The sequence below is a fragment of the Nerophis lumbriciformis genome, linkage group LG01, assembly GCF_033978685.3.
Source record: "Nerophis lumbriciformis linkage group LG01, RoL_Nlum_v2.1, whole genome shotgun sequence".
NCBI lineage: Eukaryota > Metazoa > Chordata > Actinopteri > Syngnathiformes > Syngnathidae > Nerophis > Nerophis lumbriciformis.
Window position 1 is genome coordinate 26,714,580 of NC_084548.2, and position 72,089 is coordinate 26,786,668.

Genomic DNA, 72,089 nt, shown 5'->3' on the forward strand with positions numbered 1-72,089 from the left:
CGCGGAATACAACCCAGAAGCAGATACCATTCAATAAAACATAGGCAACAACTGAAATGTAAATGAGAATTTTAATTTGCTTCACAAATAAAAAAAACCCTAACATTTTGAAGTGCATCGATTGGAGAAAAAAAGAAACACCGATTTATTAAGGAAATGGAGAACGTCGGCTTCATAAGGACTCCCAAGCGAAATGCGAATGAAATGAAAAGATACTGTATATTTTAAGGCAAATAGTAAAGCGTACACAAACCTCTTCTTGCTGCATTTGTGCACTGCAAACTTGACAGCAATTACTCTATATGCCCTCTATATGCCACACAACTGGCAAGCCTTTATGCAACAATAGCAACCGTCATCTGGAACAGTGGGGGCGGTATAGCTCGGTTGGGTGGGGCGGTATAGCTCGGTTGGTAGAGCGGCCGTGCCAGCAACTTGAGGGTTGCAGGTTCGATCCCCGCATCCGCCATCCTAGTTACTGACGTTGTGTCCTTGGGCAAGACACTTTACCCACCTGCTTCCAGTGCCACCCACACTGGTTTAAACTATGTAAAGCGCTTTGCTTTACATAGTTCAAAAGCGCTATATAAATATAATTGACTTCACTTCACTATCGGCCAGGGCACAAACTGTATTTTCCTTTGGATATAAAACTTCTTCCGTCAATCCACAGAGTTTGTTGAATGAACGCCGAGACATTCGAAAATTTTGGATCGATGGATTCTCCTTCCAAAAATTATTTCGAAACAACTCTTTCTCCTGCCGATCTTTCTTTTCTTCGGACCTGCATCTGCTCCGAGACATTCTTGGTAGTAGTGTCATGTTCGTAGCGCAATACAAGATCATTTATTGATGCTATCTGCCATTTAACATCAGCATAGCTATTAGAGACGGAATATTTGTAATTTTTGCCAATATTACGGCAGGCACACGGCTTATGAACAATAGTTGCATTAGAGAGTGTGCATGGACACTGGGACTTCACAGGAAGTTGTGAAAATACAAAAAAACAAACTATTTTAGAAATCCCACTAATTTAGTGCATGGAAACTTAGTGAGTTTCTCAGCAATAACTATTGAATGTTGAACTGGTAGATTGTTCTCTGCTTTAGATAACATACATAAAACAGACCCATTATTGCTGTAAATTAGAACATCAGGAACATTATTAGTCATCATTATAAAATAAAATGATGAAATAACATCAAGTAGAGCTGGGTGATATGGAAAAAAATGTATCACATAATATGTTTTCACTTACAGTAGGTCAATAATAAGATGTTAAACTTTGTAAAACATTTCCCCATAAAATGAAAAAAATATTTTTGCTGTGATTGGCATTCCTGACTGTCGATCACAGCTGTCTCCTACACGTTCATCAATGGGATCCTGCACTCCATCTTCAACCTGAGTCTGAAGCTAGAATGGATACCAGTGCTGTGGAAAACATCCTGCACAGTGCCGGTGCCCAAGAAGCTCATCCCATTGGGCTCTAATGACTTGAGACCTGTTGCTCTGACGTCCCAGGTCATGAAGGTCCTCGAGAGACTTGTGCTGGATCAGCTGAGACCACTGGTGGCTCCTTCCCTGGATCCTCTACAGTTTGCATATCAGCCCCATGTAGGAGTGGATGATGCTGTTATCTACCTGCTGCATCATGCTCACTCTCACCTGGATGGTGGGAGGGGCACTGTGAGGATCATGTTTTTTGATTTCTCCAGTGCCTTTACCACCATTCAGCCAATTCTGATGAGTGACAAGTTGCTCAGGATGGGTGTCAGTTCATCCATTGTCTCCTGGATCACTGATTACTGTCATGTCTGTGTAATCATGTTTTGTTTTAGTCATGTTTGTTTTGTTTAATTATTGGACTCTTTAGTTTCTGGCTTTTCACTCCCTTGTCTTGTTTCCATGGTTACCCATTAGTTTCACCTGTTCCACGTTTGGACTCATTGTGCACTCTTGTTTGTCACCATAGCAACCCATTAGTTTTCACCTGCCCTCACAACTCACGCACCTGTCTTTAGTCATGTCACTATTATTTAAGCTTCCAGTTGCCAGGCTGTCTGTCTGGCGACATCATACCCCTGTCACAATCTGTTTACCTCTGCACACTTCATACCACGTCCAAGTAAGTTTTTGTTTATTAATGCCACAGTTAGTGTTTTTGTTTCATTGTTCATAGTTTCTGCCTTTGTGCAAGTTTTGTGTTTATAGCCAAGTTTTGTACCTCCACTGTGAGCGCCTTTTGTTTGTTTATTTTTTTTGAGTGTTAAAATTAAATATGTCTTCACCTTCACGCCATGTCTGGTCCAAATCATTTGCACCACGGGAGAACAAACCACGCCATAGTCCAAGTCCTGACAATTACTTGTCTGTCAGGCCCCAGTTTGTGCGACTGGGGAGCTCCCTGTCGGATACTGTGGTCAGTGGTGTAGGTGCTCCACAGGGAACTGTCCTGTCTCCTTTCCTGTTCACCCTGTTCACCTCAGACTTCCAGTATAGTTCCAGGTCCTGCCACCTGCAGAAATACTCTGACGACTCTGCTGTGGTCGGGTGCATCAGAGAGGGACGGGAATTGGAGTACAGGACACTGATCGCTGACTTTGTGGAGTGGTCTCAGGCGAACCATCTGGTCCTTAATGTGGACAAGACCAAGGAGCTGGTCATCGACTTCAGGAAGAGAGTGACCCCGGTGGAGCCCATCAAGATCCAGGGAGGTGGCAGTAGTGGAGCAGTACAAGTACCTGGGAGTCCACTTGAACAGCAGACTGGACTGGAAGGACAACTGCAAAGCTGTTTACAAGAAGGGCATGAGCAGACTCTTTTTCCTGAGGAAGCTTAGGTCCTTTAATGTGTGCAGCAAGCTGTTGGAGATATTTTATCAGTCTGTTGTAGCCAGTGCCCTTTACTTTGCAGTGGTTTGTTGGGGGAGCAGCACCAGCAAAATGGACTCAAACCGGATTGATAAACTGATCCGGAAAGCCGGCCAAACTATTGGCACGCAGTTGGAGGCGTTTGTGTCAGTGAGGGACAGGAGGACACTGGACAAACTGCTCGCCATCATGGATAATCCTGCCCACCCACTCCACCTGACAATTGAGGGACAGCGGAGTTCATACTCCAACAGGCTCCTTCAACTTCCTTCCCGCACTGTGCGATTCAAGAACTCCTTCATTCCACACTCCATCCAGCTGTATAATCACTCGCCATACAGCAATAGATGACATCTGCCTATTACCCGACACCTGACATGTTAGCTACTTCTCTTTGTTTATAATGTTTATAATGTCTATTTTCTATTTCCTGCTGGATCTACTCTCTATTTTATGCTGCTGCTGTCACACATACCGTAATATTGTACATGGTCATTGGTATATATTGTATATATGTTGACATAATATAATGTATCTGTATATATATTATTCTGTACACATATTATGTATATATTCGTATATATGTTAGATTTTTTATCGCTATATTAGTCTATTTATACCTGCAGTGTACTTTCCATCCTTACACTTTCCATCATTGCAACTGAGCTACTGTGTTGAACAGTTTCCCTTGTGGATCATTAAAGTTTGTCCAAGTCTAAGTCTAAGTCTAAGTACAACATTATCTCATGTTTTAAACCTTATTTACAGAATTACTTATTAATGAATTACATAACTTGTTAACAGAACATAAAGTTATGCACTTGCAAGTGATGGTTTAATTTTGTCCAGCGGCCGGCATGTATTTCAATTTATTATGAACGATCTGTTCTCGATAATTTATCCTATATAACACCCATTATCTAAAGCTGCTAACATCACACACTTCACCTGATATTATCTCTGTGCTGGTAGTGTTGTTATCGCAAGTCAATCATAAGACAAGGCTAAGGTAACACACATACAAAGACAGTATATTTAAAGAGATTTAAAAAATTATTAATTAAATTAATTATTTACAGATCATAATTAATTAATCACAACATTTTTTCAATCACTTGATAGCACTAGTTAATGGATAAATACATTTTAGTAAAGCATGGAATGTACAGTATAATAGTACAGATCAGTGACGTGCGGTGAGGTTCATGACTGGTGAGGCACTGACTTCATCACAGTCAGATTTACAAACATATGAACCCTAAAGAGTATCTTATTCACCATTTGATTGGCAGCAGTTAACGGGTTATGTTTAAAAGCTCATACCAGCATTCTTCCCTGCTTGGCACTCAGCATCAAGGGTTGGAATTGGGGGTTAAATCACCAACAATTATTCCCGGGCGCGGCGCCGCTGCTGCCCACTGCTCCCCTCACATCCCAGGGGGTGATCAAGGGGATGGGTCAAATGCAGAGGACATATTTCACCACACCTAGTGTGTGTGACAGTCATTGGTACTTTAACTCATTGGCGTTGTTAGGCCTATTTTAGGAGGGCTCAAGCCCCCCTAAAATATTCTTAAGCCCCCCTAAATAATTTAGTGGTTTTTTGTTGTTTTTTTACAAATAAATGCCGACATATTCGTTATAAAGTGGCCCAAATATGAGTTTAAATAAATAATCATATAACCTGTTATTATTCACTCAGTTTCCCCCCACTTCGTAGCGTAAGGTAGAGAGCCCCTTTCGTGCATCGGTATCCAATCCATTCCACTTGTTCATATAGAAAATGCCCACATCACTCAAATTCCAGCCCGCATTTTCTCTGCGACCTTGCTTGCGGTCCTGCAGGTGTACGAAGCACATTATCTTCCTTTACAATGAGTGAAGCTGCACAAAACCTTGTGTGTGCAATTGTAAATCATTTATTTTTTAAGTTTTGTGTTTCTTGTAGAATCTATATAAAGTAATATACATAAGCCTATTGTTAAAATAATGAAAACACATCATAAATATATTTGTTTTATTGTATTGTTACATTAATAGCTGTTTTATTATTATAGGATGGCTTGTTAAACATTTAAAAGGATTTTCAGAGGGAGGAAAAGCCAAGACATTTAATATAAAATGTAAAATGAATAAATACATACAAAGAAAAAGAAAATATATGGTTAAAAGCCATCGTCCCGGGGAGCATTTCATTTCGTCCCGTGCATTTTTAAAAAATAATAATAATAACAATGAATAATTTCTAAGTCTTTGTTAGCCGTTTGTGAAGTTTTGTGCTTGTGCGTAACATTCGCTCGCATCCTGTGCATCTCCTGGGGGCAAAGCCCCCCTGTCCTTAAAAGCTAGTGACGCCCCTGCTTTAACTTAACTTTAACTTTACACATACAAACTGTAGCACACAAAAAAGCACATTTAATAAAAAAAAACGTTATTATGGTCTTACCTTTACTTATAAGTGCGGGTACAGTGGTGTTCGGTGTGGAGGAGTTGTGAACGAATGAAATATGAAATCCGTGCTGCAGTCTGCAGGTGTAGTGTCCTTGCAGTCGTTCACGGCTCCTCCGGCGCGAGCAATGTTGTTTTTGCACTTTTTGGCTTCTTGTTAAGTGACTTTTTTTGGGTGGATTCGGTCTTGCACGTGGAGGGTTTGTGTGTGGGCTTTGGTTAGAGTGGCGTTCCCGTCGGTGGGTGCAGTCTGCGGCGAACGTGTCTTAAGCACCAGGAGGCGTGGTTACGCATGCCTCAGCCAGTGCGTCTTAGCAGCCGTTTTATGATCGCTCAGCACAAGAAATACGTTACACACATACAGTTGTTGACAAAATACACTGTACATTATATACCTCAGCTAACTAAACTATGGAAATGTATAATATAGTTCATATAGCAATACAGTCTCACTGCAGACCAGCAGTTAGCCGAGTCCGTCCATGTTGAGGCACTGAGTGACGCGCCTCGACTGGCTGCTGTTCACCGCACCGTCTCTTCTCAGTATTTGAACGGCACAAATGTGAAAATTCAGCGATTTTTAATAAAAATAATCTAAAACTGGTGAAGTTAAATGGAAAATAACTTTATAGTATAATCACTGGATACATATAACAATTTAATAATTTTTTTTTCTTTTTACATTTTTTTTCTTTCCATGAAGGCAGGTGAGGCCCCGCCTCACCTGCCTCTAGTGACCGCACGTCACTGGTACAGATACAATACAGCATGCATACGAGTGTGCAAGAGTTGCCAACCATCCCTTGAAAAACAGACCTAACCTAGCCTTTCAACCAAATCTAACCAAATCTAACCACAATAACACTAAACTGTAACTTGCAGTAAGATTTGTGATCAAGTTTATTTTCGATTGTTTTTGAAAAAAAATGAGTGGCAATATTTTTTAGTCATATTGACAGTGTTCAGGGCTGGGGCGTGGAGGAGTTAATTTGCATTTAAAAAGACAAGGCCTCAAAATGAACAGTTAGGCATACGCACAAAGAGTGTTAAAAATGTCACAAGAGCAAAAACATTTACTCTAAGGCATATCCAATACATGTTATGTAGACCAGGGGTCTGCAACCTTTACTATTAAAAGAGACATTTTGCCACCACTTCCACTAAAGAAAAATACAAACCCCAAAACCAGTGAAGTTGGCACGTTGTGTAAATCGCAAACAAAAACAGAATAAAATGATTTACAAATCCTTTTAAACTTATATTCAATTGAATAGACTGCAAAGACAAGATACTTAACTTTCAAACTGGGAAACTTTGTTATTTTTTGCAAATATTAGCTCATTTGGAATTTGAAGCCTGCAATATGTTTTAAAAAAGCTGGCACAAGTGGCAAAAAAGACTGATAAAGTTGAGGAATGCTCATCAAACACTTATTTGGAACATCCCACAGGTGAACAGGCTAATTGGGAACAGGTGGGTGCCATAATTGGGTATAAAATCAGCTTCCATGAAATGCTCAGTCATTCACAAACAGGGATGGGGTGAGGGTCACCACTTTGTCAACAAATGCATGAGCAAATTGTTCCAACAGTTTAAGAACAACATTTCTCAACAAGCTATTGCATGGAATTTAGGAATTTCACCATCTACGGTCCGTAATATCATCAAAAAGTTCAGAGAATCTGGAGAAATCACTGCACGCAAGCGATGGTATTACGGACCTTCGATCCTTCAGGCCGTACTGCATCAAAAACTGACATCAGTGGGTAAAGGATATCACCACATGGGCTCAGGAACACTTCAGAAAACCACTGTCAGTAACTTCAGTTTGTCGCTACATCTGTAAGTGCAAGTTAAAACTCTACTATGCAAAGCAAAAGCCATTTATCAACAACACCCAGAAACGCCGCCGGCTTCGCTGGGCCCGAGCTCATCTAAGATGGACTGATGCAAAGTGTAAGTGTAAGTGGAAGAGTGTTCTGTGGTCTGACGAGTCCACATTTCAAATTGTTTTTGGAAACTGTGGACATTGTGTCTTCCAGAACAAAGAGGAAAAGAACCATCCGGACTGTTATAGGCACAAAGTTGAAAAGCCAGCATCTGTGATGGTATGGGGGTGTATTAGTGCCCAAGACATGGCTAACTTACACATCTGTGAAGGCGCCATTAATGCTGAAAGATACATACAGGTTTTGGAGCAACATATGTTGCCATCCAAGCAACGTTATCATGGACACCCCTGCTTATTTCAGCAAGACAATGCCAAGGCATGTGTTACAACAGCGTGGCTTCATAGTAAAAGAGTGCGGGTACTAGACTGGCCTGCCTGTAGTCTAGACTTGTCTCCCATTGAAAATGTGTGGCGCATTATGAAGCCTAAAATACCACTACGGAGACTGTTGAACAACTTAAGCTGTACATCAAGCAAGAATGGGAAAGAATTCCACCTGAAAAGCTTAAAAAATTGGTCTCCTCAGTTCACAAACATTTACTGAGTGTTGTTAAAAGGAAAAATGGTAAAAATGCCCTTGTGCCAACTTTTTTGCAATGTGTTGCTTCCATTAAATTCTAAGTTAATGATTATTTGCAAAAAAAACCAAATACGTTTCTCAGTTCGAACATTAAATATCTTGTCTTTGCAGTCCATTCAACTGAATATAAGTCGAAAATGATTTGCAAATCATTGTATTCGGTTTTTATTTACGATTTACACAACGGGCCAACTTCACTGGTTTTGGGTTTTGTACGTTATGGATATTCTTGGACATGCTGTGTCATCAAGCCTCCTCCCCCTTTTGCTGAACGACACTGCTACAGCTCAAACCGTCATATATTCCTTCCCCTTTTATGCCCTTCCGTCAGCTCTATGTCTGACTGATATAAAGAAATACTTCCATGTTTATTTGCCCACAACATTTGGGCCACGCTGAAGTCAGCCGCTGAACTGTGACTAAATTAAAACACTGTTTGAGGAAACACACAATAAGGTAAGATTAAGCATAGTAACATTGACGTGCGACATGCAGTGACATAAATGTTGGTAATTGCAACATTTTTAGGTGTACCTAATGTTCCGACCGGGGAATCTCCAGTATTGTTTATGGAGTTTATTTTTGACCCGTCAGTGACTGAAATAAAATAGCCCCGATGCTCAACTTTAAATTTTTCTTTTGGTAGTGTACATTTTCAAAAGATAATTTTTGATACTTTTGGAGAGGGCGGTGAGTGGACATCATTATAAGTAAAGTCATCAAAGGGTCCCCTTTGAATGCGTCACCACGTCATCAGACATGTTTTAGTTTTGAGTGCTTTCATATCGAGTCTACTTTGTACGCTACTTTTTATTAGAAATGGCAACAGCCGAGGATACATGTGCATGTATGAGCCAGTCTGCCCCACAAAAAGACGATCGAGAAAAATAAGGAACTTATTCACTACAACTTTGGACTACAGTTAAGAAAAAATGGCACAGTTGCGCAGCGCTCTTTGGGTAAATCTCTATCATATAAGGAGACTAATTGAGGCTAAATGCGTCACTAAAGACTCAAATTACAGACGACTCATTTGGAACAAGTTTGAAAGAAGGCAAGATTGTTTAATAAATACCTCCACCATGCCTCAATTGTTTGATTTCAAAATTTGCGAGACATATGGAGATCCTAATACACAAAAACAGGTACACATGGAAGAAACATTTAATTTGCATAAATCCACCCCTCGAAATGTGAATTCAAGGCTAAACAAATTCAACAAACAAGTAGCGTTCAGTTACATTCAACCTTTGTAGAGAGTATAAAACCTGTTTCACACAAATAAAAAAGTCAAAAACCCCCAAAAATTGAGGCGCTCAAAAAAATCTGTGAGAATAGGTGGCACAGATATTAGTTGTGTGATGCATGTTCCACAACAAAGTTAAAATAGCACAGGCTGGAGCATGATACTATGGAAGTGCAGTAAATGAGTGTCTCCATGGTAACAGCTGGTAGAACATGCAAAAACTTCTTTTGAAATGGGAGGTCTGGACCACTCTTGTATTTGGATTGGTTTACTGCTTAATGTTACCACACCTTTCTTCGTTTATACTGTGGTGTATATTTAAGTTGTATTTTACTTAATAATGTAATTTTTTTTTTAGTTGTCCAATTCTATTGTCGTTGTTTTTACATACTATCGCCTTTGTATTGTTGGTATTGTCTATTACCGTAAATTCCCCACTACAAGCCACACATTTTTCCTATGCTTTGAACCCTGTGGCTTATAAAACGATGCGGCTAATTTAATTTTAACAGCCATAATGTTCATAATGTTCAAATAATTTTCATTAAACTTAAGCAAAGACACTGAAAGGTAGTGTTAGTTTGTGCTATGGTGCTATCTTTTGGACGAATTTGCTCACTGCAGATGATGTGGGCTGAATGTCAACAGTATTTCCGTCTGTTTCGTGCTTCCAACCAGAAGTACAAGTGCCGTTTCGTCTGTGAGTCATCTATAGCCTTCTACTTGTATGGATTCTTCATTCGTCACTTCAAGTAACGTTTCTATGTTTTACAATGTAACTAAAACAATTCTTACTTTTTAAACCGTCCCAAGCGTGATGTCGTAGGAGTGTCTTCATGTATATTTGTACGTGCTATCATAATGTAATAAAGCTAACGACACTAGCATTAGCTAAGATGCTAAAAAAATGTCGAGTGTGTGTGTTAGTATTCCATCCTTCCATCTATTTTCTGCCGCTTATTCCCTTCGGGGTCGCGGGGGGCGCTGGAGCCTATCTCAGTTACAATCGGGCGGAATGCGGCGTACACCCTGGACAAGTCGCCACCTCATCGCAGGGCCAACACAGATAGACAGACAACATTCACACTCACATTCACACGCTAGGGCCAATTTAGTGTTGCCAATCAACCTATCCCCAGGTGCATGTCTTTGGAGGTGGAAGGAAGCCAGAGTACCCGGAGGGAACCCACGCAGTCACGTGGAGAACATGCACACTCCACACAGAAAGATCCCGAGCCGGGGATTGAACTCAGGACTACTCAGGACCTTCGTATTGTTAAAAGTTAAAGTACCAGTGATTATCACACACACACTAGGTGTGGCGAAATTATTCTCTGCATTTGACCCATCACCCTTGATCACCCCCTGAGAGGTGAGGGGAGCAGTGGGCAGCAGCGGTGGCCGCGCCCGGGAATCATTTTTGGTGATTTAACCCCCAATTCCAACCCTTGATGCTGAGTGCCAAGCAGAGAGGTAATGGGTCCCATTTTTATAGTCTTTGGTATGACTCGGCCGGGGTTTGAACTCACAACCTACCGATCTCAGGGCGGACACTCTAACCACTCGGCCACTGAGTGAGGCAGATGCACTAACCCCTCTGTCACTGTTGTGCTTGAGAGTCTGTTTAGCTGATTGGAGAGGTATCTTCTTCAGCTAGTGGGTCCATGGCGATGACTTCTGTTTTGTTTGATCAGCCGTTTTACTGCTCTGTTACAGGCACTGTTTGAAAAACATTAATGTGTGTAGTAAATAAACATATTAAAAATACTTATGTGTAAATAACTAATTTCACAACGTATATATCCGTGGTTTATAGTCCGGTGTGGCTAATATTTCAAAAAACATTATTTTACTTCTAAAATTTAGTGGGTGCGATTTATAGTCCGGAAAATACGGTGTCATTCATTTCTCTTTTTTAGTGTCCTTAAGTGTGTTGGTTATCTTTTCCTCTTGTAATTGAGCTACTGTGGGAATTAATAAAGCTTGTCTGAATCTAAAAGTCTAACTCTAAGTACATAATGCAGTTTTAGTAGCTCACATGCAAAACACCCACTAACATACTTGCCAACCCTCCCGAATTTTCCGGGAGACTCCCGAAATCAGCGCCTCTCCCGAAAACCTCACGGGACAAATATTCTCCCGAAAATCTCCCGATTTTCAGCCAGAGCTGGAGGGGGCGTGGCCTCCAGCTCCATGCGGACCTGAGTGAGGACAGCCTTTTTTCATGACGGGAGGACAACAGGGTGACAAGAACTAAATCATCCAGACTAGAGATAAATTGTATTATTATGTTTATCTTACCTAACAATAAATAAATTTATTAATTGAAAAAAAAATTAAAAAAAATAAAAATAATTTTCACTACTATATTTTGCTAAAAACATCAAAATTAATTGTATTTTTCTTTTTCTTTTTTCTGACTCCTTATTACATCCAGCCATCGAATTATACATTAAAATAAACATGTTTGAAATAATTAATTTTAAATGATCATAGTAATTCATTTAAAATGACCATATTTAATTATTAAAATAATTGCTTGTTTATCAACAACTTTAGCATTTTATTCATTACATTTTGAAGCTCTCAGAAGCCAAGTTATGTTATATTCCTTAAGATTTATTTTTGCAAGTTTGAAGTATCAATTATCTAAACACAGTGTTGTTTGCATATTTTTAGGATGTATTGTATATATATATATATATATATATATATATATATATATATATATATATATATATATATATATATATATATATGTATGTATGTATGAATGAAATACTTGACTTGGTGAATTTTAGCTGTCAAAATACTCCTCCCCTCTTAACCACGCCCCAACCCCCCACCTCCCAAAATTGGAGCTCTCAAAGTTGGCAGGTATGCCCACTAATAGACCCTGCACTTATTAAGTTTGCACAGACTGTTTTTTTTTAGGAATTTTAGTAGAGTAGGTGACATAACTGTTTTGTTGCTTAGCATTGCCCAAGTATAAAATAATCCCTTAATCCTATTACACGCAAATATGCAGAAATAAAATTTCCAGTTAATCTAATGACTGTTTTTTTGTGGTAGAATGGTTGTCTTAACACAAGTTGATGTGCTACACCTGTGAAGTATTCTCCTTGTGTACATAGAAACACATGACTCACGCATGAAAACGTGTCACTTGACCATGCAGGGCGTTTTGGAGGTGTGGCTGCCAGGAGGCTGTTTGGTCCACAGGGATTACAAGGGACACAACCCTTCTGCCTGCCTGTCTGGATCGTCTTTTCCTTTACAGAGTGGACACTTTGCAAGAAATTGGGACGAATGCGCACAGGTAAAATACATTTGCATGGCAGTGGTGCACAAAGTGTTACCTGGGGGCATTTTTTGACCAACATCTTCATTTTTATAGGCCATCGGCATATTGTAAAAGTTAAAAAAATATTATTAATGAGATATATTGCAGATTAGATATTCCACTAATTTGCTTTGTCACCACAGAGCAAATATGTGGATGTTGAGGTTGTTGTAGTGTTTCTAAATATGTGCCATGGACACATGCACTCTTTTAAAGACATTAATCCTATTCTGTAAAGAAAGTGTAATCTTGTTTGGAACTGACTTGCGAGGATAGCAGAGCTAAATGCACTTTCAATAACACTCATGATGTCAGATTGGTAATTAACTAATTAAAATAATAGGACATTATTTGAAATGACATTACATTTGAACAACATAACAACCCATATTTTAGAGTTAAAATGTGTTCTGTACAGTTTTGTGCTTGTAATCATCGAGTGATTTTGAACATTTTAAAGTGGTTTTCAGGTGACTATCCCAGAAAACCTTTCCATCTATTTTTATTACTATTTTTATTTTCACGTCTTTTTTCCCTTTATATTTGAATAATCAATGTTTTATGATCTTCTTTTCTCTCCCGAATAAAACATAAGGAAACAGCAAAACAGAGGAAGTGAACTAATGAGGAGAAGGGACAGGGGAAGGGTAGAATTAACTAAGGTTTCTTCCAACTCCTTTTCAGATATGTCATTCAGTGATGTTCGTTATGTAAATCGGTCAAACATACTTCAGACAAATAAATAAAAGCATGACCATTGCTTTTGTATGGAGTGTTTCCAGAATATTCAAACATTATGAATTATAGATTAAGTCAAATTGTGTTGAAGGTTCAGTAAATAATGTACCATATTATTGTAATGACTTTGTAGAATTACTTTTTTCCCCACAATTTTTCTTTTGTTATTATAGATTTGTTGTTCACTTTGCAAGGTAATTTGACTGTGAAAATGTCATTGTGATCCAAGGAATACAATGAGTGGACACAAAGAGGTGTTTCTAGCTATAGTAGAGGGTTAAATAGTGCAAGTTCTAGAGTGTTAGACCTAGTTTGTCTTAGTGCCCAAGTGTCAAAGTCAAGGCCCGCGGGCCAGATCCGAAGAATTATCTATGGCCCCCGGGATGATAGGATGATATTTGATTAGTATTAGAACCGGCCCGCAGGCCACAGCCGCCTGCTGCTGTTTTGCACACACCAATACTCCATAAGTGTTGGTGCTAGGAATTTTCAAAATTTAAGGAATACTTTGAAAACACATCTGATGTCAATGGTGAATTTTTTTTTTTTGGGATATCTATACTGATATGGACAGTTTAATGTCTCAGGAACAAAAGGATGCCACACCTTTTGATAGAAATAAAAGTTTTCAGTCTACAGAGGGCTCAGTATATAGACACCCCAAAAATCAAAGTGAAAAAATGATGTGGCAGGCTCGTCCATTTTGCCTAAATTCCATTTCTGCAACTCAAAATTCTTCTCAATATCTTGTGTGGCCCCCACGTGCTTGTATGCATGCTTGACAACGTCGCGGCATGCTCCTAATGAGACGACGGATGGTGTCTTGTGGGATGTCCTCCCAGATCTGTCTAAGGGCATCAGTGAGCTCCTGTAAAGTCTGAGGAGCAACCTGGCGGCGTCTGATGGACCGAAACATTATGTCCCAGAGGTGTTCTATCGGGTTTAGATCAGGTGATCCTGAGGGCCATTCAATTGTGTCAATTCCTTCATCCTCCAGATACTGTCTGCAAACTCTTGCCACATGAGGCCGGGCATTGTCGTGGACCAGGAGGAACCCAGGACCTACTGCACCAGCGTAGGGTCTGACCATGGGTGCAAGGATTTCATCCTGATACCTAATGGCAGTCAGACTGCAGTTCTCTAGCCTGTAGAGGTCTGTTCGTCCCTCCATGGAAATGCCTTCCCAGACCATCACTGACCCACCACCGAACGGGTCATGCTGAATGATGTTGCAGGCAGCATAGCGCTCTCCTTGGCTTCTCCAGACCCTTTCACGTCTATCACAGTTGCTCAGGGTAAACCTGCTCTCATCTGTGAAAAGCACAGGGCGCCAGTGGCGGACTTGCCAATTCTGGTGTTCTATGGCAAATGCCAATCGAGCTCCACGGTTCTGAGCAGTGAGCACAGGGCACACTACAGGACGTCGTGCCCTGAGGCCACCCTAGTGAAGTCTGTTTCTGACTGTTTGGGCAGAGACATTCACACCAGTAGCCTGCTGGAGGTCATTCTGTAGGGCTCGGGCAGTGCTCAACCTGTTCCTCCTTGCACAAAGCAGCAGATATCGGTCCTGCTGATGGGATGAGGACCGTCTACGGCCCTGTCCAGCTCTCCTAGAGTAACTGCCTGTCTCCTGGAATCTCCTCCATGCTCTGGAGATTGTACTGGGAGACACATCAAAACTTCTTGCAACAGCACGCATGGATGTGCCATCCTGGAGGAGTAGGACAATCTGTGCAACTTCAGGAGGGTTAAGAAATCGCCTCATGCTCCCAGTCGTGATAATGACTCTAGCTAAAGCCAACACTTGTGGAAAAACAGTTAAAAAAGATCAAGAGGGAGAAACTTGAAATGGCCTCCACCTGCAAAACCAGTCCTGTTTTGGGGGCCATCTCGTTGTTGCCCCTCTAGTGCACCTGTTGTTAATTCCATCAACACCAATGCAGCTGAAACTGATTAACAACCCCCTCTGCCACGTACCTGACCAAAACCTTATCAGAAAAGTGCAATTGAATTCATGCCATACCCTGATAAAAAACTGTTCCTTTCATTTTTTTGAACAGTGTACTTTATTAATTCCAGATGGAATATTGATACAATAAAACATTTCACAAAGGCACACAATTTAGCCCTTCTGTGATTTATTATCTCATAGGAGGGTGACCTGACAGGAGGACAGACATTAACTGTGACCCCTGCGCGTCCATTGGAGTGAAAAAGTTGGCAAACTGACAGTAAAAAAACTACAATCTGTTGATATTCTTGCCAGGAAGACACAGTGTAGTACAAGCTTCATTTACTGGGTCTTGACTGGTAAATATTTTGCCCATTTCATCTAATGCTTGTTTACCTTTTTTTTTGTTGCTGTTTTCAGTAAATCATACCGAAACAAATGCATGCTCTCTCGAAACAAGAACATTTGACTTTAAACCAAACTCCCCAATGGGCTCTCTGAAAGCAGAAACGGTTGTGTTGACACCACATGGGATGAAGGAAAACATCAAGAGCCCCAACATGCCTGAGGTGATCATTATTTGTTTTTACAGTGGGACTTGTTTAGATTGCTGGGTTGAAACTGTCTCCCTTACTTCAGTTTCTCAGACGCAAGGCAAACATTCAATATGGCTACCGTTATTTTTACATTTAGCAGTGCACATGTGAGAGTAATCTTAATGTTTTGGTGGTGATTATATAGGCCAGATATCGTCAAAAAAAATAGTAGAATGTGATGGAGTGGATCCATTGGAATTATTGGTGCATCAGTAAAAAACATTGTAGTAGTCTTGAGCAGCTTGTTGGAGGGAAACAGCACTTTTTTTTTGGAATTATGCCCATCATTTACAATCCTTATGTAGAGATGTCCGATAATATCGTCCTGCCGATATTATCGGCCGATAAATGCTTTGAAATGTAATATGGTAAATTATCGGTATCGTTTTTTTTATTATCGGTATCGTTTTTTTATTTTTTATTTTTTTTATTTCAATCAATCAATCAATCAATGTTTATTTATATAGCCCTAAATCACAAGTGTCTCAAAGGGCTGCACAAGCCACAACGACATCCTCGGTATAGCCCACATAAGGGCAAGGAAAAACTCACCCCAGTGGGACGTCGATGTGAATGACTATGAGAAACCTTGGAGAGGACCGCATATGTGGGTAACCCCCCCCCTCTAGGGAGACCGAATGCAATGGATGTCGAGTGGGTCTAACATAATATTGTGAGAGTCCAGTCCATAGTGGATCCAACATAACAGTAAGAGTCCAGTCCACAGTGGGGTCAGCAGGAAACCATCCCGAGCGGAGACGGGTCAGCAGCGCAGAGATGTTCCCAACCGATATACAGGCGAGCGGTCCACCCCGGGTCCCGACCCCGGACAGCCAGCACCCCATCCATGGCCACCGGATCTGTGTGTCTCCCCTTCCACAAGGGATAGGGGGGAGCAGAGGAGAAAAGAAAAGAAACGGCAGATCAACTGGTCTAAAAAAGGGGGGGCTATTCAAAGGCTAGAGTATACAAATGAGTTTTGAGATGGGACTTAAATGTTTCTACTGAGGTAGCATCTCTAACTGTTACCGGGAGGGCATTCCATAGTGCTGGAGCCCGAATAGAAAACGCTCTACAGCCCGCAGACTTTTTTTGGGCTCTGGGAATCACTAATAAGCCGGAGTTCTTTGAACGCAGATTTCTTGCCGGGACATATGGTACAATACAATCGGCAAGATAGGCTGGAGCTAGACCGTGTAGTATTTTATACGTAAGTAGTAAAACCTTAAAGTCGCATCTTAAGTGCACAGGAAGCCAGTGCAGGTGAGCCAGTATAGGCGTAATATGATCAAACTTTCTTGTTCTTGTCAAAAGTCTAGCAGCCGCATTTTGTACCAACTGTAATCTTTTAATGCTAGACATAGGGAGACCCGAAAATAATACGTTACAGTAATCGAGACGAGACGTAACGAACGCATGAATAATGATCTCAGCGTCGCTAGTGGACAAAATGGAACGGATTTTAGCGATATTACGGAGATGAAAGAAGGCCGTTTTAGTAACACTCTTAATGTGTGACTCAAAGGAGAGAGTTGGGTCGAAGATAATACCCAGATTCTTTACTGAGTCGCTTTGTGTAATTGTTTGGTTGTCAAATGTTAAGGTGGTATTATCAAATAAATGTCGGTGTTTAGCAGGACCGATAATCAGCATTTCCGTTTTCTTAGTGTTGAGTTGCAAGAAGTTAGCGGACATCCATTGTTTAATTTCATTAAGACACGCCTCCAGCTGACTACAATCCGGCGTGTTGGTCAGCTTTAGGGGCATGTAGAGTTGGGTGTCATCAGCATAGCAATGAAAGCTAACACCGTATTTGCGTATGATGTCGCCTAGCGGCAACATGTAAATACTAAAGAGTGCAGGGTCAAGAACCGAACCTTGGGGGACTCCGCACGTTACCTTAACATAGTCCGAGGTCACATTGTTATGGGAGACGCACTGCATCCTGTCAGTAAGATAAGAGTTCAACCACGACAAGGCTAGGTCTGACATACCAATACGTGTTTTGATACGCTCTAATAAAATGTTATGATCGACGGTATCGAAAGCAGCGCTAAGATCAAGAAGCAGCAACATAGATGACGCATCAGAATCCATCGTTAGCAGTAGATCATTAGTCATTTTTGCGAGGGCTGTCTCCGTAGAGTGATTTGCCCTGAAACCGGATTGAAAAGGTTCACAGAGATTGTTAGACATTAAGTGTTCATTTAGCTGCTGTGCGACAATTTTTTCGAGGATTTTCGAGATAAACGGAAGGTGGGACACCGGCCGGTAGTTTACCATGAGGTCAGGATCGAGGTTAGGTCTTTTGAGCAAAGGATGAAAAACCGCTTTTTTGAATGCTAGTGGAACAGTGCCAGAGGAAAGTGATAAGTTTATAATATTTAGCACTGATGGACCTAATAATACAAAAAGCTCCTTAATAAGTTTCCCAGGAAATGGGTCAAGTAAACATGTTGTTTGTTTTGTCCCATTGACACATCTTAACAATTCCTCTAGTGTTATTTCATCAAAGAGAGAGAAACTATTTTGGAGGGCGGTAGCCTTCGTAGATACAGTCGTATCTGTGTTAATAGAACCCAGTTGTAGCTGCGATGCATTGTCTTTAATCTCCTTTCTAATGAGTTCAATTTTCTTATTAAAGAAATTCATAAAATCATCTGCTGAGTGGGTGGAGCTACTGGGAGGAGTCCCTTGTTGGGTTAGCGATGCTACTGTACTAAACAAAAATTTCGGATCATTTTTGTTGAGATGGATGAGATTTGAGTAATATTTAGCTTTAGCTAGGGTAAGCATGTGTTTATAAGTTATTAAACTATCACTCCATGCTTGATGGAAAACCTCAAGTTTAGTAGCGCGCCATTTGCGTTCCAGCTTTCTACATGATAATTTATGGGCTCTAGTTTCTTCTGTTAACCATGGGGTGCGCCTTTTAGGGGTTCTTTTAAGCTTTAGCGGTGCTATACTATCAATGGTGTCGTTAAAGTTGTTAGTGAGGTTATCAATAGAGCCGACATAATTTGGGAATGGTGCCATTACCGAAGACAGTAGGCCAGCAAGAGTCATCGTTGTGGCAGCATTAATGTTGCGGCTGCTATAGTAGTTATTATTATTAGTTTGTTGACAATGAGTCAGAACTTCAAATTTTATAAGGTAATGATCAGACATTACTTTAGTATACGGGAGTATCGTAACTTTGGAGGTGGTGACACCCCTGACCAGCACTAGATCTATCGTATTTCCGTTGCGATGCGTAGGTTCATTTATTATTTGTGCAAGACCACAGCTATCAATTATAGTCTGGAGCGCCATGCACTGAGGGTCCGATGGGGTATTCATATGGATATTAAAGTCCCCCATTATGATTATATTGTCGGCGTGCGTCACTAAATCAGCAACGAACTCTGAAAATTCACTGATGAAGTCCGAATTGGGTCCTGGGGGGCGGTAGATAACAGCCAGGTGGAGAGGCAGCGGTGTGACAAACCTCATAGTAAGCATCTCAAACGAGTTATATTTATTATTTAGGTTCAGGGTAAGATTAAAGTTTTTATTGTGTATGAGTGCAACTCCCCCACCCCTTTTAATGGGACGGGCAATATGCGCTCCCGCAGGCCCGGCCCTAACCAATCTGGCGCCCTAGGCAAGATTTTAGGTGGCGCCCCCCCACATCGGCAGTGAAGTGTATATACTCACAAGAACCCGAATAGCTTTGTCTTTGACCTTTTTTTTTTTACTTACAACTATACCTAATATATAAAGGGGTGGAAAAGTGACTATTACCTGCAGGGCAAACATTAGCTAACCAGAAGGCAATAACAATGTAAACAAAAAACACCTGCTTGAGAGAGATCTAATACAAACATTTATATGCACGTACAACACTTAGAACTTTTAGCATATCAGTATGTGGAATTAAATTATGGAATGGATTAAGTAAAGAAGTTAAAAATTGTACTGATATGATCCAGTTTAAGAGGTTGTTCAAAATAATAGTGCTTACAGAGTACAAAGAAGAAGAATTATGAGAAATACTTTCAACCTTATTGAAAATAAGATATTCTTCATCTCAGTATGTTAATAATGACTGAATTAATTAATTAATTACATATTACAAAACTGTTGTATACTAATTCATAGATGTTATTTTATTATATAAAAAGGTCAGTAAATGATTCTATATATTTGTAAACGCTTTGAAGTGGGAAAGAGGTAGGATTAAATAAGCTTTGCTTCTTCCTACTCCTTTTCGGGCATGATGTAAAATGAAATGATATGAAATTGTGTGATGTATTATGATGTAAGTGTGTTCATGTTCGAAATAAACTAAAGAAAGAAAGAAATGTCCCTGAGGAATGTAAAGTGGGAGTACTGTAATTACCTAACGTTACATTATTATTTTCCATAACAATTTAGCCCCCTCCACAATATTAACCCGACGTTAAAACAGAACTATTAGCAATTGCCGAATCATGTAACATTAGCTTAATGCTAAAAAGCCAGGTTACTATCACATTCTGTAACAGACAAATAATTTCATGTAGGCTACGTTACCTACCTGCTACCTCTGTCTTTTCTCGTTTCTCCTCCTCTTCTTTTCTCTTTTTTCTTCCCTGGGCACCTGACAGTTTTGGCATCTTGTGTTGATTTTTTGATGTGGGGACGTCCAAAAAGAGTCACGATACGGGAAGCTGGGGGCGCACCGTGCGGGGGAGGAGGGGGGGGGGGGGGGGGGGGGCGTAATGTTGTAACAAATAATATTTCTATTAAATAGGCTTTACTTTGCATTTTAATTAACGTGGGATTATTTTTTGTATTTAGAAATAATAGTACCAACTTTTTTTTTCTTTTTTTTTTTTTCACCCAACATTTGTGGCACTGGCGTGGCGCCCCCTGATGGACGGCGCCCTTAGCATTTGCCTATACGGCCTATGCCACGGGCCGGCCCTGCGCTCCCGCATAGCCAGGAGGAGACGCCTCACCCAGCGCAAAGAAATCGTCTGGTTTGAGCCAGGTCTCGGCGAGACCAATAACGTCAAGATTATTGTCTCTAATGACCTCATTAACTAATAGCGTTTTGGAAGATAATGATCGTATGTTTAAGAAGCCCATATTATAGGTAGTGGGCTGTTTTGAGGAGTTTTTGTTGAAATTATCCGTAGTAGCAATATTAATAATGTTGTGTTTATTATGTGTAGTGCACTTTAAATAATTTCGACCATATCTAGGAATTGATATGACGGGAATTTTCCGATTGTTTGCTTGATGTTGTGATAAACCGAACGCATCATAACTTGCCACCTCAGTAGAGTGCATGTCTACTTCTGACACAGAAAAAACATTTTTTGAGTTGTGTATTGTTCTAAAATAGTTGCTATGTGTGCAGGTATTATCCAGCCTGGCGCTGGCTAGTTCTATTTTAACTAACTTCTCACCCGGACTAGCGCTTCTTTGAGGATTAGCCTTTCGCTTTGTTGTTAGCCCCGCTCGGCATCCCCGCTTCTGCTTCCGCTCACACCGCTTACGTGTCTTCCGTTGACGGTCCCCGCTGGCACTTGACTCCGCTGCTTTAGAGGCCGCTGGATGTAGCCAGCGAAGAATCCCCATGCTAGCGAAGAGGTCGAAAGTACCCGCATCTTTCAGCCTATAACGGCCCGATCTATCCACATCCAGAATCGTCTGTCGGTCGTATCTGATCACGAAGTGTCCACGCTGTGAGCCAGCCATGAAATAGACAGAATTGACGGGTATTTTTGCCAAATCGCTCTACACTTCCAAGAGCGTCTGCAAGCCGCTGCCATCAAGGCGCCGCCATCTTGCCATTTGAATTACATTAACATAAAAAACACAAGATACACTTACAATGAGTGCACCCACCCAAAAAACCTCCCTCCCCCATTTACACTCATTCACACAAAAGGGTTGTTTCTTTCTGTTATTAATATTCTGGTTCCTACATTATATATCAATATATATCAATACAGTCTGCAAGGGATCCAGTCCGTAAGCACACATGATTGTGCGTGCTGCTGGTCCACTAATAGTACTAACCTTTAACAGTTAATTTTACTCATTTTCATTAATTACTAGTTTCTATGTAACTGTTTTTATATTGCTTTACTTTCTTTTTTATTCAAGAAAATGTTTTTAATTTAACCCTTTTGTGTGAATGAGTTGAGTTGAATGAGGGAGTTTTTTTGGGTTGGTGTACTAATTGTAAGTGTATCTTGTGTTTTGTATGTTGATTTAATAAAAAAACAAAAAAACAAAACAAAAACGATACCGATACCGATAATAAAAAAAACGATACCGATAATTTCCGATATTACATTTTAAAGCATTTATCGGCCGATAATATCGGCAGGCTGATATCATCAGACATCTCTAGGTAGGTTAGATATAATTATTGAATACAATTAAAATTAGGAGTAATTCACGGTTAGTATTTGAGTGGGCCCTGGGTCCCTCTGTGGTGGAAAAATTTGGGCCCCAAAGTCTTAAAGGTTAAGAATCCCTGTTTCAGATGATACCCTAGGATTTAAATTGGTGGATTTAAACGGGTTGTTGACATAAACGTGAAGTAGGCACAAGGATGGGTTATCTTTGAATGCTTGCTTCAAAGATGCTGCTGTTGCCTTTTACTCTTGGATATGACATATATCTTTACGACACTGGAACTGTACATCAATTACACCACTAGTTTCTGTGCATACTGCAAGTATAAACTGACTGTACTGTTCATAATTTGTGTCATGATTTTTTCTGAAACTTTTGCAGGTGACTGTTCGTCTTTTGATCAATTACAACAAGTCCCACAAGACTGTAGTGAGAGTAAGCCCACAGGTGCCCATAGAGAGGCTTCTTCCAGTGTTATGTGAAAAGTGTGATTTAAGAGTCGAGACAACTGTCCTTCTGCGAGACGATCGGTCCCAAGAGCCACTGGACATCAACAAGACTTTAAATGAGCATGGACTAAGGGAATTGTATGCCAAAGGCCGAACTGATGAAAATCAGTTTGTTGATCAATATCAACCCAGTACAAATGCAGCAGGTGAGACAAGGACACTTTCTGAGGGTATTACTATAGCTTAATGTTACAAATCAAAGTATTTCTCTACATACATACAAGTGTTTTGTGGGGCATTTTGCATTTTAAAAACCCCAAAACCAGTGAAGTTGACACGTTGTGTAAATGGTAAATAAAAACAGAATACAATGATTTGCAAATCCTTTTCAACCTATATTCAATTGAATAAACTGCAAAGACAAGATACTTAATGTTTGAACTGGTAAACCTTGTTATTTTTTGCAAATATTAGCTCATTTGGAATTTGATGCCTGCAACATGTATCAATAAAGCTGGCACAAGTGGCAAAAAAGACTGAGAAAGTTGAGGAATGCTCATCAAACACTTATTTTGGAACATCCCACAGGTGAACAGGTTAATTGGGAACAGGTGGGTGCCATGATTGGGTATAAAAGCATCTTCCATGAAATGCTCAGTCATTCACAAACAAGGATGGGGCGAGGGTCACCACTTTGTGAACTAATGCGTGAGCAAATTGTCGAACAGTTTAAGAACAACATTTCTCAACGAGCTATTGCAAGGAATTTAGGGATTTTACCATCTATGGTCCATAATATCATCAAAAGGTTCAGAGAATCTGGAGAAATCACTGCACGTAAGCGGCAAGGCCTAAAACCAACATTGAATGCCCGTGATCTTCGATCCCTTAGGCGGTACTGCATCAAAAACCGACATCAGTGTGTAAAGGATATCACCATATGGACTCAGGAACACTTCAGAAAACCACTGTCAGTAACTACAGTTTGTCGCTACATCTGTAAGTGCAAGTTAAAACTCTACTATGCAAAGCGAAAGCCGTTTATCAACGACACCCAAAAACGCTGCCGGCTTCGCTGGGCCCGAGCTCATCTAAGATGGACTGATGCAAAGTGGAAAAGTGTTCTGTGGTCTGACGAGTCCACATTTCAAATTGTTTTTAAAAACTGTGGACGTCGTGTCCTCCGGACCAAAGAGGAAAAGAACCATCCGGACTGTTATAGGCGCAAAGTTCAAAAGCCAGCATCTGTGGAGGTGTATTTATGCCCAAGACATGGGTAACTTACACATCTGTGAAGGCACCATTAATGCTGAAAGGTACATACAGGTTTTGGAGCAATATATGTTGCCATCCAAGCAACGTCTTTTTCATGCTTATTTCAGCAAGACACTGCCAAGCCACATTCTGCACGCGTTACGTGTTACGTGTTTGTAGTAAAAGAGTGCGGGTACTAGACTGGCCTGCCTGTAGTCCAGACCTGTCCCCCATTGAAAATGTGTGGAGCATTATGAAGCGTAAAATACGACAACAGAGACCCCAGACTGTTGAACAACTTAAGCTGTACATCAAGCAAGAGTGGGAAATAATTCCACCTGAAAAGCTTCAAAAATTGGTTTGCTCAGTTTCGAAATGTTTACTGAGTGTTGTTAAAAGGAAAGGCCATGTAACACAGTAGTAAAAATGCCCCTGTGCCAAACTTTTTGCAATAAATTCTAAGTTAACGATTATTTTCAAAAAAAAATGTGAGTTTCTCAGTTCGAACATTAAATATCTTGTCTTTGCAGTTTATTCAGTTGTATATAGGTTGGAGAGGATTTGCAAATCATTGTATTCTGTTTTTATTTACCATTTACACAACGTGCCAACTTCACTTTTTTTGGGTTTTGTACATTTTCACACCTGCAAAAACAATCAAAGTCTTTACGTTCATACCAACATCATCCATGTACACCGATACTTCTCAAATAGTAGGGGGTGAAGAGCAGGTGGCAGCAGTGCCCAAATTAACCAAAAGGCTGCCTGTTCAACTCAGTAAAAGTACACAGGAACACTAGTGGAGGAGAAAAGGGGATACATTTGTGGTAAGTATAAACAAAAGGCGTCTGAGGGCAAAGAAAACAAATGACGATAAGCGGAACAAAAAAGATCAGGAAATTTGATGAAGACAGCCTTTGGGTTTACTTTGTCTACGGTAGGAAATGAGGAACGGACAGTGTGTGTTTTATGTCTAAAAACTCTTCCTGAGGAGAGTATGAAAGCAAAAAAATTTAGACTATCTGAAAAACTTAGACCCTACTTCAGGGCCGGCCCGTGGCATAGGCCGTATAGGCAAATGCTAAGGGCGCCGTCCATCAGGGGGCGCCACGCCAGTGCCACAAATGTTGGAGAAAAAAAAAAAAAAGTTGGTACTATTATTTCTAAATACAAAAAATAATCCCACGTTAATTAAAATGCAAAGTAAAGCCTATATAATAGAAATATTATTTGTTACAACATTACAACCCCCCCTTCGCCCGGTGCGCCCCCTCCCTTCCCGTATCAAGACTCTTTTTGGACGTCACCACATCAAAAAATCAACACAAGATGTCAAAACGGCCAAAACTGTCAGGTGCCCAGGGAAGAAAAAAGAGAAAAGAAGAGGAGGAGAAACGAGAAAAAGACAGAGGTAGCAGGTAGGTAACGTTAGCCTACATGAAATTATTTGTCTGTTACAGAATGTGATAGTAACCTGGCTTTTTAGCATTAAGCTAATGTTACATGATTCGGCAATTGCTAATCAATAAATAGCTAGTTCTGTTTTAACGTCGGGTTAATATTGTGGAGGGGGCTAAATTGTTATGGAAAATAATAATGTAACGTTAGGTAATTACAGTACTCCCACCTTACATTCCTCAGGGACATTTGTATTAGATCTTTTAAGCAGATATTTTTTGTTTACATTGTTATTGCCTTCTGGTTAGCTAATGTTTGCCCTGCAGGTAATAGTCACTTTTCCACCCATTAGGTATAGTTGTAAGCCTAGTTGTTAAAGTGCACATCATTAATGTTAATTAAGCAATATGTATGTAAAAAATATTGTATTTCATATATTCATTTTTTATTTTTTGCATTCATTTATTTATTCATATTTTTTTTTATCTTGTTAACTATTCTGATTGTTAATTTGCTTTCTTTAAGTAAAAAAAAGGTCAAAGACAAAGCTATTTGGTTTCTTGTGAGTATATACAGTTCACTGCCGATGTGGGGGGGCGCCATCTAAAATCTTGCCTAGGGCGCCAGATTGGTTAGGGCCGGGCCTGCCCTACTTATATCAATAATCTACTGTATGTGACTTGTTTTACCCACAGGCAGTTCATTTAGGTAGTGGTAGTCACGATGGCAAATAGGAATAAAAAAAAAAAATCACTGTTGGCTTAGTACACCACATCGCAAGATGCAATCAAATTTGCACAAAAATGCAACTGTTGAAAAGTCTCTATTCTGTACCTTCTTGTAAAAGGAATAATCTGACAAGTGAGTAATGTTTAGGTTTAGTGGTGTCAGGCCATTAAAGGCCTACTGAAATGCGATTTTCTTATTTAAACGGGGATAGCAGGTCCATTCTATGTGTCATACTTGATCATTTCGCGATATTGCAATATTTTTGCTGAAAGGATTTAGTAGAGAACATCAACGATAAAGTTCGCAACTTTTGGTCGCTGATAAAAAAGCCTTGCCTGTACCGGAAGTAGCAGACGATATGCGCGTGACGTCACCGGTTGTGGAGCTCCTCACATCGGCACATTGTTTACAATCATGGCCACCAGCAGCGATTCGGACCGAGAAAGCGACAATTTCCCCATTAATTTGAGCGAGGATGAAAGATTCGTGGATGAGGAAAGTGAGAGTGAAGGACTAGAGGGCAGTGGGAGCGATTCAGATAGGGAAGATGCTGTGAGAGGCGGGTGGGACCTGATATTCAGCTGGGAATGACTAAAACAGTAAATAAACACAAGACATATATACACTCTATTAGCCACAACACAACCAGGCTTATATTTAATATGCCACAAATTAATCCCGCATAACAAACACCTCCCCCCTCCCGTCCATATAACCCGCCAATACAACTCAAACACCTGCACAACCCACTCAATCCCACAGCCCAAAGTACCGTTCAAAGGATTTGCAAATCATTGTATTCAGTTTTTATTCACGAATTACACAACAAGTCAACTTCACTGGTTTTGTAGTTTAAAAAAGATAAGGTTGTGAATCCTCATTGGTCCAAAAATAGTTGTCTTTGTTGCATACTTGCCAACCCTCCCGATTTTCCCGGGAGACTCCCGAATTTCAGTGCCCCTCCCGAAAATCTCCCGTGGCAAACATTCTCCCGAATCTCTCCCGATTTCCACCCGGACAACAATATTGGGGGCATGCCTTAAATACACTGTCTTTAGCGTCCTCTACAACCTGTCGTCACGTTCGCTTTTCCTCCATTCAAACAGCGTGCCGACCCAGTCACATAATATATGCGGTTTTTACACACACATGAGTGACTGCAAGGCATACTTGATCAACAGCCATACAGGTCACACTGAGGGTGGCCATATAAACAACTTTAACACTGTTACAAATATGCGCCACACTGTGAACCCACACCAAACAAGAATGACAAACACATTTCGGGAGAACATCCGCACCGTAACACAACATAAACACAACAGAACAAATACCCAGAATCCCTTGCAGCACTAACTCTTCCGGGACTCTACAATATACACACCTCGCTACCACCAAACCCCTCCCCCCCATCTCCTGAATTCGGAGGTCTCAAGGTTGTCTGTTACCACGTCTGCCATAATTACAAAACACACTTGCGTTTAATTCCGGCAGTAGGAACACATTTGTTGCAGGAAGTCAGAATTGTGCTGCTATGGAAACGGAAATAAATGCGCCGAATAAATGACCAAAATACGGTAAATATTGTACATATTACATATTGTTATGATCGTGTCTGTTACTACATTATATATAGACTTGCAGTGTGTATATAAAACATTGATGGAGGGTTTGGAAGTTGTTTTAGAGGGCTTTGAAGGCTACAACGGTGACTCCCATTCGCCGCATCTTGCAAGCTTTTTTTTTTATCATCTTTAAAATCCTAACAAAAAGACACGTGTGTTGATGATGATTGTGAACGATAGGCAAAAATTCCCAAAAAAAAGTGCAGTTCCCCTTTATCGAGCTGTTTTATTCAAGACTTTACAGCTAATCCAAGATCGAACTGCTAGCCTCATGTTGTAACATGAAGACATGCCGCAACCCATACATAATCATAACATAAAAAGCACACAAGAGCTCCATTTCAAAAATAGAAAAAAGAACAGAAGGAAAAAATTATAAATAAATACCCTGATAACATCGGACAAGCAGAAATGCACAAAGCCATGTTTGTTTACAGTGGAAGTCACTGCTTATTCAGTACCAGCAGTGAGCAAACTCATCCAAAAGATGGCGACATAGCACAAATAATAACACACCTTTCCATTTGTTAGGTTCTGCGCATGTCAAAGTAAAGTATTCCGATTTTAGATGTGATGTATGAAAATGCACGTCATAACCAGATCATTTTTTTCAGGACCCATGTACACAGGAACATTCTAATCTGAATGATGATCATCTTAAATAAATGTTGTCCAGGTACCGGTACACGCGGCTGTTGACAGCAAATCAAGGTCATTGTGTGGCTGACCGTTGTTTTACACTCCAACAAGTCAAGCACATCAAGACGGCGAGAAAACGCTTAATCTGTACATGGGACAGAAACTTCAGAGTTAAAAAAATTGATTAACACGAATTAAAAAAAACTCCCTAAATATGACTTATTAATTATTCGCAGGCATGTATCATATGAAGTTATTCCCCTGTTTTAAAAATCACACAGACTGAGCAGTCTTAATAATATGTTACAAAATGATTCAACAAACTTAACTTGGACATTATTTTGAGTTTTGTAGATTCTTTCTCAGCTCTATTTTGACAATCTGGTGTTTGTGTGCAGAATGTTTGTGCCAGGAAATCATACAATATACTTAAAACAGATCAATTGCTATTACCAGGTTCTCATTAGTGTAATACAATTAAATCAAATAATTTCTAACCACTGCTGTAGTCCATCCAAATGCATAGAACAGTTTTATTCATTTTGGATTTGTTTGCCTCCCAAGTCAAGTCTTAAACATGCCCCAACAAAATACTGTAGTCAATTACACCATGTTTACTACAAGGGACAATTAAGTACAGTCATCAGTCATTAGTCATAGACCAACAACTCAAACTACTTTTTTCTTGTCTTGTGTGCCGATAGCCAATGTGACTCCTGTACAACATCTGGAAGACATGCCTTTTAAGACAAAGAAACAAAAGGAGAACAACAACCTTCTCAACTTGTTCCGAAAACAGAAGAAAAAAGCTGACATGGTATGTTCAGGAATTTTGTGAATTCTGAGAAACAGAAATTCAGAGCATTTTTGTTGTACAGGTATGTCTTCAAATAATAGGTACAATTAATAGGTGCCAAATTGAGGTAGAAATTCAGCCCCCCGCCCCCATCTAGTGTGCCCCCTTTATGTGCCAACCCAAATTTTATTGTCTCTTGACGCTGTCAGTCAAACAGTTGCTCTCCTCTATTCTTTCACCAACCAGATTCAAAATTAGAAAACTATGTTTAAAACAAAACTGGGCTTTTAATTTAAAGTTCCATAAACAGGATGTGACATGGGATGACTGCAAGTAAGACCCTCCCACAGAGTTTGCATACACTGTGATTGAAGTGTTGCATTCTCAGGTAAAGAATGGGGTGACCAGATAAGCGAGACAATCACGCATTTTCATTACTTTTCACATGTCCCGCAAATTGAGATGTCCCACATTGCTAACATTCAGCCTGTCGTCTAGAAATGTGTGTTTTGTACCTGTAATCTGGCATTTATCAAGTACAAACCCCGTTTCCATATGAGTTGGGAAATCGTGTTAGATGTAAATATAAACGGAATACAATGATTTGCAAATCCTTTTCAACCCATATTCAATTGAATGCACTACAAAGACAAGATATTTGATCTTCAAACTCATAAACTTTGTTTTTTTTTTGCAAATAATAATTAACTTAGAATTTCATGGCTGCAACACGTTGGGAAAAGGCATGTTCACCACTGTGTTACATCACCTTTTCTTTTAACAACACTCAATAAACGATTGGGAACTGAGGAAACTAATTGTTGAAGCTTTGAAAGTGGAATTCTATCCCATTCTTGTTTTATGTAGAGCTTCAGTCGTTCAACAGTCCGGGGTCTCCGCTGTCGTATTTTACGCTTCATAATGCGCCAAACATTTTCGATGGGAGACAGGTCTGGACTTCAGGCAGGCCAGGAAAGTACCCGCACTCTTTTTTTACAAAGCCACGCTGTTGTAACACGTGCTGAATGTGGCGTGGCATTGTCTTGCTGAAATAAGCAGGGGCGTCCATGAAAAAGACGGCACTTAGATGGTAGAGTATGTTGTTCCAAAACCTGTATGTATCTTTCAGCATTAATGGTACCTTCACAGATGTGTAAGTTACGCATGATATTATGGACCGTAGATGTTGAAATCCCTAAATTTCTTGCAATTGCACTTTGAGAAACGTTGTTCTTAAACTGTTTGACTATTTGCTCATGCAGTTGTGGACAAAGGGGTGTACCTCGCCCCATATCCTTTCTTGTGAAAGACTGAGCATTTTTTGGGAAGCTGTTTTTATACCCAATCATGGCATCCACCTGTTCCCAATTAGCCTGCACACCTGTGGGATGTTCCAAATAAGTGTTTGATGAGCATTCCTCAACTTTATCAGTATTTATTGCCACCTTTCTCAACTTCTTTGTCAAGTGTTGCTGGCATCAAATTCTAAAGTTAAAAAAAAATGTTTATCAGTTTGAACATCAAATATGTTGTCTTTGTAGCATATTCAACTGAATATGGGTTGAAAATGATTTGCAAATCATTGTATTCCGTTTATATTTACATCTAACACAATTTCCCAACTCATATGGAAACGGGGTTTGTAGAAGGAAGGCACTGTGTGGAGAAACAATTGAGGGGCTAGCTGTTTTGTCATGTCAATCAAACCACGAAGCGGACAGGCACACAACAACAAATATGCAAATCAGGCCAGTACGGTATTGGCGCATGCAGCATAAGGGTGAGCAATGGAGAAAAGGGAGAAAATCACAATCTGTTCTTTTCACAGGATTGTGTAAGCACTAGTTAATAAAAAGATTGAAAGTACTTCAATGACTGTCTTTGCTCCTCTTTTAGCCTACACGTTGTTTGCTGTGTGATGTTGCCTCCTCCCATTTACAATCAAGTTCATTTTAGTGTGGTGCTGGTTGTTGCTTCCGTTGGTAAAAAAATCATTCTTGCAGTGAACTTGATGCGTTTCTGGCGCTGTCTTGTTGACATGCAACCACATCAAAAGTAGCATGCCATGTTACATTAAACACATCAGCAACGGCGTTGTAATGTACGCAAATGTCATAAATTAGATTAATCATTACTAGAAAAGGGTACGTTGTCATTACGTAACACCGTTTTCCCAACACTGTTGATCATTTATTGCAATACCACCAGTAAATTAACCATGGTATATAATAATAGTGATAAGAAAACTAGGTATTTAATTTTTAAATAAGGGCTGGGAGTCAATTAGGTTCACTTCTTCCCATTCCTTTTTAGATATGAAAAACCTAATGATTGTTTTCATTGTGAAGTATTTCTTGCTATTTATGACCTTTACTGTGATGTTATTTTTCTTATTATTATCATGTCCAAAACAAACTACTACTACAAAAAGAATGCCAGAGGAAAAGGCTGAGACATCCAAGGGGACTGAAATATTTTTGCAAGACACTCTGCAGTAAATTGATTATGTTTTCACTTAAACACAATACATAGATATACATCATTGGTAAAAAGTGACATAACTAAATTTGCCAATAGGTACAGCTTGTGTGCTTGCTTCACAATTAATAAAATATGACTGAGATAGGCTCCAGCGCCCCCCGCAACCCTGAAGGGAATAAGCGGTAGAAAATGGATGGATGGATGACAATATTACTTAATATATGTCACGACGTGGACTATGGTGTGGTTTGTTTTCCCGGAATGCAAAGGAATCGGATCGGACATGGCGTGAAGCTAAATACATGTTTTAATCTACTCAAAAAGGAACAAACAAAAAGCGCGCACAAGGCGGAGGTACAAACTTAGTGTATAAACAAAAACTAGCATAAAGGCAGAACTATGGACATAAAACCAAGAAAACACTTACTGTGATGTGAAAAAACAAGCATGGAACAATGGCATGGAATACATGCATGAGTAACAGGGGTAACAAGGGTAATGTCGCCAGGCCGACTGCCTGGCAACTACAAGCGTAAATAATATTTCATGATTGACAACAGGTGCGTGATTCAAAACAAATCAGGTGTGTGAGTCCAAATAAATCAGGTGAAAACTAATGGGTTGCCATGGTGACAAAGACAATGGAGCGTAAACAGAAACTAAAGGAGTCCAAAAACCAAACAGAACATAGCCAAACAAAACATGATCAAAAGACATGACAATGTCCACTATGGACTGGACTCTTACTATTATGTTCGATCCACTATGGACTGGACTCTCACAATATTATGTCAGACCCACTCGACATTCATTGCATTCGGTCTCCCCTAGAGGGGGGGGGGGGGGGGGGGGGGGGGGTTACCCACATATGCGGTCCTCTCCAAAGTTTCTCATAGTCATTCACATCGACGTCCCACTGGGGTGAGTTTTTCCTTGCCCTTATGTGGGCTCTGTACCGAGGATGTTGTTGTGGCTTGTGCAGCCCTTTGAGACACTTGTGATTTAGGGCTATATAAATAAACATTGATTGATTGATTGATTGACAGTATAACTCACAGAAGTTGTCTGAAATTGAATTTATGTCTGTTCAATGATAGCTGGGGATTATATGTTGTAATGTATTATTGCTGCTATATCACCCACCATTATTATTTGATGTCACTAAAATTAAAATACAGTAAAATGTTCTTGTGTACCTTTCTTCTACAAAGGAAGGGGCAGTAAGTCCTCTGACTTCTCCTGGTCTCCACAAACAAAAGTCTGCTGATGCAACCAAACAGAATCTTTCTTATCCAAACACCCCGCGGGCAGATATGTTGAAAAAGAGGCAAGCACCAGCGCCCCCCATGGGTGTATCCCAGACCATCCCTGACAACTTCAATCATCTCAAAGGATCACAGGTCTTATTAAAGGCCGTCCAACACCAAGAGCTTTTATTGTCATTGGGCTAAAAGCTAATTTTTCTCTGCAGGGATCTGCTGCCTCAAACTTAAAACCAACAAAAAGGAAGGCCCCGCCCCCTCCTATTGTGAACACATTACAGGACCTGCTGGTGGACACACCTGATGAAGGTTAAATGAGTGACCGTTAAACCTCTGGGTGAGGTAAGTAGTGTACCAAATTTCAGATGCTTTTGTCGACATAAGATGTGAGAGCTAACGAGGTATTTACTATGAAAATGGGTCTGTTAATGTCAACATGTAAAGTATTCATCATTATTACTAAGCAGCATAAAACAACAACAGCAATATTAACTACTGGCTAATTACACAAACATGCATAAAGTGAATTTTTGTTCAGTACAATATTAAAGCATGGCATTATCGCGGTAACCTAGATATTACCATATCAACTAATGTTGTGGAATGTTGTGTAAATCGTTAAAAAAAAACAGAATACAATGATTTGCAAATCATTTTCAACTTATATTCGATTGAATAGTGTCATGACGCGGAGTCGAACCCACATTTCCTCTGCAGCTGGAGCTGCAGGCACCTCTCTTAACCCCTCTGCTAGCAGCACACTCAGACAAGCCTCTGCTCGCGCTGAGCACAACACACCCACACAGCAACAAGCCTGCAAACAATTACTCATCAGCGCACCTGGACTTGACGAGGGGGAGCAGCATAAAGACCAGCGGACCTGAGGAACCTTTGCCAGAACGTCGCTAACCTTCCAGTAAGCATCACGTCTGGCATTCCTTTCCCCGTGATTTCCTCGTCCTTGTTTTGCTCTATCTCTCCGTGTTTCCCCTTGGTTCATGCCCTTTTGTATTTTCCACAGTGACTCCCATGTCCTCCGTGATCGTGCCTTGTTACTCGACACCCATCCGGATTCCTGACTGCTCTCCATGATCCACGACCTCCCTGCTCGGACCCAGACCACGCTGCCCTGCTATTGCCCACGACCACTTGCCTGTCCACGAACTGCCTCTTCGCCTTGCCCCCTTGGATAACGACGAAAGATACAATCAACATTTACAGACAACAACCCTTGGTAACATTTACATTATTAATTTTACACATAGTCAACACTCACTCACTTTGAGTAGCATACACACGCCACGTATTCATCAAAGGTTTCAAATAAACCTCGTAACCGCAGTCCTGCCCTGGTTGTCGCCTCCTTCCCTTCTCTGATACATAACAAATAGACTGCAAAGACAAGATATTTAATGTTGGAACTGAGAAACTAGTTTTTTTTGCAAATAATCATTATCTTAGAATTTAATGGCAGCATCACATTGCAAAAAAGTTGGCACAGGGACATTTTTACCACTGGCCTTTCCTTTTAACAACACTCAGTAAACGTTTGGGAACTGAGGAGACTAATTTTTTAAGCTTTTCAGGTGGAATTCATTCCCATTCTTGCTTGCTGTACAGCTGAAGTTGTTCAACAGTCCGGGGTCTCTGTTGTGGTATTTTAGGCTTCATAATGCGCCACACATTTTCAATGGGAGACAGGTCAGGACTACAGGCAGGCCGGTCTAGTACCTGCACTGTTTTACTATGAAGACACGCTGTTGTAAAACGTGCAGAATGTGGCTTAGCGTTGTCTTGCTGAAATAAGCAGGGGCGTCCATGAAAAAGACGTTGCTTGGAAACATATGTTACTCCAAAACCTGTATGTACCTTTCAGCATTAATGGTGTGTGTGTAAATAACCCATGCCTTGGGCACTAATACACCCCCATACCATCACAGATGCTGGCTTTTGAACTTTGCGCCTATAACAGTCCAGGTGGCTCTTTTCCTCCTTGGTCCGGAGGACACGATGTCCACAGTTTCCAAAAACAATTTGAAATGTGGACTCGTCAGACCACAGAACACTTTTACACTTTGCATCAGTCCATCTTAGATGAGCTCGGCCCCAGCGAAGCCGGCGGTGTTTCTGGGTGTTGTTGATAAATGGCTTTCGCTTTGCATGAGTTTTAACTCACACTTACAGATGTAGCGAAAAACTGTAGTTACTGACAGTGGATTTCTGAAGTGTTCCTGAGCCCATGTGGTGATATCCTTTATGCACTGTCGACTTTTGATGCAGTACCGTCTGAGGGATCGAAGGTCACAGGCATTGCCGCTTACGGGCAGTAATTTCTCCAGATTCTCTGAAACTTTTGATAATATTACGGACCGTAGATGGTGAAATCCTTAAATTCCTTGCAATAGCTCGTTGAGAAATGTTGTTCTTAAAATGTTCGACAAAATGCTCACACATTTGTTCACAAAGTTGTGACCCTCGCCCCATCCTTGTTTGTGAATGACTGAGCATTTCATGGAAGCTGCTATTATACCCAATCATAGCACCCACCTGTTCCCAATTAGCCTGTTTACCTGTGGGATTTTTCAAATAAGTGTTTGATGAGCATTCCTCAACTTTCTCAGTCTTTTTTCCACTTATGCCAGCTTTTTTGAAACATGTTGCAGGCATCAAATTCTAAATGAGCTAATATTTACCAAAAATAAAGTTTACCAGTTCGAACGTTAAGTATCTTGTCTTTGCAGTCTATTCAATTGAATATAGGTTGAATCATTGTATTCTGTTTTTATGTACGATTTACACAATGTGCCAACTTCTCTGGTTTTGGGTTTGTATATTTAATGATATTTTTTTTTAAATCTTGCCACCAAAAATATGATTTGCACATCTATGAAAGTTTTATTGTAATTGTAGTCAGGAGATACAACCAAATAACCATGCAAGCTCTATTCGATAAACATTTAAAATATCATATGAAAATGCAAAAATCTAAATAAAAATATCCACAAATGGAAGAATACCATGTAAACAAAAATCCTTTATTATCACCCTTTGGACACATTCACAAGTAAATGTGCAAGCAATGGATAGTATTGAATTTGGTTGTAAGTCAATCAGGGTCATCAACTTAAATGCATTTAATGTTACGTGTGTACAGGGGAAGAAGACGGCACAGACAGCAGGGACGTCGTTTAGCTCTATATTTATTATCAAACACTATAAATAAACAAGGGAATGGAGTGTGGCTAATCCATAATATGTGTGGCGTGCGACTATGTGTGGAAATTAACTGTAGTGTGTTACCAGTAGTGTTGTGCTAGAGGCGGAAGTCCAAGAGGGGCAAGGCTTGCTCGGAGGTCTGTGAGCAGGCAGGATGTCGAGGGCAATAGAGAGGTGTCAAAGTCCGTGTCCAGGCGGGAGGTCGACATCCAAAAGGGGCAGCCAGAGAACCAGAGGGGAACACAGGGAGACGAGACACACAGCTCGTAACGCGGGAACGGAGGAATGCTGCTGGAAGACGACAAGGGGGACACGAGACCAATCAACACGAAGGGGGAGAAACACAGAGAGTATGCATATACCTTGGAGAATTTCGGCTTACTGTACAGGAACAGGTCGCTACGTTCTGGCCCAGGATAGCAATCAATCAATCAATCAATTCCTTTATTGTCATTGTCATAATAACACTTAAGTCATACATGTCAACAAGATTTTGTCTGAGCTTTGTCCAGCGGCATAGAAACTGCATTGAAGTGCAGGTTGACCATAGTTTACAGTTTAGCATTGTTAGGAAGATGGCGAATAGAGGGACGTGGGGGTGGGAACAGTCGGATGTCTGATGGGTGTTACGTTGATGTTGCAGCAATGCAATGTCCAGAGCACAATTATTGAGGTGGTGAAGAGTGAGGTAATAAGATGGTCCGGGGCAGCAAAGGGGCAGGCTGTTCATTTAGCAGTCTCACAGCCTGGGGATACAGACTGTGAGACATTCTGGTGGTCCTGGCGCGAATCGATCTATACCTAGCAGGTTGCGCTGGCTTAAGAAGGCAGGAGAGCTCATCAGCGACAGGTGTGTAGATTGCTGATTGGCGATTGAATGCAGTCGCTTGCTGCAGCCGGAGTGGCGCACGACGGCGCGCTATTGGAGGTGCGCCCAGCGCAGCGTACAGATGAATGGCCGGGCTGTGACAATTAAACTGTAAAGGTTGGGGAAAAAATGCAGTGGTAACATTAATTACTGCATATTTCCTGGTTCTGGTGGATGGATGTTTGTTCCAAGAGTCCAGGTTTATGGCACATGGTTCAGAAGTAAGAGCCGACTAACTATGACAAAGGGTAGGCAGACGACTTAGTTTACTGGATGAACGGTGTGAGAGTGTACAAATGGACCCAATAAGAGTCCATTACTATTAACTATCATTTAGCTGGGGACACCCTACAACTACCTCTAGGAGTCCCCACAACTCACTGTGTGTATTTATTTAGTTTGCCTTTTCTTTGGCCCACCCCTATAATGGTATTCATTTTCTCTGCCTACAGTAAAAAAACAGCATCTATCTATAGCTTGACAAAAAAACAATGACTTGTGTGTTGTTTTGGAAAAGTTGTGGTTGGTTGTGCAGTAAAACTTTTCATGACCTCAACTCACCTTAATGTGTGTTCCTAAATTTGTGTTGGACATCTTTGATGAAGAGAGCATTTATGATTTTGGTTTGCAGAGTAAACAACTAAAAACTAAGGATTTGGGTATTGTTTTCGCTAAACGCATACATTTGTCTAAAGGACATGCATTATTGTGGGTTTCCTCCACACACTGCAAAAAGTCAGTGTTCAAAAACAAGAAAAAAAATTACAGAATTTAGGGGTATTTTATTTGAACTAAGCAAAATTATCTGCCAATAGAACAAGATTTGTCAAGACTTTCCAAAACAAGCAACATTAGCTAAACTCAATGAACCCAAAAATACTTTAAAATAAGTATATTCTCACTAATAACAAGTGCACTTTTCTTGGTAGAAAAAAAAATTAGAACTTTTTGCTCAATATGTTGAAAAATATTCTTAAATTAAGTAAATGCTAGTGCCATTATCTTGACATAATGATATGCGCTCGGCATTACATTTCTTTAAACCAGCAAACTTACACTAAAACTAATTTATTGTTCTTAAAGGAAAGGCAACAAGGCAAACGCTTGTTACTCTTGGGGTTTCCTAGCCGCTCAGGCAAATCATATGGTCTAAAGATGCATTTTTCCATGGATAACATGACATCATCGCGCCAAGTGCGTGCTCTTTCAGTCAATTAATGTGCATATTTACAGCCCGGCCCCCGGCCAAAATTTTTTTAATTGTAATTTTGAAGAATTTATGTGCAAGAACCATTTCTGTTCAAAATTGTTTGAAATGTCACATGTTAAATGTTTAAATATTAACTGTCAGTTTACTGTACTGTGCCAACTGTACTACTATATGAGTACCTATTTTCTATTGTTTCATTGATAAATGAAATAAAACAGCAAAGTCAATTTGGCTGTCATCTGTTTTAATTATGAGACACATTTGTGTCAAATTCATGATTTTTTTTTTCATGCTTGAAATAAGAAATGATTACTTTAAAAAAAGTAGTTTTATACTTGTGAGTGTTGATGACACGGCTTTGCAACAGTTGATATTCTAGTTTCAAGCATGTTTTACTTAATATAGGTCATAAAATCTCAGCAACAAGCTGTAATATCTTACTGAGATAATTTAGGACCACAACTCTTAAAACAAGTAAAACACTCTAACATAAAATCTGCTTAGTGAGAAGAATTATCTTATCTGACAGAAAATAAGCAAATATCACCCTTATTTGAGATATTTAATCTTGCTTGGATTTCAGTTTTTGCAGTGCATCTTCTTCATCACTAATGGAAAAATCAATTCTGCGGGAGAGAATTCCTCTGCAATTTTCAAGTACTTTTTTTGAGTGGTCAGCTTGAAGCGTCTCTCTGTCTCCGACTCCCTCGTCGTCATGTGACATGAGTGTGTGTCTGTTATGACTTTGCTTGTATCGATGACCCGCCTTACCTTGCCTCTGATTGGCCAGTCCATAATGTTTCGCCCTATGCCTTAGCCAATTGTGACTCATCATATGAACACCAACCAATCATCATGGATGTTATCCGTATGTATGGATGTTCTCATTAATACAGGTCATTGTATTTCCTCCATATTTTTTTTTGGCCTGGATTCGCAGTCCATTTTCTCTGTTTGTAGTTTGTAGCTTTGATTTAAGCTACCTTGTTACATGGGTCTAAAAGTAGCTAAGCTACAGGAAAAGCTACTTGTTAAAAAAGTAGCTAAGCTACTGCCAAGCTACTGGAAAATGTAGTTAAGCTACGTAGCTTAGCAACATGTAGCTTGTTACTGCCCATCACTGGCTTTAAATGAGATTTTCTTGCTGTTTGTAGTGTCAATATGTAATACTCTCCTTTTAAAAGATGCTGAAAGAAGACAGTGTAAATTGATGCAATTAGTTTTGCGTTACACATCATTAGTAGGCAATGGAGAATCATTGAAAAGTTTGTGTACATTAAAAGTTGTCTCACTGATATTTTGGTCAAGCCATTTTAATGTCATCCTGGTGCACAATATAGTTATTCAGTGCCATTGTTCACGTCTTTTCCTAGAGAGACAGTGAGAAATAAGATAATGTGGTATTTTTTGTTTGTTTGTTTTTATAGCTATTTTGTGGTTCATTAAAAATGTATAAACATTTTCTAATACATTAAAGTTAAACAATTTAGGAAAAGCTTGCATAAGCCTGAATTACAGTATGGGAGAACATTTTAGAAAGAAAGGAGAGTGTTTTAAAAGTATTTTGTTGTTTTTTATTATTATTTTTTTTAAATACCGTATTTTTCGGACTATAAATCGCAGTTTCTTTCATAGTTTCGCCGGGGGTGCGACTTATACTCAGGAGCGACTTATGTGTGAAATTATTAACACATTACCGTAAAATATCAAATAATATTATTTAGCTCATTCACGTAAGAGACTAGACCATGGGTCGGCAACCTTTACCAGTCAAAGAGCCATTTTGACCAGTTTCACAAATTAAAGAAAACAATGGGAGCCACAAATTTTTTTTGAAATTTAAAACGAAATAACACTGCATAAAAATTATTATTTTTTGCTTTGTGCTATGTGTAAAAAAGACACGCTACCCATACCATAATATGGAATTTGAATGCTGGTGCGGCACGCGGGTTTTATATAAATGGCACTTGACAGCGGCACGCGGGTATTATATGAATGGCGCTTGTCAGCGTCATGCGTGCCGTGATGGTACAGCATATAGCACCCACTACATCCAGCGTGCATGATCAGCCACACGTTGTATGGGGCTTCCGCTTGCTCACGTAGGTGACAGCAAGGCATACTTGGTCAACAACCACACAGGTTACACTGACGGTGGCGGTATAAAAAACAAAAACTTTAACACTCTTACTAATAATGCGCCACACTGTGAACCCACACCAAACAAGAATGACAAACACATTTCGGGAGAACATCTGCACCGTAACACAACATAAACACAACAGAACAAATACCCAGAATCCCATGCAGCCCTGACTCTTCCGGGCTACATTATACACCCCCGCTACCAAACCCCGCCCACCTCAACCGACGCACAGATGGGGGGGGGGGGGGGGGGGGTGTTGATGTGTGAGGGAGCAGGGTGGGGGTGGGGGGGGGGTTTGGTACCGGGGGTGTATAATGTAGCCCGGAAGAGTCAGGGCTGCATGGGATTCTGGGTATTTGTTCTGTTGTGTTTATGTTGTGTTAAGGTGCAGATGTTCTCCCGAAATGTGTTTGTCATTCTTGTTTGGTTTTGGTTCAAAATGTGGCGCATTATTAGTAAGAGTGTTAAAGTTGTTTTATATGGCCACCGTCAGTGTAACCTGTGTGGCTGTTGACCAAGTATGCCTTGCTGAAGACGCATACTACATAAAAAGGGGTTGGGCTGGCACGCTGTTAACACAGATTGTAGAGGGCGCCAAATGCTGTACCGTCATGGCACGCCCTTAGTATAACTGTAAGGGTGAAAATCGGGGAATATTAATCCCGGTAGTTTTCTGCGAGAGGCATTGAAATCCGGAAGTTTCCCGGGAAAATCGGTGGTCGGCAAGTAAGCTGCTGAGCCGCATCAGAGTGATCAAAGAGCCGCATGCGGCTCCGGAGCCGCGGGTTGCCGACCCCTGGACTAGACGTATAAAATTTCATGGGATTTAGCGATTAGGAGTGACAGATTGTTTGGTAAACGTATAGCATGTTCTATATGTTATAGTTATTTGAATGACTCTTACCATAATATGTTACGTTAACATACCAGGCACGTTCTCAGTTGGTTATTTATGCCTCATATAATGTACACTTATTCAGCCTGTTGTTCACTATTCTTTATTTATTTGAAATTGCCTTTCAAATGTCTATTCTTGGTGTTGGGTTTCATCAAATAAATTTCCCCCAAAAATGCGACTTATACTCCAATGCGACTTATATATGTTTTTTTCCTTCTTTATTAAGCATTTTCAGCAGGTGCGACTTATACTCCGGTGCGACTTATACTCCGAAAAATACGGTAAATAATTATTTTTTTTTACAGTAAGATAATTAAAATAAGTGCATTTTCATTTTTAGACATATCAATGATAATTTGGGAAATCAAATGGCATTCACTTAATGGAAGTATTCTCAAACTGCTTATAACTAGGACTTCGCTGTGATTAAACACTTGGAAGAGATCTGACATGTTAACTGATTTAAAAAAAAAACCAGACAAATCTTTTTAGAATGTGTTTTCTTGTTTGTCTCCAACAGTGCCTCGATGACGCAGAGTGGACCATGACCTTGATTGCACACCTCCACCCTCGCTCTGCCCACAACAACCAGATTCTGATTCAACAACATGCAAGATGTCAATATATTCAGTTCTAGCTTCACCTATACATGAAGAGGACCCATCACATAAACTGTGTTCTGAGTGCTAGAGGTCTACTTCCAGAAGTGCATTCTCACTTGTTTCTAGATAGGTGCGAGCAAGTACCCACTAAGCGATGAGTGACAAGGTGGGCACCATGAGTGGGACAATAGTGTACCGGTAATCAGGGCGTACAGGGAGGCCATAAGAGCCCTTTTAGACATGTTGCTCCACTTCCTTTGACCACAGAATATGCAATTTTCTAACATGGAGTTAATGGTGAAGACGATCACATCTCGAGCAGCCAAAATTGAATGTGGCTGCCTTGATGCAAGGAAACATTGTGCACCAAAATTCATATTGTGGCGACTAAAGGCCACCCTCAGGGAGATAATCCAGAAGACAAAAGAAAGACTGAGACAACAATGTGAACCTGACATGAACAACGAGAGCAGTGGTCACCAGCCTTTTTGGGCCCAAGGTCCCCCGGTCTCGGCCATGAACCAGGGAATTTAAAAAAAAAGACCAAATTCCTTACAAATCAAGGCTTTTATTTGGCAATAATAGACGCCTTAGCTGTTGCCACATTTCGTTTTGCTCAATCTTTTCAGTAGGAGAAATAACAACACATTTTGCAATTAATAAAAAATATGAATTGCCATGTAATTTCTAAGCCTATTAACTTGCTCAACTCAAGGCCTTCTATTTGACAATAATACACACATTTGCTGTTGCTACGTTTAGTTTTGCTCAAACTTTACTTTTGCAGTTAACTGAAAATATAATTTGCCATGTAAATTTAAAGCGTATGAACTTGCTTTAAAGGCCTACTGAAATGCGATTTTCTTATTTAAACGGGGATAGCAGGTCCATTCTATGTGTCATACTTGATCATTTCGCGATGTTGCCATATTTTTGCTGAAAGGATTTAGTAGAGAACATCGACGATAAAGTTCGCAACATTTTTTGGTCGCTGATAAAAAAGCCTTGCCTGTACCGGAAGTAGCAGACGATATGCGCGTGACGTCACAGGTTGTGGAGCTCCTCACATCTGCACATTGTTTACAATCATGGCCACCAGCAGCGAGAGCGATTCGGACCGAGAAAGCGACGATTTCCCCATTAATTTGAGCGAGGATGAAAGATTTGTGGATGAGGAAAGTGAGAGTGAAGGACTAGAGGGCAGTGGGAGCGATTCAGATAGGGAATATTCTGTGAGAGCCGGGTGGGACCTGATATTCAGCTGGGAATTACTAAAACAGTAAATAAACACAAGACATATATATACTCTATTAGCCACAACACAACCAGGCTTATATTTAATATGCCACAAATTAATCCCGCATAACAAACACCTCCCCCCTCCCGTCCATATAACCCGCCAATACAACTCAAACACCTGCAAAACACACTCAATCCCACAGCCCAAAGTACCGTTCACATCCCCAAAGTTCATTCAGCACATATATTTCCCCAAAGTCCCCAAAGTTACGTACGTGACATGCACATAGCGGCACGCACGTACGGGCAAGCGATCAAATGTTTGGAAGCCGCAGCTACATGCGTACTCATGGTACCGTGTCTGCGTATCCAACTCAAAGTCCTTCTGGTAAGAGTCTCTGTTGTCCCAGTTCTCCACAGGCCAATGGTAAAGCTTGACTGTCATCTTTCGGGAATGTAAACAATGAAACACCGGCTGTGTTTGTGTTGCTGCAGCCACCCGCAATACACCGCTTCCCACCTACAGCTTTCTTCTTTGCTGTCTCCATTGTTCATTGAACAAATTGCAAAAGATTCACCAACACAGATGTAAAGAATACTGTGGAATTTTCCGATGAAAACAGACGACTTAATAGCTGGCCACCATGCTGTCCCAAAATGTCCTCTACAATCCGCGACGTCACGCGCAGACGTCATCATACCGAGACGTTTTCAGAAGGATATTTCGCGCAAAATTTAAAATTGCACTTTAGCAAGCTAACCCGGCCGTATTGGCATGTGTTGCAATGTTAATGCAATCAGACTGCGTGGTCGTTAGTAGTGGGTTTCAGTAGGCCTTTAAGTTGCAATATTTAGTCACTCAAGTCAGTGTGATGGCTGTGACTGAACACTGTAAGTTTTTTGTTGCGCACAGCTAGTCTGAGGCAGTCTGTGAGGTGTCTGTCAGTAAGGCAGCTCCTGTACATTGACTTCGTTATTTTCATTTGTGAAAAAGCCATTTCACACAGGTAAGTGGAACCAAAGTAAGCCGCCAGTTTTAGTGCACATGTCGTGAGGAGGGGGATCTTCTCTTTGTTTACCAGTCCCCAAAATGTGCTGTTCTCTGCTCCGGCTTTCAATTCAATGTCATTTTGCAAATCAATTATTTCCATGTCAATATCAATTTGTACACCAAATGCATGTTGGAATTTGTCAGCTACCTGTTCTTCATCAATGAGCTGCAAAAGGTTTGACATGACATTTACAAAATCCCAAAACCGGTGAAGTTGGCATGTTGTGTAAATTGTTAATAAAAACAGAATACAATGATTTGCTAATCCTTTTCAACCTATATTCAATTGAATGGACTGCAAAAACAAGATATTTAATGTTCGAACTGAGAAACTAATTTTTTTTTGCAAATAATCTTTAACTTAAAATTTTATTGCAGCAACACATCGCAAAAAAGTTGGCACAGGGGCATTTTTACCACTGTATTACATGGCCTTTCCTTTTAACAACACTCAGTAAACGTTTGGGAACAGAGGAGACCAATTTTTTAGGCTTTTCAGGTGGAATTAAGCTTAAGCTTAAGTTGTTCAACAGTCCGGGGGTCTCCGTTGTGGTATTTTAGGCATCATATCGCACCACACAATTTCAATGGGAGACAGGTCTGGACTACAGGCAGGCCAGTCTAGTACCCGCACTCTTTTACTATGAAGCCATGCTGTTGTAACACGTGGCTTGGCATATTCTTGCTGAAATAAGCAGGGGCGTCCATGATAACGTTGCTTGGATGGCAACATATGTTGCTCCAAAACCTGTATGTACCTTTTCAGCATTAATGGCACCTTCACAGATGTGTAAGTTACCCATGCCTTGAGCACTAATACACCCCCATACCATCACAGATACTGGCTTTTGAACTTTGCGCCTATAACAATCCGGATGGTTCTTTCCCTCTTTGGTCCAGAGGACACAATGTCCAAAGTTTCCAAAAATACTTTAAAATGTGGACTTGTCAGACCACAAAACACTTTTCCACTTTGCATCAGTCCATCTTAGATGAGCTTGGGACCAGTGACCGGTGGCGTTTCTGGGTGTTGTTGATAAATCGCTTTGGCTTTGCATAGGAGAGTTTTAACTTGCACTTACAGATGTAGCGACAAACTGTAGTTACTGACAGTGGTTTTCTGAAGTGTTCCTGAGCCCATGTGGTGATATCCTTTACACACTGATGTTGGTTTTAGACGCAGTGCCGCGTGAGGGATCGAAGATCACGGACATTGCCGCTTACGTGCAGTGATTTTTCCAGTATCTCTGAATATTTTGATGATGTTACGGACCATAGATGGTGAAATCCCTAAATTCCTTGCAATAGCTCGTTGAAAATGTTGTTCTTAAAATGTTCGACAATCTGCTCACGCATTTGTTCACAAAGTGGTGACCCTTGCCCCATCCTTGTTTGTGAATGACTGAGCATTTCATGGAAGCCACTTTTATACCCAATCATGGCACCCACCTGTTCCCAATTAGCCTGTTCACCTGTGGGATTTTCCAAATAAGTGTTTGATGAGCATTACTCAACTTTCTCAGTCTTTTTTTCCACTTGTGCCAGCTTTTTTAAAACATGTTGCAGACATCAAATTCCAAATGAGCTAATATTTGCAAAAATTTTTTTTTACCAGCTCGAATGTTAAGTATCTTGTCTTGCTTTCTTGCAGTGAATTCCTTGCAATAGCTAATTGAAAAATGTTGTTCTTAAACTTAAAGGGTGACACGGCAGTGCGGCAGAATCAAAAGAGACGTTGGAGACGCTTTACTGAACCAAATTTGCTTTATTAGAAGCGAGCGTCATTATACAGGGACTGCAGCTCCTGGAGGAGGTCAGGTCAAGAAAATGAGGCACTCCCAACTTGGAGAAGCGAAGCCATCAGTTTTTATATTCTTCATTTCTGTCTCTGGGTGTGTGCTAAGTCAGGACAGCACACCCTGACCATAAAAGGAGATGTTCATGTGTAAGTGTCTGGAAAACAACTGCTCTAAGTCATAACTTAAATGTTGATGTTGAGCTAGACAGGTAGTCTCTTCTCAAGGATAGGGCTATCACTTTTGCATTCCAAAGTCCCAATTAGGGCCTCCTTACTATGAGAAATGATCCAATCCACCTGCGAATATCAAACTAAGGGGCCTTATCTTATTATAAGCTCAAACTGAAATACCACTATTAAATTAAACTTGGTGGTTTGCTTTCACCAAGATGAATATAAACATTCACCATATGCAAAACATACTGAGTTAATTAATTCACTTCATAACAAACATACACTTATCTTTGACGAGTGTAAAAATAAACTTTTCCTCCCACTCTGGGTGAAAATTATATGCTTAAGTTTTCTTTCGTGGGGTCTCCATTTTAGCTGTGTTTATAACTAGCAAAGATTACCTCTCATGATAGCGTCTCGTACCGCGCGTGTTACATGATTGACAGGCAACATTGACCAATGACTGTGTAATGAGTCTTCTTCTGCGTTGTGTAATTTTTTTAAATAAAAGACACTTCACCATGCCGTCGGTTCAGTATTTATTGGAAACCTGTGTTGGAAACACAAAACACACACACACAGGTCTCAACTTTCTGGCGGAGTGATATCTGCTCCTTCTCATTCAAAAGTCCGAAGGAAGAGGAAGTAACATTCATTCATTCATATAAAAATAATAATAAATTAAATTACATTAACAAAAACGTTTTCTTACAAAATAATAATGCACAAATCCACATACCTGTGTTGGAAACACAAAACACACACACACAGGTCTCAACTTTCTGGCGGAGTGATATCTGCTCTTGTGTGATGCAAACACCATGCGTAAGTACTACCAAACAATTTACACAGTCGACGCTCTACGTCTAAATAACCAAAATTGTGCATAAAAATTACTCAAAACAACACATCACTTGTACCCACAACAATATTGGGTTAACTTTTCAAGTATCTAGGAACGTTTAGGAAGAATATTTACAATATGAAGAAACACAAAGCAGTGAAGAACTATTACCTTCTCATTCAAACGTCCGAAGGAAGAGGAAGTAAAGCAATCGCAAAAACAGCAAAGACACTTCCCGCACCGGACATCCGGTTCTTCAAAATAAAAGCGTTACTTCAAAATAAATATAACACCCTGTCTAGTTCATAATATAGCGCAACAACATCACACTATTACATTCACCCCCACTGTTTTGCGCTATAAAATGAACAAGACTCACAGCTTTAATAATACGACACAGCAAAAAAAAATTGTACATATAGTATCTTCAGGTACCACTATGTAATTCCCTCATTACAAACTCATAAACCAGCCTATCCAGTTAATAAAACTATCCAACTCAGGATTAGGATGAGCACTAGGTGATCAGTCTCTTACTCAACCATAGGAAAAAGTGCCATATACACATTTTAAGGCTTTAGAAATACATAGTGCCAGCAATATGTACCCAATACTATAAACACTGGAATTTGTTTTCATGTTTTTATGAAAAATGAAAATTCTGTCAGCATTACAATAACTCCTCTCATTATAAAAACAAAAGAAGCAAAGAAGACAGAAGGGGAAAAAAACCCTCATCCTTAAAGATGGAAGTCTCTAACCCCTAACCTCAACTTTCTGTGTGGACATAACTTGGATAAGCCTATTTACCGGCCTAACTAATCTACCTAATCTTGTGCGGAGCCCACTTCTCAGAGAACTCACAGAACCCCCCTCCTGCACAGTAACTACTGTCTGAGACTCGCTCGCAGCAACAGAATCCACACACGAAGTCGCAACTGAGTATGCAAAATCTCTTACCCCAGACACAGCACAAGTATCAAATGAATGGTCAAGCGGCTGAAAATTACCTGAACTAGCCTCGATTATTTCGGGAGAACCACTGGCATCCCCACTATCGACCTGCTGTCCTTCACCGTGACCCTCAGGTAAATCTGACAAAACAGAAAGGTCAGCCTCCCCCTCTACTAGCGACTCAGAAAGACCAGATACCCAACGTGCGGTCCTGGCATCACTCTGCTCTTCCTGGCCCAATGAACCCCCAGACTGTTGACTCTGACTATCACTGAGGACAGGAAACTCAACTTCCTCATCAGATTCCTCCCACGAAGGAAGCGGCAAGAACTTAACCGGCATGATCAAATTTCTGTGAACTGTCTTGATCCGGCCAGTGACCGGATGTCGAATGCTGTATGTGTGAAGTTCGTCGTTCTTGCTTACAACCACATATACTGCACTCTCCCAACGATCTGATAATTTCTTTTTCCCTCTCTCGCCTTTGTTCGCTAGCAAAACTCTGTCGCCTTCTTCTACGGAGAATCCTTTTGTCTTTCGGTTATACACTTCAGCTTGCTTGGCCTGTCGTTTGCTGATATGTTTCTGAGCTAATGTCATTGCTTCCCTCAGATCTTTTCCCAGAGACTGAACATACTTGTCCACGTCCACGGTCTCTCCATCTAAGAGAACGCTCTCAAACATCACATCGACAGGCAATCGAGGAGTGCGACCAAACATCAAGAAAAATGGCGGAAACCCCGTGGTTTCATGAACTGTGCAATTATATGCAAAAGTCAGTGAAGTCAGCATCTGAGGCCATTTTGCTTTTAAGCGTGGCGGTAGAGCTCGAATCATCGAACCCAGGGTGCGGTTAAATCGCTCAGCCTGGCCGTTCCCCATAGGGTGGTACGGCGTGGTATGCGACTTTTCAACCCCGGTCAACAATAAAAGCTCAGCTATTAGCAAACTTTCGAAATTAGCCCCTTGGTCCGAATGAAGGCGTGCTGGAAATCCATACACAGAAAAAAAATTATTCCACAGCACCCGAGCAACAGTTTTAGCAGTCTGGTTAGAGCAGGGTAGCACAAGCTACCCTAGTGAAATGATCGGTGACTACCAGCACATCAACAGACCTGTTATTAACATCCTCTGCTGACCAAAAATCAATACATACCAACTCCATCGGGGCAGTAGTCACAATAGACAATAGTGGAGCTCTGGCTTCCGGTTCTGGAGCTTTGCTCAACACACATCTCTTACACTGAGTGACATACAACTTGACATCAGCAGCCATTGTGTCCCAATAGAAGCGTTGTCTAGCGAGCCACAAAGTGCGCTGCTGACCCTGATGGCCAGCATCATCATGCAAGCCCTTCAACACTCGACTCCTCAGAGCAACTGGAACGACATACTGGAAAATTTTCTTTTTGCTCACCAGATGCTTGGACACACAATAAATCACACCCAGCCGGGTTGTGAGTTTTCCCCACTGCCTCAATGTCTTGTTAGTCTTCTCAGACTCCTGAACTCTCTCCCTGCGAGAGGGACGGTGACCTCGGTCCACAAAGAACCGTACTCTACTCAACACAGGGTCCTGAAACTGCAATTTGTGCAGTTCTTCATGAGTGAAAACGGGCAATGGGGTCTGACCCATCGCTGCCACTTGTTCTAATTGCTGCACCTGAGAGATGGCCCTCACCAAAACACCATCCTCCCAGTGACAATGCGCATCTAATACTGCGGACACTTCCTGTCTTGTAATCTTACCTGCAACACAAGCCTCGCCCCCACAGACTATAGAGGAACTGGAGTTAGCTTGAGGCTGCTCACTCCTTCCTGGGCGCTCACAGGACAGATGAAACATATCCTGCACTTGGGGCCCTAAAACGCCACTTGCCTCTCTTAACAAAACATCATAAGGAGTTCTCGTCAACCTATGCATTACCTTACACCTCACAAAAGGCTCTCTGCTCAGAGCATCGGCCACGGTATTCTTGGGTCCAGGAAGATACTGGATGTCGAAATCAAATGGAGCCAGTTTAGACACCCACCTGTGCTCACATGCATCCAGTTTTGGTTTCGACAGTATGTATTTGAGCGGATTGTTATCCGTCCACACAGTAAATTTCTGTCCCTGCAGCCAATGACTGAACTTATCATGAATGGCCCACTTCATTGCAAGGAACTCAAGTCTATGAGCTGGGTACTTAGACTGAGCATGATTCAATGACTTGCTAGCAAAGGCAACAGGCCTAGCTATGTCATAGCCATCCTGAACTTGTGAAAGTACAGCCCCTAATCCGCTGTTGGATGCATCGACAGACAGAATAAAAGGCTTAGAATAATCCAGATGGGCTAGCAAAACCTGGTCAACAAGAGCCTGCTTTAGAGCTTCGAAAGCCTGCTTACACTCCTCATTCCAATCGGCAGGAGTAAGTCTGCGTACAGCTTTTCGACGCAGTTTACCACGAGCCCCACGTGGCTGTTTACCCCCTGAGAGAAGTTGAAAAAGCGGCTTAGCTATCATAGAGCAGTTCTCAATGAAATGTTGATAATATATTACCATGCCAAGGAACGAGTGCAACTTATCAACTGACGGTGTGACACCATCACTGTCCATCATGTCGGACTCACTCACGCTCACAATGGCCCGCACTTTGTCTGAATCAGTGGATATCCCCTCCTGAGAAACCACATGCCCCAAAAACTTTACAGATCTCCGCAATAATTTACATTTAGCCGGAGAGAGCTTCAGGTTGTGCTGCTGCAAACGCTTGAAATCTAGCTCCAGCCTTTCCAGACTCTGCTGCTCCGTCCTGCCAAAGACCAACACATCGTCAAGGTAGCAAAGCAAAGACATGAAGTTCTGATCACCAAAGATGGTGAGCATCATCCTCATAAAAGTGGCTGGACTATTACAGAGGCCCTGAGGCATGCGATTGTACTCATGCAACCCCAGAGGTGACGAAAAGGCAGTATATTTCTTATCACCCTCGTGGAGTGGCACATTGTAATAGCCCGATGTCAGATCAAGCGTGCTGAAAAAGGCATTACCCCCCAGCGCCGCCAGCACATCCGCCTGATGAGGCAGAGGATGAGCGTCTTTGACTGTGCGGGCGTTTAACCAGCGAAAATCTGTGCACACTCTGAGGTTACCATCTTTCTTCCAACACAACACCAAAGGTGAAGCGTACTCGCTACTTGATTTTCTGATTATATCCCGTTCTTCCATCTCATCTAGAGTCTCTCTCAACTTCTGGTAGTGTGCCGGAGAGAGCCTCCGATAAGGCAACCTAAAGGGGCGGTCATCAGTCAGTCGAATATGGTGACAAAAGCCAGTAACCTCCCCACAATCCAAAGTGTGTCTGGAGAACACATTTTCATACTTCACAATCAAATCAGTCAATTTCTCTTTCCAAGCTGGAGATATGTCACATTCATTCACTGACAAACTCCGAAGACCCAGACCCTCGAGCCTAGAATCCCCTCTTATCACACTGCCGCTCACCGAACTCTGCGCTGTCAAACTGCCTTGACAGTCGTCACTGTTAACTCTCACCACATTTTGGTGAACAGTATGTTCGATACCATCATCAAAATCCTCCAATGCGATGCACGGGGAAACATCTGCCACTTTTGCATTTCTTCGCAAAGTCAATGTGGATATAGTTGGGTTGATTATTTTCACGGGGACCCAACCATCTCCCCACAACGGAGTCACTACTCTACCGACTAGTATGTTACGGGGCACACAACGTGATGAACTTGGCTCCACGATAACAGTACTGCCAACTGAGAGTTTAGTCTCTTTGGTAAGGCGACCCCACACAACATGTTCACTCATAGGCTCCAGTGTTACTGCCTGTTTAAGTTTGACTGTCCCCACTCTGTCTGGAATATTGTCCCCCCTCCACCTTTCCAGATTAGCCAGAAACCGAATAAACTCACTGGCCTCTCGCTGCTGCGGCGAATCAGATTTGCCCACTATACGCCAATAAGCCTCATCAGACTTAAATCTTTTGATGATCGGTTTCAGAAGATAAGTGCCCACAATCATTTCGTCTACCTGTCCGTCAATAATCAGCACTGGAACAAGATAGTCAGAGTCAAACAGTCTGAGTTTCATCTCACAAATCCCCACTGGCTCTGTCTGCTTCCCACCACACCCAACGAGAACAATGTCTGTAGAGGATATTAAATCGCCACCCACTACTCCCGCCTCCCTCAACTGAGGTACAAGATCTGCACGCAGAGAAGTGGCCATGGACCCACTATCTAACATCCCCTGAACCTTGACTTTGTCCCCTGCTACCACAGTGGTGAAAAACAAACTGTCACTTTCGCCTGTCCTCATTGTGTTCTGAAAAATCACTGTTTTGTCTGATGGCGCTAATTCACAGGCAGCAGAACACACTGATTGAATATCATCATCAATAGAGGGAAAACCACTTAGCCCCACGTTGCCCTCCGCCAAAGAGGAGCTGCCTAGTTTTCCGAACTCTGAGGGGCCCGATTGTGTGGTGACTGAGTCGGAACTGCTTGCCTACAATTAGCGCCGATATGGCCTGGTAAGTAACACCTAAAGCATAACTTGTTCATCCGGCAATGCACACTGGTGCTATGGTCAGAACTGCCACACACTCTACAGTCGCGAGTGTATCTGGGTGTTCTGTTCTGCGATGAATTGTGTGCTGTATTATGAGGCGAATCGTGTGCTAGTTGAGCATTACTAGACAATGTACGCTCCAGTAACTGCAAAACTCTGTCCTTGGTGGATTTTTCCTCAGCCGAGGGTAGCTGGTGCGGCACAACTTTGGGAGCAGACGACAAAATCCCCCCAATCTGAATATCACTGACTATCCCCTCCTGAATCGCTCCCACTGTCACCTCCTACTGTACTGACAGTTGACTCCCACAAAATGTCTGAACCTTCCTGTGGTTATCAAGGTGTTCTTGTACCTCCTGAGCAGACCATTCACGAGGTGGCTTTGTTTTAAATATCAGTGCCAGTTCTTTATCAGGGCAGTTACGGACAAACATGATCACTGCATGACGACTCAACTCCGTAACAGGCTCACCTTTACTGACTAAGCATTGCTCTGTAATTTGAGCTGATTTGTTGAGTCTAAACCAGTAGTTAAGAGGGCTTTCCCCAGCAACAGGCTGTACTGCATAGAAGTCAGCTAGGGGTAGGTCGGAGTGCACCACGTCACCAAAATGGCGCCTTAACACACTATAGACTACATTAACATCTATCGTGTCAGGATTGCTGCGCAGCCATACTTTGGTGACATCCCTGGCCTTGCCCAGGAGTCTGTTTACAACCTCCCCAATACTGTCTGTCCCACTGTACCCTTGTTTGGAAGTGTAGCTCCTCATTAACTCCTCCCACTCCAATATGGAATATTTATCTGGACTATCCCCTCTAAAGTACGGTGGAATATTGACTTCAGAGCGTAGTACCAAATTCAGCTTTGAAGCATCAATGACAGTGGTGCCACACTGGTCAGGGTGGTAGACATGCTGAGGATGGTCAGGGCTTACAGTGGTTGTATGATCAGGGATGACATTTTGGCACAAACTGGCTTTGATAGATTCTCCAATCTCTGCCCCTATTGACCTAGCTAATTCAACTAGCTGACTGGAAGATAACTCCAAACCAGTACTGGGTAAGTTCCGGGGTGCGGGACCTACTGGTGATACCCCTGTAGTGAAAGGCAGGGTACGGGGCCTGACCACCTCATCTCTCCGCCTCTCATGTCTGCCCCCCTCCACAGTAGAATGGCCTGGTTGCAATACAGGTCGACCTGGCGTGGACATTGACAGGGGAGTGTACATCAAAACACCCCGGCCCTTCCCCACACTCTTAATTTCCGACCCATGTACGTTAAATACTTCCATACTGCCAACCCACCCTAATTCACAGCGAAATATGCTAGCTCAGCAACACGGAAAACACCACAATGAACCAGCATAACACCCCAACACTGATAACACAATTTGAGCAAAATAGTCTTAATTTTTTTTCTTTCGAGAAAAAAAAAAAAAGTCTCTTGAATCAGCCAACCCACAGATGAGGATACCGTATTGCAGCAACAGCTCGGATGGTTCAGCACACGGCGATATTCTGCTCCTCACAGCCGATCTGTAGCGCCCGCGTGTCGTCCTCAAAAGCAGGAACTGCAGCAATTAGCCCCCATCTGCTCCGTCTCAGGTACTGCAGCAACGGCGGTGGTCAGCTCCAGCTGAACAGTCGACGAGTCACGGCACCAATTTTGTAGTGAGTCTTCTTCTGCGTTGTGTAATTTTTTTAAATAAAAGACACTTCACCATGCCGTCGGTTCAGTATTTATTGGAAACCTGTGTTGGAAACACAAAACACACACACACACACAGGTCTCAACTTTCTGGCGGAGTGATATCTGCTCCTTCTCATTCAAAAGTCCGAAGGAAGAGGAAGTAACATTCATTCATTCATATAAAAATAATAATAAATTAAATTACATTAACAAAAACGTTTTCTTACAAAATAATAATGCACAAATCCACATACCTGTGTTGGAAACACAAAACACACACACACAGGTCTCAACTTTCTGGCGGAGTGATATCTGCTCTTGTGTGATGCAAACACCATGCGTAAGTACTACCAAACAATTTACACAGTCGACGCTCTACGTCTAAATAACCGAAATTGTGCATACAAATTACTCAAAACAACACATCACTTGTACCCACAACAATATTGGGTTAACTTTTCAAGTATCTAGGAACGTTTAGGAAGAATATTTACAATATGAAGAAACACAAAGCAGTGAAGAACTATTACCTTCTCATTCAAACGTCCGAAGGAAGAGGAAGTAAAGCAATCGCAAAAACAGCAAAGACACTTCCCGCACCGGACATCCGGTTCTTCAAAATAAAAGCGTTACTTCAAAATAAATATAACACCCTGTCTAGTTCATAATATAGCGCAACAACATCACACTATTACAACTGCATGGGACAGCACACATTTTCTTTGGAAAATGGACACTCTCTGAGAGGAGGAGAGGATAACGGCATTTTCATTGGTCACACTCCAGGAGGCGAGAAAACCCAAACCACATCGCTGATGTGATGCTTTTTTTTTCTATATGATTAGCGAGATCTACCTGGAGAGTCCCAAAAGATCGACCGGTCGCTCGCGATCGATGGGTTGGCGACCCCTGAACTAGAGACTTGGGACCAAAGACTGAACACAGAGAACTTTCTGAGTAAGTAGGGCAGACTGAGGCAAGGAGGTGAGCCGTGACAGATTCATGCCTTCGCTGTCTCACACACACACACACACACACACACACCCACACACACACACACACACACACACACACACACACACACACACACACACACACACACACACACACACACACACACACACACACGCTTTGATGCTTTGTGTGGAAGTTGCTTCCCAGCAGTTCCACTGTTAGACACAGCACCGGAGCCAAGTGTGCAGTTTTTACCCAGGTTTTAATGTACATAGATTTTATCAAAAGTTTTCTCCAGCAGGATGTGGCTTTCCAGTCACCTCCGTATCCTCTCTCCCCTCCTGTTCCCGGCCGCTTACTGTTAAAGACAACAGATGATTAGATAACTCGTACCACCTGGGCGATCTAATCACCTGTTCAGCTGTGTCTCGCCGTCAGCACTGCCACGCCCCCATCTGATGGCACTCTGTCCTCAGTCCCATGGACAGAGGCGGTGACTTTTGCTCCTGCAAGCAGCGCTGGCCACACCTCCCTCCACACTTTGCATTACAGATCACACATAAATGTGAACTCCTCTGGTTTATTTAAAATTGTAGGTATTGTTCACACTATTCAGGCAGTGTAAAAGAAGGGATTGAAGAATTAAAATATAAACATAAATTGCTGGCATACACATACATCTAATGAAATGATATATTGATATTCCTATCATGTCTTTGCATGCTAACTATCATATATTCATACTTGCCAACCTTGAGACCTCCGATTTTGGGAGGTGGGGGATGGGGAGGGAGGGGGCGTGGTCGGGGGTGGGGCGGGGGGCGTGGTTGGGGGCAGGGTTAAGAGGGGAGGAGTATATTTACAGCAAGAATTCACCAAGTCAAGTATTTCATATATATATATATATGAAATATATGGGCAGCACGGTGGAATAGGGGTTAATGCATCTGCCTCACAATACGAAGGTCCTGAGTAGTCTTGGGTTCAATCCCGGGCTCGGGATCTTTCTGTGTGGAGTTGGCATGTTCTCCCCGTGACTGCGTGGGTTCCCTCCGGGTACTCCGGCTTCCTCCCACCTCCAAAGACATGCACCTGGGGATAGGTTGATTGGCAACACTAAATTGGCCCTAGTGTGTGAATGTGAGTGTGAATGTTGTCTGTCTATCTGTGTTGGCCCTGTGATGAGGTAGCGACTTGTCCAGGGTGTATATATATATATATATATATATATATATATATATATATATATATATATGTCTTAATAAGGTTATCCAAAAAATAGTGCTCGATACCGTAGTAGAGCGCAATATATGTATGTGTGGGAAAAAAAATCACAAGACTATTTCATCTCTACAGGCCTGTTTCATGAGGGGGGGTACCCTCAATCATCAGGAGATTTTAATGGGAGCATTCGCATACCATGGTTTATATAGGGCACAGAGTGGGTGGGTACAGGCTGGCTTAGGGGCGTGGTGATTGGCTCATGTGTTACCTAGGAGGTGTTTCCGTCTATGGCGGCATGCTGTTACAATTTCGCTGCGCTTGTTGAGGGATGACAGGTCTGGACGGTAAATAATAAACAGTTTCTCTTTCAAGCATAGGTTGCATCTTTTATTACCACTATTGTAAGGTGTGCTGGATGCAATAATTTGCCATGTTATTGAATATTCAACATTATTGTCTTTGAGGTCCCAAATGTGTTTGCTGAGTTCTGTGGTATTTCGCAGGTTTTTGTTCCTGAAAGAAGCCTTGTGATTGTTCCATCTGGTTTTGAATTCTCCCTCGGTTAATCCTACATATGTGTCGGATGTGTTAATGTCCTTGCGTATTACCTTAGATTGGTAGACAACTGATGTTTGTAAGCACCCCCCGTTGAGAGGGCAATCAGGTTTCTTTCGACAGTTACATCCTTTGTTGGTTTTGGAGTCGCTCTGTCTGGGGGCCGACGGCTCATTTGCAATTGTTTTGTTGTGGTTTGAGATGATTTGTCGTATATTGTTCATGCAGCTGTAGCTCAATTTAATGTTGTTCTTGTTGAATACTTTTCTTAGGGTGCTGTCTTTGGGAAAGTGTTTGTCAATCAGATTGAGGAATTTGTGTCCAATGTTAGTTGAGACGTTTTTGCTGTATGGGGGGTTGTACCAGATGATGTCGTTTCGTTTTCTGTTCTTTTTTGGCTGGTTTCCTGGCGTGGGTTCATAGGTGAGGGTGAAATTGTATCCGCTTTCATCAAGGGCTTTTTGGTACGGGGGGGTTGCTTTGTCAAATTCAGCTTTGCTAGATGACAGCATCGATAGCCTTTTATTGATTCCGGTAGGTTTTCTTTTCGTGGTGGTGGGTGGGTGGTTGCTGTCATGGTGCACGTATTGGAGTGTTGTGTTGGGTTTCGTGAATGGTTGGTAGCTGTTATTTCTCAGGTTGAAAGTGACGTCAAGGAAGTTGACGGTTTGCTTGTTGGCTTCAATCGTGATCCGTAGGCCGTTCTCTTTGAAAATTTGGCATATGCGCTTCTTGGTATTCTCGCTGCTCCTTGGCGAGGCGCGACACACTGCCAGTCCGTCATCACGGTAAATACCAAGGTTCAGATTGAGGCTAGCGAGCTGGGAGAGGAGGAAACTCCCAACGAGTTCACACGTTTCTGCTCCGTCAAAACTTCCCATAGTGACGTCAAATGTTGCATTGTTCTTTTTTTGCCATGGTGTACTGTTGTGGATGAGAATGGAGTTTTTTGCGTGGATGATGATGTTTCTTTCGTTGCCTGTGATTGAGTCGTAGTCTGAGGCGAAGTCTAGTGCTTGAGTCAGTAGGTCTTGCGTGATGGAAGGGTAAAATTCCTCGATATCAAAGGAGATAAAGTTGTGCTGTTGTTTGTCTTGGATGTTGTTGAACCATTTGATTACTGCTGCTGTATTTCTCCATTGGTTGAGTGGTGTTTTGTCCTTGATTTTTGTGTTGACTCTGTCCAGGATTATTTTGCTGATTTTTCCTATTTCAGATTTAGTTGGGTTTATTAGTCGGCATGTTGGGTTATTTGCGAAGTTGGGTTTGTGGTCCTTCAATGTGATGAAGGCTTCCTTGTTGGCTGTGGCGTCCACCCTGTCCTCAATGTCCAGTTCAGCCGCGATCCTTTATTTTCCAGTCATCCCTCAACAAGCGCAGCGAAATTGTAACAGCATGCCGCCATAGACGGAAACACCTCCTAGGTAACACATGAGCCAATCACCACGCCCCTAAGCCAGCCTGTACCCACCCACTCTGTGCCCTATATAAACCATGGTATGCGAATGCTCCCATTAAAATCTCCTGATGATTGAGGGTACCCCCCCTCATGAAACAGGCCTGTAGAGATGAAATAGTCTTGTGATTTTTTTTCCCACACATACATATATTGCGCTCTACTACGGTATCGAGCACTATTTTTTGGATAACCTTATTAAGACATATACTCCGCTCCAAATTGACATTTGTTGAGCACTGTACGACGATCAGAAATGGAAAAATTCAACATCGACTACTCCACGAAGAACATTCCCATACCCGCGCAGAATGACTACAAGCTAAGGCTCATAGAAAAGACGGAACACTTCCTAAGAAGGATGCGGTGGAAAGCACATTTTTTCCTCCACCCTGAAACAAAAGGAACGCAAAAGAAAACTTACGGATTCAAATCTACCAAGAACCCACCCACAGTTGAGGAACTAAAGGATTTTGAGAACGACATGCTCAAAATGATACAATCAGTCAAATTCAAGCCAATCCGCAACCCACTCCTCACCAAGCTGAAAAATGACAAGGAGCGCATCAAGAAAGTAAACAACCTCATCATAGCTGCCGATAAAACCACAAACTTCTACAGAATGGACATACCAGAACACCACACCTTACTGGACAGAAGCATCACCAAATCATACAAAAAAGCGCAACCCAACACCTTACAGAACATCCTCCTGGAAAATAAAAGGATCGCGGCTGAACTGGACATTGAGGACAGGGTGGACGCCACAGCCAACAAGGAAGCCTTCATCACATTGAAGGACCACAAACCCAACTTCGCAAATAACCCAACATGCCGACTAATAAACCCAACTAAATCTGAAATAGGAAAAATCAGCAAAATAATCCTGGACAGAGTCAACACAAAAATCAAGGACAAAACACCACTCAACCAATGGAGAAATACAGCAGCAGTAATCAAATGGTTCAACAACATCCAAGACAAACAACAGCACAACTTTATCTCCTTTGATATCGAGGAATTTTACCCTTCCATCACGCAAGACCTACTGACTCAAGCACTAGACTTCGCCTCAGACTACGACTCAATCACAGGCAACGAAAGAAACATCGTCATCCACGCAAAAAACTCCATTCTCATCCACAACAGTACACCATGGCAAAAAAAGAACAATGCAACATTTGACGTCACTATGGGAAGTTTTGACGGAGCAGAAACGTGTGAACTCGTTGGGAGTTTCCTCCTCTCCCAGCTCGCTAGCCTCAATCTGAACCTTGGTATTTACCGTGATGACGGACTGGCAGTGTGTCGCGCCTCGCCAAGGAGCAGCGAGAATACCAAGAAGCGCATATGCCAAATTTTCAAAGAGAACGGCCTACGGATCACGATTGAAGCCAACAAGCAAACCGTCAACTTCCTTGACGTCACTTTCAACCTGAGAAATAACAGCTACCAACCATTCACGAAACCCAACACAACACTCCAATACGTGCACCATGACAGCAACCACCCACCCACCACCACGAAAAGAAAACCTACCGGAATCAATAAAAGGCTATCGATGCTGTCATCTAGCAAAGCTGAATTTGACCAAGCAACCCCCCCGTTGCCCCAAAAAGCCCTTGATGAAAGCGGATACAATTTCACCCTCACCTATGAACCCACGCCAGGAAACCAGCCAAAAAAGAACAGAAAACGAAACGACATCATCTGGTACAACCCCCCATACAGCAAAAATGTCTCAACTAACATTGGACACAAATTCCTCAATCTGATTGACAAACACTTTCCCAAAGACAGCACCCTAAGAAAAGTATTCAACAAGAACAACATTAAATTGAGCTACAGCTGCATGAACAATATACGACAAATCATCTCAAACCACAACAAAACAATTGCAAATGAGCCGTCGGCCCCCAGACAGAGCGACTCCAAAACCAACAAAGGATGTAACTGTCGAAAGAAACCTGATTGCCCTCTCAACGGGGGGTGCTTACAAACATCAGTTGTCTACCAATCTAAGGTAATACGCAAGGACATTAACACATCCGACACATATGTAGGATTAACCGAGGGAGAATTCAAAACCAGATGGAACAATCACAAGGCTTCTTTCAGGAACAAAAACCTGCGAAATACCACAGAACTCAGCAAACACATTTGGGACCTCAAAGACAATAATGTTGAATATTCAATAACATGGCAAATTATTGCATCCAGCACACCTTACAATAGTGGTAATAAAAGATGCAACCTATGCTTGAAAGAGAAACTGTTTATTATTTACCGTCCAGACCTGTCATCCCTCAACAAGCGCAGCGAAATTGTAACAGCATGCCGCCAAAGACGGAAACACCTCCTAGGTAACACATGAGCCAATCACCACGCCCCTAAGCCAGCCTGTACCCACCCACTCTGTGCCCTATATAAACCATGGTATGCGAATGCTCCCATTGAAATCTCCTGATGATTGAGGGTACCCCCCTCATGAAACAGGCCTGTAGAGATGAAATAGTCTTGTGATTTTTTTCCCTACACATACATATATATATATATATATATATATATATATATATATATATATATATATATATATATATATATATATATATATATATATATAAATTAAATAAATACTTGAATTTCAGTGTTCATTTATTTACACATATACACACACATAACACTCATCTACTCATTGTTGAGTTAAAGGTTGAATCGTCCATCCTTGTTCTATTCTCTGTCACTATTTTTCTAACCATGCTGAACACCCTCTCTGATGATGCATTGCTGTGTGGCACGCACAAAAGTGCTTTCATCAAATGCACTAAAGTCTGGAATCTTCCATCTCTCCCTAGCATGGCCCAAAACCGGTAAATCTTTGCTTCCTGAGGAAGATCTTCACTGCCAAGCACTTGGTAGTCCACTACTTCTTCCCGGACGCTATCCAGGTCCAATCGCAGCTGCGGCTTGGAACTTACAAGCGTATTTCTTCATCTTACTCGTCGTCGGCGTCGCCATGGCTGTATATTCCTCGTTCTTCTGCTTCGTCTCCTTGTTGTGTGCGCAGTTGTGCACTGCACTCTCTAAAAGCCGTAGATGTTATTGTCACATATGCATGTACATGGCTAGCAGTCCCGCCGTTAAAATCCTTAGGTGGTGGTGGAGGTGGAGGTGAAGTGGCATCGGAGCCTGTGTCTCTCTTTACTAGCTTTGTCAAAGCATGTTGCTTTTGTAGCTATTTCAGCAGATTTGAATTGCTGTTTTGGGCAGTAGATAGGATCTTAGATAGGGACGGCGTGGCGCAGTGGAAGAGTGGCCGTGCGCAACCCGAGGGTCCCTGGTTCAATCCCCACCTAGTACCAACCTCGTCATGTCCGTTGTGTCCTGAGCAAGACACTTCACCCTTGCTCCTGATGGGTGCTGGTTAGCGCCTTGCATGGCAGCTCCCTCCATCAGTGTGTGAATGTGTGTGTGAATGGGTAAATGTGGAAGTAGTGTCAAAGCGCTTTGAGTACCTTGAAGGTAGAAAAGCGCTATACAAGTACATTTATTTATCTATTTATTTATTTATTTACAGTAGATGGCAGTATTGTCCTGTTTAAGAGTGTCACAACATTGCTGTTTACGGCAGACGAACTGCTTTACGGTAGACGAAAACGTGACTGCTGTTGTTGTGTGTTGTTACCGCGCTGGGAGGACGTTAATGAAACTGCCTAACAATAAACCCACATAAGAAACCAAGAACTTGCCCTCGATCATTCTACAGTTATAACGTGATTGGGCAGGGACGCTATTTATATTGTGGGAAAGCGGACGTGAAAACAGGCTGTCGACACGTCACTCAGGTCCGCCTGAATTTCGGGAGATTTTCAGGAGAAAATTTGTCCCGGTAGGTTTTCGGGAGAGGCGCTGAATTTCGGGAGTCTCCCGGAAAATCCGGGAGGGTTGGCAAGTATGCATATAATTACCATAGTATATAATTTGGTATGACTGTAAATAGTTAGTTTTAAAGTAACACCTATAAAAAAGGACAATAGAGCTTTAACAGGAGGGTGTGAGGTATTTGTGAGTGGCAATATTTATTAAGGAACAGTTACAATGAAAACCGGACTCAAATGAGACAAAGAAAGCCCAACCCCCCTTTTGAACTTATCAGACTTTGTGGAGAAGGAGAAGACAGACATTTTGCAAAAAGCCAGAGGAAGCAGGATGTCTCCCTTTCCCTACTTGTGGTAATGACAAATTTGTATTTCTTTGCTTTAAACAATTACACTGTATAAAAAATCTAAAATGGTGACTCTGAAACTTTGACAACAACGTAGTGAGCTTTATTAGAGATTAAAAGGAATATGCGTAGGAGAAAACATTATCCTCCCTTCACTTGTACGAAGGACTCTAAACTAGCGAAGGAGTGATTGAGTTCCTCCGCGAGCAAGTCTTTCGTGTTGTTGGTCGCCGAAGAGTTAATTTTTGTGGCTGGTCAGGTGTTGCATGCCTTGCCATTTTTGCCTTGAGTCTTTGTTGTCCAGGTGTGCCTCTGCTTTCCTCCAATACCCAAGTATTGCAGCCTTGATGCCTCTCCCGAGGTGGGATTGAGCCTTGCTGAGTGAAAGGTCATCCACGGTATTGGTTAAGATGACTCGCCTTTGCTTATTTATCCACAGTGACAGTGTCTGTGCAGTGTCTGTGCAGTGTCTGATACATCACATTCATACAGCAGCACACATACAAGACGGACTAAAATGCACCAATACAGAGAGCCAGTAGCTGAACTGTCCAGTGTACCGCCATCTTGGCGAAAAAACCCCCAAAAAAACATTGCAAAACAGCACATACGACAACTTGAATGTGTAGTAGATGAGTTCCTTCACGGCCACAACCTGTAGTATACACAACAAATTAAATTTGAATAGGGTGGTCTGCACCATTTTTGCACTTGATATCAATTGTACATGCAGTCTTAGCAGATCACCCGCAACACTGCCACTGCATGCAATTTTAGTCAATCAGACCTTTGATGTGTAGTTATAATCCCGAGCGCACGGCCAGATCGATATGCTTTTGACTCTCAAATGATTTTGACAGCGTCCAGCCAGACAACAATATCTGAAATGAAAAATATTAGATACAGGAGCAGAGGTTTTTTTAGTTTTAGTTTTTTTTTTTATTCTTCTTTTATCAGAGAAAATTAATAACTTTTTAAAGGTGTCATATTATGATTTCCTACATTTAAATCACTTCCTTGTGGACTTATGCAGATCCCAAGTACACAAAAACAGGTAGCAATAGGTAGGAAAAGTTGGTTCCACATAATAGGTTCCCTTTAAACAAAGATGCCAAAGTTATGTATGGTTAAACATCAGATTACCGTATTTTCCGGACTATAAGGCGCACTTAAAATCCTTTAATTTTCTCAAAAATCGACATTGCGCCTCATAACCCAGTGTGCCTAATGTATGAAATAATTCTGGTTGTGCTTACAGACCTTGAAGCAATTTTATTTGGTACATGATGTAATGTAGTATGTATGTGGAATTAAATTATGGAATGGAATAAGTAAAGAAGTTAAAAATTGTACTCATATGATCCAGTTTAAGAGGTTGTTCAAAAATAATAGTGCTTACAAAGTACAAAGAAGAAGAATTATGAGAAATACTTCCAACCTTATAGAAAATAAGATATTCTTCATCTCAGTATGTTAATAATGTCTGAATTAATTAATTAAATATTACATAACTGTTGTGTATACTAATTCATATATGTTATTTTATTATATAAAAAGGTCAGTAAATGATTCTATATATTTGTAAACGCTCTGAAGTGGGAAAGGGGTAGGTAGGATTGAATAAGATTTGCTTCTTCCTACTCCTTTTCGGACATGATGTAAAGTGAAGTGATATGAAATTGTGTGATGTATTATGCTGCAAGTGTGTTCATGTTCGAAGTAAACTAAAGAAAGAAAGAAAGATTGATACGTGTGACCAGTAGATGGTAGTCACACATAAGAGATATGTGTAGACTGCAATATGATGCCAGTGAACAACATCAAAACTTTAAATGTTCCATTGAAAATAAAGAACATTACACCAGGCACTCAAAAATCTGTCGAAATGTTTTAGTATGACTTTGAAGCCGCACCGCTTGATGAATTGTCGGCCCATTACGGCTACCGTAGTCAGAGATACAAGTATCTCTGACTATAAGTATATGGTGTGTGTATAAGAACTGCAAAATGGCACACATTAGCAGACATATTATCTGGCGTTTTGTTTCACAATATTATGCAAAAGCAACTTTTCTTACCTTCTGGTACCTGCTGATGTGTATTTGAGATCTGTATAAGTCCTGAAAATTTGCGCACGTCCGCCACTGTAGTCCTTGGCGATGCCGTAGTCGATAAGCTTCTTCTTTTTCGCTATCTTCTTGTTATGGGACATTCATCCTGTGCTGTTGCCATTTCTAATATAAAGTAGCGTAATTTATATCCAGAGGTGGGTAGTAACGCGCTACATTTACTCCGTTACATCTACTTGAGTAACTTTTGGGATAAATTGTACTTCTAAGAGTAGTTTTAATGCAACGTACTTTTACTTTTACTTAAGTAAAATTATAGAGAAGGAACGCTACTTTTACTCCGCTACTTTTATCTACATTCAGCTCGCTACTCGCTACTAATTTTTATCCATCTGTTAATGCACGCTTTGTTTGTTTTGGTCTGTCAGACAGACCTTCGAAGTGCCTGCCTTACTGGTGACGTTTCACTTCGTTCCACCAATCAGATGCAGTCACTGGTGACGTTGGACCAATCAAACAGAGCCAGATGGTCACATGACCTGACTTAAACAAGTGTAAAAACTTATTGGGGTGTTACCATTTAGTGGTCAATTGTACGGAATATGTACTGTACTGTGCAATCTAATAATAAAAGTTCCAATCAATCAAAAGTGTGAAGGAAAAAAGATAAATTTTTATTTCAACCGTACATCCCGTCAAAAGCCTAAAGACTGACCGCACATGAGGACGTTCCTGTCTTCACAATAAAAGTGCCGCTCCATCGCGCCTGCGCTTTCAAAACAAGAGTCTCCGAAAGCCAGCGCAAACAAGCTAGCAAGCTACGGAGTTTGACGCCAATATATTTCTTGTAAAGTGCATAAAAACGAATATGGAAGCTGGACAAATAGGATGCCAAAAACCCACCACTTTCATGTGGTATTAGACAGAAAGGAGGAACTTTTCTTCTCCTCCATTTGAAAACGTGGACGTTATCATCACGACTGTCTGATTACAATCAATGCAAGTCATCAGAATCAGGTAATACACCAACTTATATTCTAGTCTTCATTAAAGAAAGGAATCTATATGTTAAACATGCATGTATATTCATTAAAACACCTTTAACATGTAAACAAAAACAGCAAAATAAATACATATAAATTATATACTGTATATATCAATGTATATGTATGTATGTATATATATATATATATATATATATATATATATGATATGAGTGTGTATGTTACTCATCAGTTACTCAGTACTTGAGTAGTTTTTTCACAACATACTTTTTACTTTTACTCAAGTAAATATTTGGGTGACTATACTCCTTACTTTTACTTGAGTAATAAATCTCTAAAGTAACAGTACTCTTACTTGAGTACAATTTCTGGCTACTCTACCCACCTCTGTTTATATCTCGCTATGGAAGCGCTAAAAACTACCCGTGTAGTGGGATTACATAATTCACCCATGGAACTTTAGTTATTAGAGAGTTCCGGTCAGACGTTTTTTTACGGGACACATTTCTGGCGTTGTTGTTGCACTAGTGAGCCACGGATGAGAAGATGCTGCTCCGTTATTGATTTAAGTAAAGTCTGAATGTCATTAAAACAGTTAGCTCCATCTTTTGACACTTCTTCCACTCCCGTCCTTGCACGCTACACCGCTACAACAAAGATGATGGGGAGAAGACGCTGCCGAAGGTGAGCCACGTAAATAAGACCGCCCACAAAACGGCTCATCTTGAAGCGACTGTCAGAAAGCAACTTGAAGATGATGTGTAAAACATAATCTATGCAACATTTTGACCAAAGAACCACCATTACATGTTATGTAGACCACAAGGAAATGTTTTCAATGTAGAAAAAAATCATAATATGACTTAGGGCTGGGCGATATATCGATATACGCGATATATCGCGGGTTTGTCTCTGTGCGATATAGAAAATGACTATATCGTGATATTCGAGTATACGTTCTCACGCAGTTGCTTTTAGCTGCTGGCATTACACTACAGGCTCTCCTCGCTCTTTCCTGTCTCTCCTTCTCACAGACAGCAAGCGCCGCTTCTACACACGTCACATACTGTCACATCATACGTCACATACGTATACGCCCTCGCGCAGCAAAGAGGTAGCAGCATGACTAACGTTAGCTGTGATGCTAGCATAGCCGTGTGAGCGGTAATACAAGAGAAAGAAGGTGCAAATCTGGTAACAAATGAAGGAATAATTAACAATCAATCAATCAATTCCTTTATTTTTATTGTCATAATAACACTTAAGTCATACACATACTTGCCAACCCTCCCGGATTTTCCGGGAGACTCCCGAAATTCAGCGCCTCTCCCGAAAACCACCCGGGACAAATTTTCTCCCGAAAATCTCCCGAAATTCATGCGGACCTGAGTGACGTGTCGACAGCCTGTTTTCACGTCCGTAAAGCAGTCCGTAAACAGCAATGTTGTGACACTCTTAAACAGGACAATACTGCCATCTACTGTACATGCATATGTGACAATAACATCTCGGGCTTTTAGAGAGTGCAGTGCACAACTGCGCACACAACAAGGAGACGAAGCAGAATGCATCATCAGAGAGGGTGTTCTGCATGGTTAGAAAAATAGTGACAGAGAATAGAACAAGGATGGACAATTCAACCCTTAACTCAACAATGAGTAGATGAGTGTTATGTGTGTGTATATGTGTAAATAAATGAACACTGAAATTCAAGTATTTTTCTTATTTATATATATATATATATATATACATATATATATATATATATATATATATATATATATATATATATATAATAACATAAATATATATATATATATATCTATATATATATATATATATATATATATATATATATATATATATATATATATATATATATATATAACTAGAATTCACTGAAAGTCAAGTATTTCATATATATATATATATATATATATGAAATACTTGACTTGGTGAATTCTAGCTGTAAATATACTCCTCCCCTCTTAACCACGCCCCCAACCACGCCCCCCCCCGGGACCCCCCCACCCCCACCCCCCACCCCCCAAATTCGGAGGTCTCAAGGTTGGCAAGTATGCATCTAACACAATTTCCCAACTCATATGGAAACAGGGTTTGTAAATGAACACTGAAATTCAAGTATTTCTCTTATTTATATATATATATATATATTTTTTTTTTTAAATTATATATATATAGCTAGAATTCACTGAAAGTCAAGTATTTCTTATATATATATATATATATATATATATGAAATACTTGACTTGGTGATTTCTAGCTGTAAATATACTCCATATACTTTGTCCAGCGGCATAGAAACTGCATTGATGACAATAGTTTACATTTTAGCATTTTAGCATTGTCAGGAAGATCGCGATAAGAGGGATGTGGGGGTGGGAACAGTCGGATGTCTGATGGGTGTTACGTTGATGTTGCAGCAATGCAATGTCCAGAGCACAATTATTGAGGTGATGAAGAGTGAGGTAATAAGATGGTCCGGGGCAGCTAAGGGGCAGGCTGTTCATTTAGCAGTCTCACAGCCTGGGGATACAGACTGTGAGACATTCTGGTGGTCCTAGCGCGAATCGATCTATACCTACTTCCAGAGGGTAGCAGGTTGAAGAGGCCATGTGCTGGGTGGTATCTGTCCTTTTGGATGTTGTGTAATCGCTTTAGGCAGCGAGTTGTGTACATGGCACTCATCTCTGGGAGAATCGTCCTTGTAATTTTCCCCGCCGCTTTAACCACTCGCTGGAGGGCCTGTTGGTTCGCTTTAGTGCAGCTAGCAAACCACACTAAAAATCTGTAAGTGAGGACACTGCTGATGGCACAGTTGTAAAAGTTGACCATTGATTTCTGCGGAATGTTTGCGCATTTTAGTTTCCTCAAAAAAAAAAGACGTTGTTGGGCCTTTCCGACTGTAGAAGCAGTGTTAATGTCCCAGCATAGATCTTCTGTTATGTTCACCTCTAAGAATTTGAAATGCTTGACCCTTTCTACGAGATTGTTATTAATTGCGGTTCCGGTTCACCGTGCGTGACTGCTCGCTGACAGCTCGCTGTTTCGAAAAAGCTAAGTATCGTTCTATTTGTGTGCTTTTAATTGTTCTGCAGCTTTTTTTATTACTTTCTCAACATATTTAGTAGTACTATTTAACTTGCAAATCACCCGATCTCTGTCTCACCACCCCTCCCGCAGCTAGCTAGCAGCTAGCTGCTAAGCTAACGAAGCTAGCGCGGAGAAAGGCGGCGCCGGTCGCCGGTCAGAAGGAATCTACTCCTGCACACTGTGACCAGGACTTCTCGGAAGACAGCAGGAACTTCACTCGGTGACAGAAAACACCATGAGTATGGCTTCCTGCGCGTCTTGCACCTTACTCACGGAGAGGCTGGCTCTGCTAGAGGGCCGTGTCCGCCAGTTAGAGCAGAGTAATCTCGTAACTTTAGATGTTGCGGACACATCTGCTAGCGTTAGCTGTAGCGAGCTAACTAGCCCAGCCTGTAGTAGTCCTAAGCGGCCTACAAGCTACGGTGTACCGGTTGAGACGCATAATAGATTTAGCTCTTTAGCTAGTCCTACACCCCAGTCTACCGGGCACCACACCTTAGTCATAGGGGACTCCATCACCCGAAACATAAAGCTTAGCAAACCAAACAAAATTAAGTGTATCCCTGGGGCCAGAGCACCTGACATTGAGGCTAATCTTAGGGAGCTAACTCGCAACAGGCCTAGTAAACACGTACGACAGGCTAATCGCACCACTAGTTATGCGAATATAGTTGTACACGTTGGCTCCAATGACACTAGAATGAGACAGTCAGAGATTACAAAGAGAAACATAGCCAGGACTTGTGATCTCGCTAGAAAGATGTCCAGGCATCGAGTAATTGTCTCTGGCCCCCTGCCTGCGAGAGGCAATGATGAGAGATATAGCAGATTAGTCTCGCTTAACAAGTGGCTGGCTAGCTTCTGTAGACAACAGGGACTAACGTTTATTGATAATTGGCCCTCTTTCTGGGGCAAACCAGGCTTGCTGATGAGAGACGGCCTTCACCCTAACCAGGAAGGCGCCATCATCCTGTCTAAAAACATAGACTACTGTTTAAGTCACATTTGACTAACTACACTAGAGCAAGCCCGGTCACAGGCAATTACAGAGCCTGCTAGTCCGGGTGAGGAGTCAGTTAAGCTAGAACTAGCCAGCGCCAGGCTGGATAATTCCTGTACGCATAGCAATTTTCTTAGAATAACACACAACTCACATAATGTGTTTTCTGTTGTGAATGTGTCAGGGGTAGATATGCATTCTACTGAGGTGGCAAATTATGATGCGTTCAGTCGATCGCAGCATCAAGCAAACAATCTGAAAATTCCCGTCGTATCAATTCCTAGATATGGTCGAAACTATTTAAAGTGCACTACGTATAATAAACGCAACATTATTAATATAGCTACTACGGATAATTTAAACAAAAACTCGTCAAAACAGCCCAATACTTATAATATGGGCTTTTTAAACATAAGATCATTGTCTCCCAAAACGTTATATAATGAGGTCATTAGAGACAACAATCTTAACGTCATTGGTCTTAGCGAAACCTGGCTCAAACCAGACGATTTTTTTGCGCTAAATGAGGCATCTCCTCCTAACTATACGAATGTGCATATTGCCCGTCCCCTTAAAAGGGGTGGGGGGGTCGCACTAATATACAATGAAAACTTTAACCTTACCCCTAACCTAAATAATAAATACAAATCGTTTGAGGTGCTTACTATGAGGTCTGTCGCACCGCTGCCTCTCGATATGGCTGTTATCTACCGCCCCCCAGGGCCCTACTCGGACTTTATCAATGAATTCTCAGAGTTCGTTGCTGATCTAGTGACGCACGCAGACAATATAATCATAATGGGGGACTTTAATATCCATATGAATACCCCATCAGACCCTCAGTGCGTGGCGCTCCAGACTATAATTGATAGCTGTGGTCTTACACAAATAATAAATGAACCTACGCATCGCAACGGTAATACGATAGATCTAGTTTTGGTCAGGGGTGTCACCACCTCCAAAGTTATGGTACTCCCGTATACTAAAGTAATGTCCGATCATTACCTTATAAAATTCGAAGTTCTGACTCACTGTCAACAAACTAATAATAATAATAACTGCTATAGCAGCCGCAACATTAATGCTGCCACAACAATGACTCTTGCTGACCTACTGCCTTCGGTAATGGCACCATTCCCAAATTATGTCGGCTCTATTGATAACCTAACTAATAACTTTGACAATGCCCTGCGCAAAACCATTGATAGTATAGCACCGCTAAAACAAAAAAGGGCCCCTAAAAGGCGCACCCCATGGTTTACAGAAGAAACCAGAGCTCATAAATTATCATGTAGAAAGTTGGAACGCAAATGGCGCGCGACCAAGCTTGAGGTTTTCCATCAAGCATGGAGTGATAGTTTAATATCGTATAAACGCATGCTTACCTTAGCTAAAGCTAAATATTACTCAAATCTCATCCGCCTCAACAAAAACGACCCTAAATTTTTGTTTAGTACAGTAGCATCGCTAACCCAACAAGGGACTCCTCCCAATAGCTCCACCCACTAGGCAGATGACTTTATGAATTTCTTTAATAAGAAAATTGAACTCATTAGAAAGGAGATTAAAGACAACGCATCCCAGCTACAACTGGGTTCTATTAACACAGATACAACTGTATCTACGACGGATACTGCAATACAAAATAGTCTCCCTCTTTTTGATGAAATAACATTAGAGGAACTATTACGGCGTGTAAGTGGGATAAAACAAACAACATGTTTACTTGACCCACTTCCTGGGAAACTTATCAAGGAGCTTTTTGTATTATTAGGTCCATCAGTGCTAAATATTATAAACTTATCACTTTCCTCTGGCACTGTTCCCCTAGCATTCAAGAAAGCGGTTATTCATCCTCTGCTCAAAAGACCTAACCTTGATCCTGACCTCATGGTAAACTACCGACCGGTGTCCCACCTTCCCTTTATTTCGAAAATCCTCGAAAAAATTGTCGCACAGCAGCTAAATGAACACTTAGTGTCTAACAATCTCTGTGAACCTTTTCAATCCGGTTTCAGGGCAAATCACTCTACGGAGACAGCCCTCGCAAAAATGACTAATGATCTACTGCTAACGATGGATTCTGATGCGTCATCTATGTTGCTGCTTCTTGATCTTAGCGCTGCTTTCGATACCGTCGATCATAATATTTTATTAGAGCGTATCAAAACACGTATTGGTATGTCAGACTTAGCTTTGTCGTGGTTTAACTCTTATCTTACTGACAGGATGCAATGCGTCTCCCATAATAATGTGACCTCGGACTATGTTAAGGTAACGTGCGGAGTTCCTCAGGGTTCGGTTCTTGGCCCTGCACTCTTTAGTATTTACATGCTGCCGCTAGGCGACATCATACGCAAATACGGTGTTAGCTTTCATTGTTATGCTGATGACACCCAACTCTACATGCCCCTAAAGCTGACCAACACGCCGGATTGTAGTCAAC

At 41.3% G+C, this 72,089-nt stretch overlaps 1 protein-coding gene across 1 annotated transcript; it reads left to right on the forward strand.

Moving 5' to 3' along the window:
- The first annotated feature begins 22,570 nt into the window (after positions 1-22,570).
- LOC133617920 (cordon-bleu protein-like 1) lies at positions 22,571-41,679 on the forward strand. Its single transcript, XM_072913463.1, has 5 exons — positions 22,571-22,780; positions 28,924-29,036; positions 32,708-32,896; positions 32,968-33,100; positions 41,620-41,679. Exons 2-4 carry the CDS (start codon positions 28,956-28,958, stop codon positions 33,070-33,072), a joined length of 375 nt encoding a protein of 124 aa, XP_072769564.1. The 5' UTR covers positions 22,571-22,780; positions 28,924-28,955; the 3' UTR covers positions 33,073-33,100; positions 41,620-41,679.
- The last annotated feature ends 30,410 nt before the right edge of the window (positions 41,680-72,089 follow it).

Coding starts and splice junctions, on each gene's coding strand:
- LOC133617920 (XM_072913463.1), top strand. CDS start 28,956: ATGCCTTTTAAGACAAAGAAACAAAAGGAGAACAACAACCTTCTCAAC. Junction 29,037..32,707: donor AGAAGAAAAAAGCTGACATG/GTATGTTCAGGA, acceptor TCTTCTACAAAG/GAAGGGGCAGTAAGTCCTCT. Junction 32,897..32,967: donor ATCATCTCAAAGGATCACAG/GTCTTATTAAAG, acceptor TTTTCTCTGCAG/GGATCTGCTGCCTCAAACTT.